Below are 70512 nucleotides of genomic sequence, written 5' to 3'. Positions count from 1 at the left end.
TGGGGGGGTGACGTGTGTGAGTTCCACATCTGGGTTCTTGGTCGTTATCGGCATTTACGTCACTTACGCTGAACAAGCCCTGCTACATCAGTTAAACCTGTCAGTATTTGGTATCGTAGCCTGGCTTTCATCTCTGGCAGCACTTGTAGCCGTGCCTAGTGGTTTTACTTCCTAATTTCTGATGAGGGAAGATTTTTGGAGTGGATGCACCATTTCATTCTCTTTTGATCTGACTAAGATAAAAGGCTGGAAACTGCTCACAATACTTCAATACTTCCCAATCTTTCTCGTTTACCAGAAACTGATGAGAATAAGCGTGTGGGAAAGGGCAGACTGGAGTCCAGGCTTTGGCATGAGGTTATGGTAACGCTGAATGTGCAGAAGGACGGCAGCAGCGCCAGCAGAGCCAGCTTGCTGTAAGCACCTTTGAGTTCAGAACACGCTGCACTGTACCGGTTAAATACGACAATGCATCTATTTAAACATCCATGGAAGCGCTGAAATGCATCCCTCTTCAAATATACGTTTTTGTGTGGCTTATAGCTCTTAGCCCAGCCTCTTCGAACAGAACCTGCTTTACACCCCCCAAAAAAGTACTTACAGAACAAACCGCTTTGCCTGCCAATAAACAGGTCAGAAAGAATGCTTTTCAGCAAGTTCTAAAAAGTCGTTGTTCAAAATACTCCAAAAAGCCTGAAGGAATATGAAGAGTAATCTGAAACTGAAGTTTAAACGAAGAATGTACGCACGGAGCTGAAGCCCGTGACAACCCGCTCGCTAAATGGCAACACCGCATAGAACAACAAGAGCCTTCAACTCTGTTTCTCCCCAGTGCACTCTTTTTCCAGGTACGATTCTGACAACGCTGAAGCCACGTTACATCCTGTCCTTCACACATCTGCTTGGTCAGCTCTGCCAAAACCACCCAAAGGCCTCTAAGCGAGCAGCCTTGTATCTCTGTAGAACCTGCACCCGTGGCACTGCTCCCAGGCAACGACCCCTGAAGAGCAGGATCCCGGCTCCCAGAGAGGTGGGGTGGAAAAACCCAAACCCATGTAACAAAACATGGCAGTTTCAGCATTTCAGGCCAGGCGAGAAGCTGGCTCCAGTCTGAGGACAGAGATCTAAAGTAACAAAGAAACTGTATAAAGAATAGACACAATACCAGAGGGGGGTGGTGGTCGTATTTTTTTTTCTTTGATGGTCTCTGTCTGCCTGTTTTGCTGCGTGGAGCTTCTTCCAGAGCAAGGGAGTGCGAGGGGAAGGAGACGTAACAGAAGGAAAGGAACCGTTGCTACAGGCAACTTCACCCTTACACAATGGTGCAATTTCTGTAGTGATTACAGTACAATGTAAATCTACCTACAGTACACGATTTCAAGGAAAGTTATTCAAAATGTAAGATACCAGACTAGACCAAGACCTCTTTGTATATAAACATCAGAACCGTATGAACATTATTTTCTACACACAGTACCATTATTAGGCAGCCTCTTCCTTGTTGTCCTTTTTCCCACCTCCTTCACTCTCTGCTCTTCTAGCTGCATCTCCTCCTCTTTTACTGCATGCATTCAATATATTTTTTGGAGATGGCAACAGGCCCATTCCAAGTCCCCTGTCGGTTTTTTTTTTCCTGAAAGACAGCATTTTTTAACACACGCCAGAAGAAGCAGGAGATAAAATGGTAACAGCCCGACAGAAACGAAGGCAGCTGTATGAAGGAAACACACAGAGATCTGCAGCTCTTCCCACGCGCTATGGAAGTTGGAATTGCAGGTTGTTTAGCTCATCATCACCACCGCTACACCATACACAGCAATTAAGTTTATACTGCAAACACTCACCTAAAGCTAAAGTAGCTTGAGTCTCCTTCTCTGGAGATATTCCAGCCCCGCCTGGACAAGGTCCTGTGCAGCCTGCTGTAGGTGACCCTGCTTCGGCAGGGGGTTGGGCTGGGTGACCCACAGAGGGCCCTGCCAACCCCTACTATTCTGTGATTCTGTGATTCTCTAGCCAGCTACTCTGAAAATAAGAAATCAGAAATGTGGCATCCAAGCTGATGTCTTCTTAACCAAACATCTGCACTGAGCCACGGAGGTTTCAGGCAAGACTGGCTACGGCAATTTTAATTTAGTCTCATACTTGATTCTCTTTCAGCATTTTTAACACGAGTAACTGTAGGATTTTAAAGTTTGCTTATTTGATATTGGTCAAGACAGTCAATGTTTCCATTGCAAAGAAACAGCATGGTCAGGCAAGTTTTAAGTGTCAATGAAAAAGAAGTAATTGTATGTAAATGACCCCTGCTGCTGCCTACCAAGCTAAGAACGACTCAGCAAACAGAATGGAGGAGGCCTTGAGTTACCCACTGTACAATTTCATGTGCTACAATAAGTTCTATGGTTTTCCACGTGGGCAATAAGAAATGCGACAGACGACTCCACGGCAGATAGAAACAATTAAAACAAGTAGCATTATATTTAAAGACACCGGACTCTCATTTAAAATACTCCCTCACTTTGATGAATCCCTATGTTAACAAGTGAGCAACATCACCACAAGTTTCTAATGACAGAAATACAATAATAAATAAAGTGCAGACCACATGTCTCCGTAGTTTAAAAGCGTTAACTGCAGTGGGGATCTCCAGTACCCCACCGCCAGGAACACCTATCAAAGTGGGCTCCTTAGCCGTTATTCACAGCTCTCCTTTTTTATCTGTGCACTGCTGCGACGTCCTCTCACTCCTGGCAGCTCCCGTCCCCAAAGCATCCGAGTCACCTTTCTAAGAGGCATCTTGCAGCCCAGGTTCATCTGCCAATGCAAGATAGGAGAAAGAAAACACGTCACAGAAATAAACATATTGCAGTCAGGATCTCAACAGCAAAGCTCAGCAGGCAAAGAGTTAAAGTTTTAAAACTGTCCAGAGAGTTCTGGAATCCAGCTTTGCCCCAAGTAAGAAAACGTGACAAACCAGTCAGGCTTTAGATTCTCTGGAACGAGCACACAGTTACAGGATTTGAGACTTCCCTTCGAAGCGCTGCTATAAATAACGACTGCAAGCGTTCAGAAAAGCAACATGAGCTTTGTAAGAACTGAGTGTGCGTGCCTGGGGGCTCGAAATACATCTCTGACAAATCCTTCTGAATCAGAAGGCAGAGAGGTCTCTCCTTCCTGCAGAGAGCGTTGCTATCAATGTTCTTTTACCAGAGCCACTCCGCAGTGCAGAGGAGTCGAAACATGGCCCTTCGCACCCTTCCGTAAGCAGCCACGCGAGGGGAGGCAGAGCCACCTCCGCAGCCCGAGCGACTCTGCCGCAGGCTCCAGCGCCGATGCCCCCCTGCCCACCGACTCCTCACGCCTCACCTCCAACACCGCGCTGCAAGCCGCTGCCAGGACGCACCGGGCTTGACGCCCTGCTTCAGGTCTTTGCTGCTACAAGTCCCGTTGCCTACGGAGGGGATAAAAGCAACATGTTAGAAGCAAAAAGTGAACAAACGTGCTTCCCTCCAACCAAACCTTCCTGCTTCTCGAGACACGTGCCCATCCTTGGGACTCTGCCTTGTTCTTTTCAGCATTTTGAAATTAGTTTCTAGATTGCATTGTCACAGGCCTGAAAAACCACCACGAACGTATCGATTTCTGTGATATCTTTATCATATAAATAGGCAAATAAGAAATTCTCTCTGCTACTTTACCACCAGACGCACATGCCCTCCCCAGACAACCACACACAAAACAACCCCTTGACCTGCACTTGATATACTCAGGGCTTCCTCGGGATGCACGTCGAGGGAATGAAGAGCTCAGCTCAGAGCGTCTTTCTAAAAATGTTGAAGATCCGAGACAACTGAGCGTGTGCAGGATTTTACAGCTGCCTGGTAATCTTCTTAACCACAGTAATTGTACAATAAATTCTCCCTCAAAAGTATACAGAATAGCAGAATATATCACCTCTGTCATTTATACTAAGTCTTTGGGGGTGTCCATGGATATTTCTGTTCGTTACTGGCATTCTTCCATCACTCACTGCAGTTTCATGGGCCTGTGTCAGAGCAGAGCTTCTCTCCCCACCTCCTATCACATTTTTTATTTCGGTGGTAGGATTCTAGCACTACTTTCTGAATACCAAATACAAAACCATCAAAACTGCACTCAGAGCTTGCAATGAAGTCGGATATTTTTTCCTTCATCATTTTCAGTCTGAGACGTAAAAGGTGTTCAGGATAACCCCCCATGACAGTAACAACTGCTTCACATTCAGGAATTTCTCCCCAGGATGTGCTTTCACAAGATGCAGATACTTTTCCTTATTAAAATTTTGCCAACCCATTGGCTAAGATACAACAGCTACTTTAAAAGCTCACAGCAAGATTACGATGCTCTGTAAGAGAGGAAGGAAACCCAGCATCCATTTAAGCTGCAAGGGGCTCTAGCAAGATGCAGCTGGAAACACCACATCGAAATTCAACTGGAGCACGATTCATTCACACGCAGTGACGACACAGTGTTTGTCACCAGAATGGACATAACCTCATTTTAAAGCTCACGAGAAATAGCAATCACCTTCTGGCAAAGAATTTCCTACTGCAGGTTTTCGAGTCCACACTGCACCCAGAGACGCTGCCGTGCAGATCGCTCCCATTTCCCGCAGCACCCACCGGCTCCCGGGTGCCCTGGGGCAGCCAGTCACCTGCCTGTGTCAGCAGGGGCTTCTTCCAGGCATCAATAATTCTTACACTTGCCTTTTTTTTTCCTTTTTGTCTGTTTTTGTTTATAGTGAGAATAGGAAAAACAAAAACTGATCGCACTGGAAATGCTATACCTGAAGATCTAATTTAGATTTCAAATCTTAAGGTACAATTGCGTAACTAAAAGGAAAGTAACATTTTCAGGTATTCATGAAATAATACCAATGGAAACAATGTAAATGTTTCATCACCTGGCACAGCACTGAAAACAGTATTTACCCACACGTAAGCCCATAAATGCATATTTGAAAAATCAAAGTGAGGTAATTACGCACGAAATAAAACAGCATGGAATAAGTTCAACAGCTAGATCAAGTATTGTTGAAAAAAACGTTGCAAATAGGTTAAAAGTCATTATTAGTGTGTCTGAGATCAAAAGCCTCGCAATTCATCTTGTGAGGAAAGACGTTAACCTCTTCTAGATGCTCATGTAAAACCAGTTGCAGGTCCAGCAGCCAGTATATTGCCAGAGATGGCTGTAAGCTCTGCTTCGGGTTTCATCACCTTCTCCTCCACAAGTTTGTTGCTTGCTCCCTGTATTTTTATTAGTCTGTGAATGAAGAAAACTGGATTAGTAGCCCAATTCTTTACTATTTAGGAAGACATCCTTAGTAGCATTTAAGTTAAAAATCCTTCATACTGTTGTCAGTTGTTTGTCACCATGAAATCTTCCCCAATTTGTCCTACTCCTTGTCATCATACCAATCATTGTAGCTGACAGTAGTGGATTAAATTTATTACTGAGCTTTAAACCTCTAATGCAACGCAGCACCAATGCCCGCGCTACCATTTTTGCTCTGCAAAGTAGAAGCTTCTGCTGGCACCTCTGCCTCGCACCCAGGCTGCTGCCGCGTCCCAGGGGAGCACCAGCGAGTGACTCCGCAGAGACAGGGGAGTTCTGCCAACGGTCAGAAGTCTTTCAAAAGAAAAGGCAAGCTGAGCCTCTCCTAGAATCTTTGTGCTCTGCAAACACAAATTTAATTGTAATTACTTCTTGGATGATGGTTATTATATCAACTACACAACTGTAGTTAGGCCTGAGAGATTTTTGGCCTTTTATCCCAAGCTGACCTGAACATCTGTGATGCTACACGGCAGACACCGGTGCCTTCACCAATCCAGAGCAGTTCTGCACAGGTTACAGCTGGCACTGCCTCCTCCTCCTCTTCATCCTCAGCATCCCTCCTCTGAGCAGTTCTCAGAAGTCAGCTCCTTCTAAACTTCCATTCATGCAACAGTTTCTAGGCTCAAACTACAACTACTACAGTAGTACCGACTACTCTACAACTACTACTGCAGCAGTGCAGACCAACGTTGGGTGCACAGCTGACCTCACAGACAAAGCAGACTTGCCCCAGCATCTCTAGGAGTGAGGAGTAAAGACAGGCACCCTGCTGTAAATACTCTGCTATAAATTAGGGAAGACGTCCGGTAAAGACAACTCGGAGTGACCGCACAAGAATCTCTTCGAACCATGCAACCTTCTTCCCAAGCCAAATCAGAAACTTCACAATTCTTGTGCTCAGATATTTTCAAAACCCATAACTTAGACTTAGAGGACTATGTCCAGAGATGACTGAACACTCGGAGCAAAAGGTTTTTAGAGACATTGGCTTGAACAGTCCAAACCAACTTCAGTTGTGGAGTTCTTTTCGGGAATATTTCAAGAAATACACTTGAGAGTTGATTCTGCTTCAGTTGCTGGGGCTTTTTGAAGTGAGAAAGTTATTTCCCTGTTAACGGTAACATCACTTCGACATCAGTCTACAGAACAATGTCACAGAAGACATTTTTTACACAGTCAGGTTTCTCAGCATGGATCACGGCTTCAGGGCAGCGACGTCTGGCAAAGCTGAGCAGCTCGCTGCTGCTCGGCTCAGACCTGCTCGCCCCAAGGCTTGGCTCACTGCGAGCAGATATTTCCATCACAATTTTTCCTTCAGAAATGTTTCTGAAAGCACTTCTACTTGTTGTACACACTTCTAGGACACAGACAAGCGCTGTCATGCCCGTAACAAACCTGTCCCCGCTTCCGCTGGCTCCTGGACGCGTGCCGCACAGGCACCTGCTCCCGCGCGAGAGAGACCGCAGAGCCGGCGTCGCAGCTGCTTTGCGTCTCGCGGGGCTCCCGTTCCCCTGGTTTCCTTCTGCCCCACAACGCCTTTCTTTCTGCACTTTTGCCATTTTCAGCGCTCCCGGTAAGCAGCAGTGACAGGGCAACACATCCATTTCCCTTTCAACGACGGTACTATTTTTCTACCAAAACACTTAAACGTCCGCTGAAAATAAATGGAAAATTTCCTGAAACACTCAGGTGAAAAACAAACAGCTCCCTTTGGAGCTTTGAAACCTGCAGTGTGTAAAAAGCTCGCAAGCGCTGAGGGTTTGCCCGATTTCTCCTTCACGGCCGTGCCCACCGCAGTGCTCGCACACGCTGCTCGCTTGAGGCTGCTCTCACGGACGCCCAGCCTCGGCTGCGTGCGGCCACAGGACTCGCTGCCTGTGGGCTGTACGCCTGCCTGATGTGGCTGCTGCAGGTTCAGGTGACCGTATCGCAGGCATACGGACTCGGTTACGTGCGCGTCACCTCGCAAAACACAAAGAACGCAGGACCCTGTCGCCCAGCCTGCTTGGCACTGCGGCTTTCAGCGAGGCTCTGCCTCAGGGGCGTAGCCAACGCGGACAGCAGCTCAGCGGCCAGGCGGGTCCAGGCGCATCCCCTGCCCGCTGCTGAGAGACCCCGCGGCTGTTTCAGATGTGGTAACTGCTCGGTTGCTCAGTGCATTCCGGTAAGACACGACAGCTCTCCGCAAGCATCGCCTTAGCTAACAGAGCTCTCTCTTCTTCCACCATAAACAGCCAGCTGCCACCCAGGTGGCACGCTGAGAATGTGGCACAGGTAAGGGGGGCAATCCCCCCTCCAGCGGTGTTTCTCCCAGCGGAATGCGCTGTCGGGAGGGCTCCACACACCCCTCCATGCGGGCAGCTGGCCCCAGCTCCAGGCATCGACGGACACACCAATAACCCGTTGCAGGACAGCAGGCATCCCAGAAGATGTATTCCCAAACTTTCATACAAATTAAGCTAGGAAGGAGATGTTTAGCACATCAATAAAAAGTTCCTCTTAAAACAGAAGGAGGTTATCTAACAACAGTCATAGAGTTCAGGTGAGGAAATACAAAGCCATGTAAATAAAAGGTTTGAAACAGCATATATTCATTCCAGTAGGCAGAGAAAGCTGCATTTGTCATCAAAATATTTACATTTTATCTGGAGGAGAAACCTTTTCTCATTACTAAAACAAGTATCAGAAGAAAAAAAAATGGTTAAAAAAATGCGAGACAGTTTGTAGCACTTTTGCTTCCTCAACAAGACAAAGTTATCCAGCAATTTTAGTTACAAATATACTGCTCACTATGCTATGTTTTTCAATACATACACATGTCCAGGAGCTCGAGGAACATATTTTTAGAGTCTCTCAAGTGCTGTACTTATTTAAACCTTCCCCTCCACCCCCCAAAAAAGTCAATGACGGAGTAAGCTCATCTACACCACCCATCATAAAGGGTTTCATTTGAGATTTCTCAAATTCAGTGCTACAGAAATATCACTTTTTCTAGCACAGTTTCAAGGAATTAATGAAGAACATTTATAATCCACAGTTCATATCCTCATGTTCTCTCAACAAATAGATACGGAAAAATATTGCTTCTGTATTCAAGTTGCTTCAAACCCTGTTTGGAGACACGATTATGAAGTTTATTATTACGTTTTCTAGTTACAAAGACACAAAAGTAAGCAGCGAAAATCATTTCCCCCATTTCTTATTTCCACGGATTCAGAACATGCATTAAATAGAACCTATTTATTGGAAATGAATGCCTGACATGAAGCAGGTATTTGAGCAAGGAGGTACAATTCACAGCTGCCATTTCGCACTCAAGACACCATTCTCTTTCTCTAAGTAGAAAGAGATTCTGAGCAGGAAGCTCATCTCCTCCCATGGACACAGGAATTAGTGGCCTTGGGTTTTTATAGAGTCTTATTGGAAAACCAGGCACCTGTACTGCAAGAACTGGAAAACAAAGCACACGCAGAGGCCAGCCACGGCGCCGGGTGCCAGCAGCACCCGCTTGGCGGGCAGTAGGCAACGCCGGCAGCGCGCTGCAGCTGAGCAGGCAGGTGCTGGCTGGAGGCACTGCTTGCTCTCACAGCTGCCTGCAGGTGTTTGCTGCTCCTAACGGCAGTTATCCTGAATACAGAATTCCAACAGAAAACAAAGAAAGATTAATAAGACAGACTGTAGTAAAAATAGTTGGTTTTAATTGATTGATGTGGCAGAGAATTCACAGATTTAATTTCTTGATGTCTGCCTCATAGTGGATAATGAGATTGTTTATAGAAAAAGTGCCTAATGACATTTCCATGGTATTGGCAGGAATGACTTGGGCGCAGGAGCAGGCTAACTGTGCTCACTCTAGGAGAGCTCGGCTGGCGGTGCAGGGGGAACAGCAGGAATCACTGACGATAACTCTGGACATGACGGCAGTTTTATTTCATTCCCATGAAAGGTCTCATTCCAATTCCAAATGGTGCTCAGTTTGAGTCACCCCAAAATTAGGGTATGTTGGAAACTTCTACAGCAAGCTGCAAGGCCTCATTAAAACATACAAACGCCAATGTTCTTGTTAGTTTGACTGATACCGATTCAAAATAGATATTCTTGCAAGGCGGGCAGGGGGGAAGAGTAAAAGCTGTTTATTTTGACTTTAAATACCTAGATCAAGAATACTGTTAACTAAGAAACACATCTTACCATTCAAAAGAAGCAGATAGCATGCTGAAGTCTAGAAGCATTTCTCTGAAAGTCACTCGAAAGTCAAAGCTGATTCATTAACTTCAACACCCAGAGAGACTAATTAAGGACTGAAACACGCTGTCTTAGCAAAAAAAGTCCATCCCTCCAGAAGCGAGGCCCTCGGATCAGTACAACACGCAGCAGCTTCTTCAGTCACCCGGTTACCCCGACAGCTGCCCAGGGGCTGCCCGGTTCCCACCAGTGGCAGGTCAGACCCAACTCCCTGGCACCCCGCGTGGGTGCCACCAGCCCGAGGACACACCAGTCATCGAGAGAATCTGCCTGTTGTCAGAGCACAACGGGCATCCCCAAGGGCAGCCCACAGAGGGAGTCCAGACCAGCTCTCACAGCAGGCAGAGACAACCTCAGCGAAACGCAGCCCGCAGAGAGAAGAAAACCAGGCGACAGTGAAAAAGCAGCTGTGTGAAGTCTATCAGAAAGGTACCATCTGGCAATAAGCACACACAGGTCTACCTGGCGCGGTACCCTGTCCCCAACGGTGCCTACGAGCAAACGCTGAAGCAAGAGGCGGGACTGAACGCTCCCTTGCAATTCTCTCTGCTTCAGTTGCCAGCCAGCCCCAAGAATATCCCAAGCCTGACATGATTCATCCTTTGGAAACTCTCAAAACAGCTCTCAAATACTGGCTCAGCCTCCTTTTTTTCCCCCCTTAGCTTTCTGCAGCCACAGCATCCTCGAGCAAGACTCCCAGCTCTACTGCCTGTTGCAAGAATCAGCACCTCCTTCGGCTTGCTTTGGAGCTGGCTCTGCATCGCTTCATCGCAAACCCGAGCTCGCGTAGCACTGGAAGAGACAGTGAACAGCCAGTTCCCATCCAGCCGCTTCACGCCACTTCAGATTCTGTAAACATCTGGCATCTGCTTTAAATCATCTCTCCCAGGCTGAGGAGTCCCAGCCCATTCCGTCATTCTTGCTGTGGAAGCTATGCTCTGCTTTTGATCATCTCTGTCACCAGCCTCAGGCCCCTTCCAAGTCCTACCACGTCCTCGCCAAGACAAGAGGAACAGAGAACTGCATGCCATCGGCATCCCAAGCACAGGCAAACCACTGCCATTACAAAACCAGCAGCATAATGTTTTATGTCCTCTGTTTTTGTTCTTAATGTCTAAGATTTGATAAGCTACTGCTCAGCACTATCATAAACTCCAAATTTTTGTTCCCAAGTTGCGATAGCCAGCACAGCTCCTTATATTGTGGCAAAGCTTGGACAATTTTCCCCCAAGATTTACTTTTGTACATTAACTATTCAGTCATGCACAAAGTCTTCCTATAAATCCTCATGTTCTGCCCTACATAATATTAGATTACATCACCTCACTGCTCATCTTCTTTTTCAGACAATGAATATACTGACCACATTTCACTCTGCAAAGTTTAAAAACGCACTGCATGAGTCCTGCCACGCAGTACTGCCAGTACAATCTGCTACAATCTGGCAGAAAACATCTCCTCACACAAGAGAGGAATTTCAACATAGAACCAACCAGAAGAACCCCAAACCTCTCCATCTCAAACTGGTTCATTCCAAAGTTCACTGCAGTTCTACCTGGCATTAATGCATACAGCCAACAGTGCACTGGGTCCCAGCACCGCCTACAGCCAGGAAACAAAGATTCAGTTATTATCATACTTAGTACAGACATGCCAGTGATACAGGTATTCTGAGAAAAAAAATACATACAATTCTGTTTTCCTCATGGTCCATGGGAGTTGCACAGCCTTCAGCACCAGGAAAGATTTCTCCCTGTACGAACCATGCAGTTTATTCCATGAGCTAACATGGTGGGCCCCGGAATTCTCACCCTCATCTATAATACAGCAGGCATATCCAGCATTTCAAACAGCTAAAGACTGTAACATTTCTAGCTTAAAAACTTACTGTCACTCTTGGTTTGGAGCAAGAATAAAAACAGGCAGTTATGTTTAGGTCATCAGCTCCACGGACTTGCTCTCACTGGTATTAAACATGGACCAGCAAAAGAGTTGCCAGTGTGGGCAAGGAGGGCTTATAACTGAGAAACGCGGTCATTATGGGAGGTGGAGAACGGTCCTGTTCTCCCTCTGGCCGCTGAAGAATGGCTCAGCACTTCTGTCACCATGGAGCGTCTAGCGGGGATTACCAGTATTTTCTGCTCAAGCACGAGTGTGTCTACATCTGACTCAGGCTCCTCGGTAGCTCGCAGGACTCCTTCCTCCTTCAAACATCCCACCCTGCACCTGGCAGCGGTTTGATACCTGCCCCTACAAACACATCCTCTGAGGCAGGACAAATGCCTAAATTGCATTTTCTTTTTATTTTACTTCTTGTTATAACTCCACCTTCTCATCTTCACGACAAAAGATGAACCTAGGTCATAAAAATGTACATCAAATGCTAATGACGGAATGGGTTGGAGATGTTACTGCACAGTTTGTACTGATGGTCAGTCTAGGAAGTGTTCTACACTCCCAAAGCTTCACAAGGTGACATTTTTTGCCCAAGATGTCAGATTTACTCCTTTATCAGAGCCACCAATCTGCACCCAGTGCAGATAAGCCTCACACTTTCAGTAGCAGAATAAAACACTGACGTATCCATATAGACTAAAAGGTGCTGATGAATCTATTCATCCTTGATGCCAAAGCAGAAGTACACCTATGAAAATAAATAATCAAAAAGCTCCCATGAGCTCCATCGTCTGCTGAAGTGTTCTCAGTACACAGATTAAAAAAACAAATCAAAGCAACTCCCTAGTCAAGCAAACCCCCAACCTGCGTACTAGTTCAAAACCACAAGTCTGAACAAAAGACCTGTTGTTTGGTTCCTCCCTTCGGAAAGCATTAGCGACGTGTGTCTACAATAAATCACATGAGATGTAAAGACAATGACTCACTTCATTATCTTTAAAGCATGAGAACAGAACACTCCACTGAGACAAAAGTCCCCAGGAAACACTGATAGCAGCCGCACTTTGCTCTCTGGTAGCAGTCTCAGCAAGCGAGGAACAACGATTCTGACAAACCACCACCGCAACAGGACCGCAGAGATTACACGATTTGAGTAGGAATTTCTGTGCTATGCATGCTCATTTTACAGTGACCGAAAAGCTCCCTTTCAGGAGCAGGCCTGCAAATCCAACCTCAAGTCTCAGAACTAAATATGGCCCAGAGTCAAGCAACAAACATGCCAGCAAAACAAGTCCTGACGGCCAGAGAACAGTAACCTCGTGGGACGTAGTAATTGCTTCTGTTGACAAATCACAGTGGTTAGTTCAATACGTTCCAAAACTGGCACTTCCACTATGAGTAATAAAAACCTGCAAAATCTTCATAACTTGATATTGTGCCAAAACAGGACATTCCTAATTTCCTTCACCCAGAGCCCTCACTGCCTACAAGCCACATCCCTTCTTCCGTGCTGCAGCCCGAGTCCTTCTGGTGGACAGGTCTGCTTCATCTGCTCCATCAGGCAGACCAACAGCACAGGTGACGGGAACCAATTGCTCCTAAGATGATCAAAAATCCTGACTCTAATCCAGGAAATAAAGGTAGCTGATGAAAGCTCAGAATCATAACCATAATTCCGTATGCACACACGCCACGTAGCCACTGCCTGAGATGCCACGCTGCTGCAAGGCACTCTGCCAGGAGTCCCAGAGAACCACTTGCTGTAGCCCAGACGAACAGCTCAGATTTATTAGTCCTGACACACTTCCTATTACTTCCGGAGTTACTGCAGGAGGATTATTCAGCAGTAAAATTTAAGTTCTGTTAGCTGCTGTGCAGCAGAGGAAGCTCCAGAATTGGGTGTTCTTTTCATTAGGTCATCACCCAAAATCCACATTTGAATGCCTTAATGAACTGTGTAGGCATGAAGAAAACCGAAGGCAGTGACGACTAAGTCTTTTCAGTTAAAGATCAGGCACAGAAATCATACACAACGTTAATCATTACTGTCTAGACTGTGCAATTAGCATAAGCAAATACCATCGATACAGGTTGCCAACTAAAACCTCCCTAGGCATTAATCCATGGCCCCTTCCTGAAGGTCTGGTGTCAGGACAGGCTGCGGAACACGTTCCCGCTGCCGACAGAGCCTGTCCGGCTGTGTACGACACAGTCTGGAGGCGACAGGGCAACTGGAGGTCCCAGCACAGGAGCTCGTTCTGCGGTACAGTTTGCTCCACCGACGCGATATCATTAAACTGCAGATGGCCGAGTGCTTTAAAAAAACCAAAACAAGTAAGGAAAAGTTTTATTTAACAGACCCAGCTTCCATGCATAAGATTTACTGATATCACATTTAGCAGGGCAACAAAGCTGGTGAAGGGTCTGGAGAACCAGTCTGATGGGGAGCGGCTGAGGGAGCTGGGGGGGTTCAGTCTGGAGAAGAGGAGGCTGAGGGGAGACCTTCTCGGTCTCTGCAGCTCCCTTCCAGGAGGGGGGAGTGAGGGGGGGCTGGGCTCTTCTCCCAGGTAACCGGCGACAGGATGAGGGGCAATGGCCTCAAGGTGCATCAGGGGAGGTTCAGATTGGATATCAGGAAAAATTTCTTTCCTGAAAGAGTGGTCAGGCATTGGACCAGGCTGCCAGGGGCAGTGTGAAGTCCCCATCCCTGGAGGGGTTCAAAACCGTGTGGATGTGGTACTTAAAGACATGGTTTAGCAGGCCTGGGGGTGTTGGGGTGACGGCTGGACTCAATGATCTTAGAGGTCTTTTCCAACCTTAATGATTAATATCATCCTACAGGCCAGTCAGCTCATGAAGATTGACCAATGCAGTTCAAGTCCATAATAAAATTCAGGCCATGATGGATTAGATGTGGAACTAAGATAAAGTCACACAAGCAAGCCAGAAAATGGCAATCAATAGACAAATAGCTGTTGATTTCCTAGTAATTAAGGATTAGTGTTAGTTAAAATTGCTAAAGGGCTTCTGCCCTGTGTGACAGGCCCAACACTGTTCTCTGACTTTGTACGCTATAAGTTAACAATTAAATGCTGAATATTTGTATTATTTAAATCACAAAAAAAGTTGCTCTTTCGTCTTTGTGGACAAAACAGCAGCAGCTCAGGCCCCGTGAGTTGCCTCAGCTGATGCTGATGTCTCCTGCAAGAAATAACCCTTCAATTTCTACCTTTCAAGTTATTGCAGACCTGATTTAGAAAGCGAATAAATTATCTTTTCATATGTCCGTAAGCCATTAGCTTACAACCCCATTTCTGTATTTGACATTTTAGTTTGCTGTTAGATTTAAATTAAAGCATGATCCATACAATGCAGATAAGCTAGTTTATTGCGGGGGGGAAGCGTAGGCCATAGAGATCCAAAACTGAAGGGAGAAAAAAATACTAACGTTCATTCGCTGTAACAGGTAACAGAACAAGTTCCCTAAAATTGCACTCTTCCATTGCATAAGGAAAATTGACTCAAGAACTTGCTCCAAAAGCCTTTACCAGATCATACACTTTCTCTCCTTACCGAGGAGGTAGAAAAGTAATAGAGCATTCCTCTTCTTGCTATACCTCCATTGCTTGTGCGTATATTATTCTGAAGCCATGGTTCACCTCCATGTCCAAATAACACAGCTTTTATTTTTAAAAAGTCCACGTCTGTGAAGATTTTTTTAATAGTTTATAATGCCACTTGTTTCCATGCTTAGTTATTTAATGGCATAGGTGAAGTTACAGTAACAAAGTCACATTTCCCATCTTCAGAAACCATTAAAATGGAAAGTCACTGGCAATAGCTTACATTGAAACATTTTAAAATTCAATACTAGTATTACTTTCATAATTACAAGCATCAGGTTCTGTTCAGTGAGAAGAGCCCTGAAGACAGAAACAAGAATCATCATGCCTTGTAAAAAGACTTCAAAAGATACTGAAGAAATCATACACTCAGAAATTCATAAACTCAAAAGCATCATGCTGTAAGTCTTCAAAACCTAACAGCTTCCCATCCTCAGAAGCAGAATTTTGTCATTCAAAAAGAAAGCTTAATCTACAACATGGCCTTGACTTCAGTTTATTATTAGATTTCAAATAAAGCAAAACTTTGATGCGCCGGCATCTTCCAGAGAGCAGGTGAACACTTAAAAAAATAAAGTAATGCACAGGTGAACATCTTGTAACTTCTATCAAAGAACTTATTTAGTCACATCAGCTTTTTTTTATATTTTACACAGTACTGTTCCTAAAAGATGTTTGAGAGTATTATCTCAGAGGTAGTTAACTAGCAACCCACAAAGTAGGAAAAAATATTCTTTATTGCTGTCAGGTAGATCCTAAAGCCTGAAGCATCATGGTTTCACAGGACACGTACCTTCCTCAGAAGCCTACTGCTCACACAGTTCAAACTATACGGAATCTTTTCCCACACCACGTCACGCAGGCAGCAGAACTAACACCTACGTTCACTGCTGAACTTTGACTAAAACGTGAGAGGCCACGTTAGAACGCAGCAGAGCACAGTTACAGGACAGCTGACTACCAAGTCATGAACGACAAACGCACACACACTACAGCAAATTCCACGGGGCTGGGGCAGGGAGGGCAGGAAGAGATCGTTCCTTATCGGTGCTGGGATGTAACAATATCGTCTGAAGGCCACACTTGATACACCTGGGGCCATTGTGAGTTGGTTTTGATCACAGCTGACCGAGTGCTCACGCGTGACCACGATGGCTGATGTGCCTGAGCTTCGGCTGGGTATGAATTTTCCCCAGGCCAGTTCTGACTCCAGTGCTTCTCAGCATCTCTAAGCTGCTCTCGGGAGAGATTTATGAAAGACAGGGCTTGGGTTGTTGTTCCTATGCTGATGACATGTATCTCCTGACAATTGTAATGCTCAAAATACTCAGGACTAAACAACTGGAACTTCTGAAGTTAAACTCTTTAAAAGACACAGATCATGGGGACCTGTGCGAGCAGACATCCTCAGACAGCCCACTTGTTCAGAAAAATGTTCTGCATGTAAACGTATCCAGAGTGTAATGGTGGAACTCCTGGACAGCCACACATCAGCCGGCACTTTGATCAGCAGACGGACAGACAGTCCCCAAAGACAGATCCTGCACTTCATTGTGTCATGTACTTAGCTCAAGGATTCTCTCAAGCACTTACCTTGAAAACGCACAAATCTACACATCTGGGGATAAAACCAGACCGCGAGCACACGTTGCTTCACTACATATCTGCCGCAAATTGGTGTGCTTAGCACTATGAGTACATTACCTTTTTCAGCTAGGATCCTGATCTAATTGGGTGCTCAAGAGTTCTCCAAACTTTGGTGCCCTGTACAGACTCCTGTTACTACAGCAGGGCTTTGATGGTTCAAACTTTCAAACATTTTTAGGTATAGTCACGCCTTCCTCCATAAAGCCCTGGTGTGAGGAATTCTTGTTCATGTAAGCGAAGACTGCGATGAATGGAGATTTTAATGATAATGAGACTTTACAAAGTCTCTTAGAATTTTGAAATTCATCCTTGAAGTATGAAGACACTCAAAGTCTGATAACACAGTAGTTCTGGAGTGCTTTATTGCTGCCATGGTGGTGATAAGAGACACTTAAGGCTTGCCCAAGTGCCATAAATGTTCAAGCCAACTAATTACTTCGTAAAACCTGGGAGATTCCTTAGGCATTATGGTGTTCATATCCCCACATTTTCTGTTTTTAAGACCATCCAGAACACATGCTCTGGAAATCAGAAACCTCTGGCAGTGCAAGCAAACCATTCATGTCAAATGTATTAAAAACACAGAGCACTATGTAATTGTTGTTGGTGCCAGTCCAGACACGCTTAGTGCCAAGTCTGGCAGCAGCCTCAATGGACTTACCACTGCGGGTGCACGCAAACTAAATTCGTGCCCTCAGTAAGGCACTTACAGCACTGTAGGCACCCGAGCCATATAAGAACGGTCAGTAAATCTATTTCCATTTATTTGTTTTTTGTGGCAATAAATACTTATCTCAAGCCCAACAAGCTGTTCTCGATCATTCTTAAAGCACACATCAGGCTCTTCATAACGCCCTACGAATTCATACACGGACACCTCAGTGGTAGGTTTTCCCAAACATTCCGAAATACAGAAAAACCACAGAATCACAGAATCATAGAATGGTACGGGTTGGAAGGGACCTCTGTGGGTCATCTAGCCCAACCCCCTGCCCAAGCAGGGTCACCTACAGTAGGCTGTAGAGGACCTTGTCCAGGCGGGTCTTGAATATCTCCAGAGAAGGAGACTCCACAGCCTCCCTGGGCAGCCTGGGCCAGGGCTCCGTCACCCTCAGAGGGAAGAAGTTCTTCCTCGGGTTCAGCTGGAGCTTCCTCTGCTCCAGTTTGTGCCCGTTGCCCCTTGTCCTGTCACTGGGCACCACTGAACAGAGTCTGGCCCCGTCCTCCTGACCCCCACCCTGCAGATATTTAGAGGCATTTCTAAGGTCCCCTCTCAGCCTCCTGTCCTCCAGGCTGAACAAGCCCAGCTCCCTCAGCCTCTCCTTGTAGGAGAGATGCTCCAGTCCCCTCCTCATCCTCGCAGCCCTCCGCTGGACTCTCTCCAGTAGCTCCTCATCTTTCTTGAACTGGGGAGCCCAGAACTGGACACAGCACTGCAAATGGGGCCTCACTTTCCCTGAGTCTTGGGGAAACAGAAGGGATTCAAACAGTGTGTTTACTACACACTTTAGTATTGCTTAACATCATCCAGAAATTTCAAGGACTGGAAGATGATGAGAAATGTAATGAATATTGTCTTACTGACAGTTGGACAAAGTATTTTTCCCACCAAGCTGTGACTACAAAATGTGGTCAGTCAGTAAGCTCAGTCTCTTTCTAGGCTAAACCAGGTTGCAGCATGCAACGAGGTCTCATGACCAGGCCAGAACTAGTAAGCAATATGCCGCAGTAGCGATTTATGCTACTACAGAAAAACCACGTATCACGTTGCTCCTATACACCAGAGACACGAGCAAACGAAAGCATGCTACCAGCAGTCACCACAAGTTACTATGATGTAAGAAGGGATCCAAAGTGCCAAAACTTAAATGCATAATCAGATTTGCCACAAAATATCCCAAACACTTCCCAGCCATTCACTTCTCTGTTTAGTCTGAGACAAGTAGCAAGATTGAAGATCATAAAAATGGTTATCGAAACTTCTAGATTTTAATTGCAATAAAAAAATAGCAGCTCACCGCACTAATAGAACTATGCTACAAATAACCATTACATCAAGTTAAACAATTTTCATAGACACCATTCACAACTGGTATAAAATCACACACAACCACAAGCCTCATAAATGATGAGCTCGGAATAAAGATGACTACCAGCAACCAGAAAAGCTTCCTTCCATTTTGTTGTTTGCTTGTGGAGGTATTTTACTGACAACTAAACTTTACAAGAGATGATTTCAGAAACTAGGCTAATAGACAGCGCGACTGCTGCACAACAGATATGGGGGGGAGCGCTTACAAAGGCTATTAATACAGACGAGAAAAGCGAAATCAAAGAAAGGGTAAGAGAAATGTCAGCTTCAAAAATGGCTTATAATAACTGCAAATTTAAATTGAATTATAACATCTGTCCACAAATGATTAAGTGTGGCTGGTTTAATCTGCGACGCTTGGTGCAGAGAAACCTGAACCGAGGCGGCTCACTGGCCACCGGGCCCATGGTTGACTGCAGAGGCTCACTCTGCTGCAGTGATTTCCAACTGTTTCCAACGCAGCGACTTCCACTCTTTTCTGCACTGACCTGAGAACGGCCAGAGATGTTCTCCTACGCTTCGCTGAAAATTTGAATGGGGGTGATCTCACTGCAGTGCAAGGAAGAGACAAACATGCCCCATGCGATGCACTTCGCCTCCCGAGTGAAATGACAGCACGGGCAGAGCAAAAGGAGCGGTTACAACTGCCCGCAGGGAAGGTAACTCCCATGCGAGCGAAATGCCAAGTACAGCTCCATCCTTCTGCAAACGGCCGTGGGACGGCGCTTCCAAAGAAGACAAACCACTCCAAACAAGTGGACATTATCAGACCACATCTTGCGGCGGAGGAAAATTACCCTCAAGTACAAAGACAAAAGCACAAAGGACTGAAGTACCAGAAAGAGTGAGCAGAGCCTAAGGAAACTGCACCAGCAAGCATTATTCTGCAGGATGCTGACAGCAGAGCCGTGCAGGAGCCCTCGGGGCTGGCTAACGAGGACACGGTACAGAGCCACAAACCAAAAGCCGAGCAAGGGGTGTGTTCGGTAAGTGAAGTCTCAGAGCAACGCCAGGGCCTTCGCTGAACAAAGCAGGGGAGAGCCAGAAGATAATGGCAGTCAGGGACTGAGACTCTGAGGAGAGAAAGCCACAGGAGAGGGCGAGACACTGGAGACCAGTTTTGCACCAGTGTTCAACACTTCCAATTTTCTGAGTGAAACGGTAAAGGAGAAGAAAATGCAGTTTCAGGCAAACGCCCTACTTCATTCAGGGGCCTTGGGGTTTTTTGTGTGTACTTTTTTGTTTTGTTTTTAACAAACTTGTGTTTAAACTTTCACAAAACACGTGCAGTTCAAGGGCAAAGGCAGTGTAGAAGAAAACTATTCCAAGCGAGCCAGTAGTCTCAGCTCCTGGTTATATTTTTCCATCAACAAACAACTTCCCCAAGCCATTCGAGCTGGTCTGTTGGTGGGATTCTTGGGACGTGTTTCCTCTGGAGCACTCCTTGCATTTCACAGAATCCCAGAATGTTGGGGGTCGGCAGGGCCCTCTGGAGATCCCCCACCCAACCCCCTGCCCAAGCAGGGTCACAGGGGGATCCCCCACCCAACCCCCTGCCCAAGCAGGGTCACAGGGGGATCCCCCAGCCCAACCCCATGCCCAAGCAGGGTCACCCAGAGCAGCTGCACAGCACCGCGGCCAGGCGGGGCTGGAATATCTCCAGAGAAGGAGACTCCACAGCCTCCCTGGGCAGCCTGGGCCAGGGCTCCGTCACCCTCAGAGGGAAGAAGTTCTTCCTCGGGTTCAGCTGGAGCTTCCTCTGCTCCAGTTTGTGCCCGTTGCCCCTTGTCCTGTCGCTGTGCACCACTGAGCAGAGTCTGGCCCCGTCCTCCCCGAGAAGAAGGTGATCTCCTCACGGCAAGGAGGAATCAGAGAGCAGCAGGAGACTCTAAAAAAGGGAAAAAAACACAGACAGTGCAGAGGCCAGGGAGGGAAGGGTGCCCCGGAGCCAGGACAGAGATACCGAACAAGGGCAGAAAATCAGCGCAGCAGGAGCTTCCCGGGACGCTCCAGCACAGCCCCAGCCGAGGGAAGGCAGCCCTGTGCAGGGCAGAGAGGCAGACCCTCAGGAACAGCAAGGCCAAGCTGCCTGCAAACACACAGCCACGGCGGGGAAGCCCCGGCCGCCATTTTGTCCACGCTGAGGGCGGGGGGGGCGTGGGGGGGTGGAGGGAGGCGGGGCGGGGCCGGCGGGGGGCGGGGCCCCGCCCCGCCGCTACCTGCCCGCGGCTCGGGCCGCTCCTGGCCGCCATCTTACGTGAGCCCCAGGCAGGGCGGGGACGCTGGTCCCAGAGACACCCCCCCCCCCCGCAGCCCCGGGAAAGATAAACCAGTGTTGGGAAAGTGGCGGGGTCTGATAACAGCGGAAACGACACAAAAATAGGGAAATGGATACCAGAGCTGCTGTCCGACCCGGAGTTCCTCAGGCCGTCCGGCCGCCTGCGCTGCCTCCTCTCCTTACCCGGCGCTTCCAGCCCGTGTTAATTCGCGGCCGGGCCCTCGTGGAAGCCGCTTCGGTCACTTCACACTGCTCGTCCTCCTGCCTCGTCAGAGCCACGCTGACGAGCGGCTCCCAGGACTTGCAGTGTTTTCCCAGTACGTCCATGCTTCAGCGTATCTCAAGGAACGGCGTGACGGAACGGCGCTGGGGAGGGCCTGGCGTCCTCTGCGGTGCGGCATCGCCGGACGGCCTCACCGGGAGACCTGGCTGCGCGCTTCTAAAGTCCCACTTTGCCATGAAACCTTCAGATGGGTGTGTTTTGCCATTGAACTGAAACACTGCGACGTACAATGAATGTATTTCAGCAGAATGAGGTCATTTGCTTTAAAAACTGATGCACGGTTTAATTGGATAATACCTGCTAATTGCCGTCACGGTTTTAAATAACGTAGCGTTTATGGTGATAAAAGAAATGATGAGACTGCAGACACGCTGTTCCAAGCCCTGCGCAGCGTTGTGTTGCACCCATGGCCCTCATTTCTGGAGATGTGAGACCCATCTTCAGCCCAAGAATGGGATTGCTTAATTAAAACCTGAATGGTACAAGGAAAATAACAACACTCGCAGTAACAGAAAGCTGCCATTGATGTGAATGACAAAATTGTGATATTGTGGCTGGCACACATAGCAGCATGAGCAAATAACAGATGCACAAACATCTTTTATGAGGCCTTGAAGGATATTTCCAGACCTGTCAGGCTTGGAGTTTACATGTGAGGATTCCCCATCTGGCACTGAAAGCTATGATAAAGAAAAACAGAAAAGGGCAATGTTCTCTCTTCATCGTTAACCTCTTTGATGGACTCTTCATTTAACGATGCTGACCATTACATTTTCTTTGATATCGTGCCCTTCGGACTGTGGCAGAAACTGGGCTGTTCCTGCTCATAATGTGGAGAAGATCAGGAGCCCATACATAAGGGCCCCAGGACCACTTGAAGGGGTTTCTGAAAAGGGTTTTGGGGCAGATAAACCAGATACCATCAGTGTAACAATGTTGGGAATTTACTATACAAGGCCTTGCCAGAGGCCACATCAAGATAGGTGAAGGTATTTGTATTTTTGTTGTGTGATTTTCTGTACATTCCAGTGTAATTATTACTAGGTGCAGTATTTCCACACACATGTGCAAGGAAATGGCAAAGAAAGCATACTCCTATATATGGTTTTGCTGATATATTGCAAGTTCCTGTCCTTTGGGTGAGATCTCACTGTTCCAAGTCTAGACAAAGGTGCATTAATTTGATTTTCAGTTATGTTACTCAGCTAAGTAAAACCCAAATTATGAGCTGCCTGTGAATGAAAAATAACATCACCCATTTTAAGGCAGCAATATTCTGAATTTTTGGCTGAAGCCGAGTGCCTTGACAGGTATGCAGGACTGACAAGTCTTGCAAGCTTACGTCAGACACTAAACCTGCTGCTTTGTGCCATGAGCATCCTTGCAGAATACTGTGTTAATGACAAAAAGACACGTTTCCTGCAGAATAGTGCAAGCGTACATTCACAGACTCCTCCCGCGCAGTGGAAATAGGTTCAGAGATAAAGGGATGCCCTTGGCCACCACACAGTTGCTGGCAGTGGGCAGAGGGACAACTCTTGACCAGCAGGTCCTTAAGGTCACTGCAGAAGGACTTCTCTGAGCACAGCGAAGCGCTGACCGCCGCAGCTTCTCCTCAGATCATCACTTGCTTCTCGTTCGCCCAGGAACAATTTAATCTCATCACCGGTCCCAAGCGTTCATTCCTCTGGATTGCTGCTCAGGGAGGCTCCCCCGTTTGCCCGAGCTGCGGCCGGCGCCGGACCCGCCTGGAAGGAGCAGGCTTCAGCTGGCGGGAGGCACCGACCACGTCCCCCCGGGCCCGGGGCTGTCCTGCGACATCTTCCACCGTCTGGAAGGAGCCGTCCTGCTTCTCCTTCGGCCAGCGCCGCAGGGACGGACGGGAGCACCGGGCGCACCGGACCCCAGACCCACGTCCTCCCCCCGGCTCCTTCCCAGGCCTGCAGCAGGCCCCCGCGGAGCAGGCCGCGCCCGGGGGAGCACCGGGGCTCCCAGCCCTCACCCGTCCCGCTGGAGCCGCTCAGGCTCCGCGCCCCCCGCCAGCCGCGTCCCCGGGAGCTCCCCTGGGGCCCGCCGCGGGGAGGGGGGGGGGGGGGGTGCGGGCCCCGCTGCCCCTGGGGCTGCCCCCGGCCCCCCCGCCGCGCGCGCTCGGGCGGAAGCGGCGGGCCTGCGGCCAGCGCGCGCACCCCGGTTCCCGGCGCCAGGCCGCCGGCGCCGCACGCGCAGGGCCCCTCCCGCCGGCGCGCCGCGACAGAGGCCGCCCCCGGCCGGCGCTTGACGGACGGGCCGCCGGGCCAACGGGGCGGGGGACACGTGCGCGCGGCAGCCAACGGGGCTCGGCGGGCGGGGCGGGGGCGTGGCCGGCGGCGCTGCGAGCGGCTTGTTGTGCGCGCTGCGGAGCCGTTAGCCTCCCGCTGCCCAGGCCGTGCCGAGCCGGCGACAGGTGAGGCCGGGCCGCCGCGGGCTGCGGGGCCGCGTCCGCCGAGCCCCTTTCCCCTCCCCCGGCGGCTCCCGCTCGGCCGGAGCGGGGGCGAGGGCCGCGCCAGCGGGGCCGCGGCCTGGGCCCGCTGGGGGGAGCCGGGGCCTGCGGGGGGAGGGGCCGGCCGGCGGAGCAGCGCGGGCCCGGGGCGGCGGGCGGGGGCCGCGGCCTGCGGGCGGTCAGGGCCTGCGTGAGGCCGATGGGGCACGGGCGGCGGCGGAGGGACCCGAGGCCGTGGGTCTCGCTGCCTGGGGCCGGCGCCGGGTGGCAGATGCGCGGCCTTGGGTCCGCGCCGTACCGCGGGGCCTCGCTGCCGCCGCTTGGCGTCGGTGCCTTGCGTGGTTATTTCGCCTGTGCCCCCACGGCCCCGGCGTTTAAATCTCCCACCCCGGGAAGAGTGGCAGCGTCTGAGGGTGGGCTTGCCGGCGCGGGCAATGCACCCCGATAGTGGTGCTGGTTTGGGCCTGCTGGGGACAGGGTGAAGCAGTGCCGTGCCTCGGTGCTTTTGGCCGGAGGAAACCGTAACTGAAGTGGCGGCCCGGTATTGTTAGGACTCGTGGGAGGCTTCTCGAATGGAGCGCTTACCCTTTTTCAGTGATTGGAAGAGGGGCCGGTCGGTGGGAGGCCGTGGGTGAGAGGGACGGCTGCAGGGTGGCCCGGAGAAAGGGGAGTAGTGGTGTGGAGGTGCCGTGTTCTGTGATGCTGGGCGCTGGAGGAGCGTTGTCCGTTGGGCAGAGGCTCGCGCCCGAGACTTGCTGGGAAGGGAAGCGTGTTTTGTTGCGTGAAGGACTTGCGCTGGGAGCCTGTGAACCACTTAATGAGGCATCTGTGGAAAGTAAAGGAGGAAAGAAATGGGAAGAGTAGGGATTTGTTCCCTTCCTTAATGCTGGTGGTTGTCGCTGACGTTTGATCGCTTTTTGCGGTCTCTGTATTTCTGTTTGTTTTTCCTTTTATGCCCTGAATGTGGCTGTTGGCTGCTCGTATAGCTCAGCTCTTAGCTCTTTACAAGCCTGCTGTTCCCCAGTACTCATGTTTTAACCACTTTTCTTTCCAGATCTGTGTGGGCAGAGTTCTCTGACTTGTGTATCTCTCTTTAAAACTGGTGCATAGGTTTCATACGCTTTATCAAGCCCATGTGGTTGATATGATTTCTTAGATTTCTGTTGGCTCTTGGGTTATGTCTGTGTTGTCTGATAGATAATAAAGTCTAGATTCCTGAGCTTGTAAGTCTATGCAGCGTGTTGCCTTACTCTGTGACTGGCCTAGTTTTTGTTCTGAAGCAGTCTAACTGTATTTGTATAATGATGCAAATGAGTTTGTGGTCTCATGATTTAAAGTGTTCAGCAGTCCTGAGCTACAGAACTACAACCTGCACTCGCAGTAGGCTCTTCCCTTGGTTTGAGTATGAACAGGAACATCTGAAGTTTGGCGTTGTTGTTAGATATATTGTATAGTGAGTTTTTAGCCTTAGTTATTTAGCCCTGATGTGGGTGGCTCTGCAGCACCAGATAAATGTCGTTAGAGTCCTTTCCTCTGTGAGTTGTGTTACGCAGTGTCAGGTTTGTGGAAACAGCAGTAGTAGTAAGCACAGTCTAAGTGGAAATATTAATATTGTGTATAGCATTGTTCTTAATCATGTCTGCTGAATGTGGCCACTGCCTGGTGCTGACAGTATCTTACCATGAAATGTGCTCTGTGCTCCGGATTAAAGCACTCTGTTTGCTGTTTGCTGGTTCTTGCATGTTTCCACTTTTTTCTTCTGCAGTAAAACCTTCCTTGTGTTGACCTGTCCGAGGCATGCCATTTTACTTTCAGAATCTATTTATTTAAGCGGTTGTGCCAGCCTGCTTTCTTTCCTGAAGCTTTGGTCTCTGTCTTGTTTCTAGCTTATTTGTTATGAGCCCTCTGTGGACTGGTTACAGTAAAACGTGGTTAGATGTTGCACTGACTGCTTGCCTTGTGGATAAGCTACCTGTGAAGGTGGTAGACTTTCAGTTACAGAAAGCTCAAGTTTGCTATATTTGCAGACTTCAAAAAGATGTTTAGAGAGGCAGTTCTTCTTGCGCTTCCAAGTACTTTAGAAAAAGCACAGGAGGCAGCTGCAGGAGATGCCCACTGCTTTTTAGCATTTAGGAAGAGTGGCATAGTTCAGCAAATGAGATGTTAAATTTTGCCTTCTGTTGGAAATTGGTCAGAGCACTTTTTTGATGCGCAGTTCTGTTCTCTAGGCACCTGCAAGCTTCAGACTGCTGGCCTAAATGATCCATTTGGTTATACAATCTTTTTATATGTAGGTGATATATGCAAAAATAGATTTTAAGCTTCTTTTGTTTTGCCTTTTTTTTGGAGGGGAGTAGTGTGGAAGTAAACCATGCTGAGAAGACAGAGACGTTCTTCACGTGCTTGGTTTTGCTGACTATTTGTTTTTAAATATTAGCAGCAGTTCCATAGTAAGCATGAAGTATAATTTTCCTCTCATCGACTGTTCCCATGGCCTCCTTGTAGGAGTGCAGTAGCAAGCTGTGGTGTCTCATCAAGCCTTCGGAGATGGATTTCCATCTGCTTGTTGTCTGCTGGTGAATGAGTTGAATGCTGTCTCCTTCTCTCGTTACTTCACTTGCCTTCCTGTCCCATCAAAGTGGAAGTACCTGCTGCTAATCCAAGGGTGGATTGGTGTGTGGGGCAGCTGTTGTCAGAATGTGTCTGGAATCCGTAGTTCTTATGTCCACTTCTTCTCACCTACTGCAAGTGTCCTGAGCATAGGGAAGGAGCTGTTCCCTCACAGCACCCTTCTTTTCTCCAGATGTTTTTTGTAGGTGAAAGAATCGCCAGCGGCTATTGCTGGACAGTCTGACACTGTCTAGAACACAGAAGGTAGTAACCTCTTTCTTTTTTTGCATCTGTTTATTATAAACCTGTCCTTTTTAAAGTACCAGTGCAGAAGGTGAGAGGCTCAGCTGCATAAAGTTGTCCAGCTGTCCCTTCTCTGCTGGAGACCTCCCTTGTGTTAACTGTCAGCATTGTTGACCCAGGGACGACACAACTGTGGAAGGTGTTGATGTGAAGCTCTGAGCAGAGCTCTGTAGCCTGCTGTCTCTGCCAAGGCTAACTATTAACCGTGAGAGACAGGGAAGTCTCAGATCTAGCTGCAGATGTTGGTATCTTAGCTGCGTAGTTTCCAGTTGGCCCTTCTTCGTACCTGTCAAGCAGAGATGCTGTCGGGAGGCCCCGATCCTCCCCTTTGTTTTAAAGCAGCAGTGAATGGTAATTGTGGCCAGTCTGCATCTGATTTCTGACAGCATCCTAACTATAATTAATTTTGTTCCCGTGAGTTGAGTATAGTTCATCAGAATGATGGTAAAATGAGGTCATTCCTCCGAAGAATGCAGTTTATTTTTTGGCCTCAAATACTTCTGTCTCTGAACAACAATATAAGCATTAACAAAAACATTTACCCTGTTGATTTTGTTATATGGAGAGGAATAAGAACAACTGAGAGAAGCATTTAAAAGCTATTTAGACAAATCAGATTTGTTAAAGAATATGTAAAACTACTTTGTTAGAATATTAAAATTATGACAGCTGAGATTTGTTGGATTAATAATACCCTTAAAACTAAGTTTATGCCTAATGTTATAAAACAACAACAAAAAAGCCAACCCCTCAGCTTAAAATAAGTTGTACTAGAAATCATTGATTTAGGATGTGGAAATAAAGTTTGTTGAAGTGCAGTAGGAGATTTTAGTAATAGCCACTTCTGGTGCAGAGATCCTTTTATTGTCGGAACTGACAAAAATGTTGGAATCAATTTAAGATTCAGTCAAGCTAAGGAGAAAAAGGGCAGTGCCTTCATTCCGGGTTTGTGAAGCGGGAGAGGAATGAATAAAAATATGAGATCTATAAACTCTGAAAAATCGGAAGGGCGGGCAAGCAGAAAGGATCTATTTGGTTACCAGATTTACAAGCAGAACTTGCACATTAGTGTGGAAGGAACATACATGTACAAGTTAAGCAACTTATGTGGCTTAACACTCGGGTTTCAGTGTAAAAGGATCTTCCTGTATAAAGACAAACTTTTTTTCCAAGTGACCTTCATTAGCATGTTCAGTAGACGGAGTTGGTTTCATTCTTGGTCATGGTGGAGAGGAAAAATGCCAAATGAATAAAACTGAATATTGAATTTAAATTTCTCCTGTTGGCTGATTTAAAATAGTGCGGCTGCAGGGGAGAGGCATTTGGGTGAGGCAGCTACGCAGGAGACAATGCCGCCCTTAGTGATTGCTGTGGGACAGGAACAAGAGAAACAGGGTGACAGTACAGTTTGGGGGAAGGAATCTGTGATGCCTCGCTTTCTGCCGTTAAGTTTTTGTACGTACCCAAGTGCCGTGCTTCAAAGTTCAGTAAGATGGCTGTTCCAGAGGAACCTAAGATTCATGCCCATGAGATACAGCAGCTGCCCATCAGCCTAAGCAAGAAGAGGTGAGATCAAGAGTCTTCCTTTGTGGTCATGGACTTGCTTTTTGGAAACGGCGTCAGGTGTCTCTCGAACACAGGCACACTACTTCGTATCTAAATTATTTTTATCCATAAGGAAAATTTAGGCGTTATCACCTGCCTTTGCAAGTATACATGGATATTTCAGGCTTTCTGTTGAAAGCCTTAAGCATGCAGCTCGAATCTGAGTTGAGGTTTTGAACTGTGTGACCTATACTGTGCGTGTACATGCTAGGATAAACTTTTATGTTAAATGTAATGTTTATTTCCTGTCATATGCTGCATTAATGTTATTCTTGAACTGAAGAGAGAATCTGCATTTTGTAATTTCCCCTTCCCCTCCTCCCTCCAGTTGGCTTTTGGTGTTTGGTCAAGATTAAAATCCTCTGCTATTTGAAGCGATATTGTGTGAATGCAGCATGAGTCAAACAGCGAGGGGTCTCACGCTGTACTGTCATTGACCTGCAGTCTGTGTGGATGTTCAGAGAGGTCTGTGCTTGTGGGAGCAGTGGGGAGAGCTGCTGGGGACATGAAAGGAATTTTCATAAGGAATAAAAGGGGTTTTCTTGGAGATTATGGGGACAGAATCTGTGGCATACGTAAAGTAGAGGGGTCTGGATTAAGAAATAGAGATGTATTCTGGCTGTGGAGTACTGGGAAACTTTTTTCTTTTTTCTGGGAGGCATGTAGGCCTAGTGGAGGTTCTTCTGCTGGTGTGACTTCTAAGGTGAAGCATATTCTGTTCCTTACAGTGATTTCTGAGAAGAAAACTTGTTCCCTCCCCCCTGTCTCTGTCCCTGCTATATCTTGATTAAACTCTAACTTCTCAATCCTGTCTTGATAGCTGGCTGTTTTGTTTTTGCATGGCAATCCTGTGTTGGATCATTCTTGAAAACTGTTTTCCTGAAGCGGTTTAAACTAGTGGAGGCTCTTTGCAGGCCCTTCAGGCCTTTTTGTTGGCGTGTGGCATGGCTTTTGGCATGTGTTCAAACCTGGACATCTCAGCACCTCTGCATCTGCCTTTTGCAGCTGTGTGCATTGGTTTGGCGCTTCCCTTGACGTAGTAGTGTCCTTTTTGTTCTATTTCAGGTGTGATCTCCACGGAAGACTGCTCAGCAGCTTCAAAATGGAATGGTGTCCGAGACAGATAGCCAAATTTGTCGTTTGCCTCTGAGTCAACCATTACATGTGGGGGGGGGGACGGACGATGACATGTCAGCAAATACCATGTGCTGAAGAGGCAGGAGAAGGTTTCTTCTTTGTATAGGCCTGAAGTTTTACCTGAAGGACCCCATCGAGATTCTTGTGGTCAGTGTATTTAGGAATAAACCCTCGAGACTGAAGTCCTAGTTGATCAAGACAGCTCACCAGCAGAACTCTGCTAACGTCACTTGTTCAGTGGAGGATCCCTCTGCTTTCACCAGTATTAACCCTGACAAGGAGACTTCATCAGTTCAGGGTCTCTGTGACACTTGTCTCCTGAAGCGCTTCCTGCATAGTGTGCCCCAGGTGATGCAAACTTGCACTTGCAAAGAAAGGCTGAGGTGTTGGGTCAATAACCTGCCTCAGCAGCCTCGGTTCTGCTGTGCTTTGAGAACCACGCCGTGCTCAGCGTGGCCCATTCCCAGCGTTCCAGTGAAGGTGCCGCAAGCTCTGTGCCCCGGAACTGTCATGCGTTCATCTGGCTCTTTGGCCCAGTGTCAGACACTGGCGTAGTCTGTGTGCTTCTGACAGCGGAGACGAGCAGTGTGGTTGCGGTGGCTCTGACAGCCTTGTGTTGAGCACAGCTGGTGCTGGCGCTCAGCTGCGCGCCCGCAGCGCTGCCCGGCTTTCACTGTCTGGAGAACGGCATTGCGTGAGTGAGACCAGGTCGGTTGCTGGAGTGATGCGAACTGCTGCCTGGATTTTAATGAAGATGCTAATTGCTGACATGAAGGAGCACAGAGCTCATTGCTCCTGGAAGAATCTCCTGGGTTAAGTTCTGCAGTAGCTAAAATGCCCACATCATCATTGGTGTAGGTGTCTGCATTCAAGTTTGTGATCCCAGTAGTGGTCTAGTGCTTTTGCAGACCTGTGAAGAAGGTGAAGGTACACGAAGCCTCTTGCCTGATCTGGAAGACAAACCGTTATCTTTCTTGCCAGCATTCCTGTTTCAGATTATCTTCTCAGATTCGTACAGGTGTTCCTTCTTAGCAAACATCTTGCAATAAAAGACTTAGTAGCGCTGTCTCCTAGGATTCTGGATGGAGATGCTGAGTCTCATCTGGAAAATGCTTTTATTGGTCTGTTGCCAGAACCATTTGTGTCATTTTTCTTTTAAACCTTCTGGGATCTTGTGCACCTTTGAGAAGCTGATTGTCATGGTCAGTGCGACATTTCTGGAAAAAAATACCATGGAGAACTTTTCCATACAGACCTGGCTGTTGGTGAATGAGCAATATTTGAAGGAGTAAAGTGTTGGGCTATGGGAATTTGAGCACCTGCAGAATTAATGGACGATTCGGGCACAGTGCGTGTAGTTCTCATTGGTTGCTCTCTGCATCCTTGGCCTCCAGAGTTTGAGGGCATCTTACGCAAGGAAGGAAAAGAAGGCTGCCTCTTAAGACAAGATGTTGCAGGGTTTGGTTATTTAAAAAAAAATCTGATTTTAGGAACTGCAGTGCACTGGAACTTAGTCTTAAAATTTCCTTTTTTTGGGACATAGAATCGAAGGCCTTTTTTGGAAAGGCTGCAAAGTGCCAAACCAGCCTCGTTACAGGCAGCCTTCCCAAACGGAGCTGTTGGGCCTGCTTTCCATCCTTGAGCTGTCCGCTGAGGATAGAAGTGCGTTCAGACTTCTGATTTATGTCAACATGGATTGACAAACGTCAGTTGATGAAGTTATAGATCCAAGTTAGTTTCTGGGCCTGGTTCTCGTGTCTGGAATATTGACTGATGTCATTTGATTGTTTCCTCTTTGGCAAAGAAAGATCAGGAGATTCCCTCAATGTATTTCAGCAAGAGCAGTATGAAATCCTGCTTTTTTATGTAGCATTTCTCATTTCATCCATATTGACCATTTTATACTGCCTTTTGTTTTGGAATTCTTTTCAACATGCAAAGACTAGCAGTTTGTCAGGGCCTGTTTTATTCTTACCAGCATGAGAACTGTTCCCCACCGGCGGAGGAAGTGGTTTCCCACTAACTTCCAGGACGGCCAGAAAGTGTTAGTCTTGCGTAGATTGTGTAAGTGCTTGGTGAAAGATTAGGAAGAGAGGAGCGTCTTCCTTATGAGCACTCTGCTCCTTTTCCTCTTCTCTGCTGTGCCTTTATTGCTTCTGCATGCTTTGTTCCCGGGCCTTTATGCGAGGGCTTGCTAAATCTATTTATTTTTTCCTCATGTCTGGAGGAAAGCAGATGGAAGACTTCCTTCACGATTCTAATTGCTTCTGAATCAACAATGCCCTAGGCGCTCCTTGTTTAGCATGGGGAGATACAGATGGTGAGGATTGCAGGCAGCGAGATTAGAGGCTGTGGTAAAATGATTTAAGGTTGATAGCCACTTGCCAAACTCCTGTCAATTTTGCCTAGCGCCAGGTATAGACAGGTCTGGTAGCTTGTCATTCTGTGCTGGGGAGTTGGCTGTGCTTAGTATCTAGCGGTGGTGCCTCCTTTTTAGGCAGCAGATACGTACCTTGGAGGATAAGGAAAGCAGATTATTTTTTTTAAGTTTTTGTTTTTGGAAAGCGCTAAAATATATAGCTACTTCTTAAACTTAGCAGGAGGAGAATCATGGCAGCAGGAAGGATTTGTATTGTGTCTGGGGCAAATTTGGTTAAAGTGAAGGAAACTTGAACTTTTGTATAGTTGGAAAAATCTCATTGTTTCTTCTTTCTTACTAAACACTATGATCATACTGTACACCCTCCATACTGCAGCATCTGGGTGTGTTAAGTGTGTAGGGCTGCATTTTGTACAGGACGAAGGCAAGCACAGTTGCCTTCCATTAAAACAATTTTGAAAACAGAAGTCATCTGGTTTTATAGCTCAGATATGTTGGACAAAGAAGCTTCAGCTGCTTGAGTGTCGTTTAGCAGAACAGAAAACTTTTCTGAGGCTGTGCTCGGGCAGCCCTGGCAGAGCTGGGAGGAAACGTGTGTTTAATGACATAATTTCACAGTACAACAGAGGCAGCCTGGCAGATGAAAATTATCCGGTGAGGGGAGTCTCTTCCCCTGCTTCTAGCTTTGCAACTTCTCTTGCTCTGCTATCCTCTGGCATTAGCTCTGGTGCTTATCTTGCCTCAAGGAAAGCAAATTAAAATTGCTGACACAACAAAAAACGCTTCCCTCCTGGTGTAGCTTTCCATTGCATTTATGGTACAAAGGGGTTATCCATCGGGCAGAAGGGTGCTGGGGCTTGCTCGTGTTGACGCTTGAAACACTGAAGTGGGGGTAGGAGGCTAATCAGTGGGTGAGGGGGAGCAAGACCCTCCTTCTATAAGCTGGCAGCTGTTAATTCTGCAACACATATTAAAAAAAAAAGATTCAGTTTATATCTGTACTGTGCTAAATCTCAAATTAACGTAAGTCTAGTCACGGTTCATTCTAAAATGGTGTGCTCTGTTAGTGCCATTTAAAAAGATCTGACCTTCTCAAGAAGGGGTGAAATCAATGCCAAACCTGACTTAACGATAGCTGCTGGTGAAGGGACTGAAAGCCTCTACCTGCAGGCAACGTTCCCTTTCCAGACTCAGGATTTCTAGTTGCTGTTCCTGACTTCTTCCATTATTCAACTTCAGTTGTCAGTAGTGGTGCAGTCCTCGGAGAGGCTCATCCGTTAGCACATCCTGGTCCGTACAATGAAGCCAGGTACCATTGCTGCTCAGGCCCTTAGCGTGGAGGGCAGCAGGGTCTGTAGCTTCACAAAAACCTGTTACTTGATGCTACGTAGTTGTCTTGTGGTAGTAATGGTTGTAACTCAAAATCACCTTATTTGGGAAGCAGGACCTGGACAGGCTGCAGAGGTGGGCCTGTGTGAACCGCATGAAGTTCAACAAGGCCAAGTGCAGGGTCCTGCATGTGTACAGCCTGGGTGGAGAGTGGCTCGAGAGCAGCCCTGAGGAGAAGGACTTGGGGGTACTGGTGGATGAGAAGCTCAACACGACCCGGCAATGTGCGCTGGCAGCCCAGAAAGCCGAGCGTCCCCTGGGCTGCATCCCCAGCAGCGTGGGCAGCGGGCGAGGGAGGGGATTCTGCCCCTTTACCCTGCTCTCATGAGACCCCACCTGGAGTCCTGCGTCCAGCTCTGGAGCCCTCAACACAAGAAGGACATGGAGGTGTTGGAGCAGGTCCAGAGGAGGCCACGCAGATGATCCGAGGGCTGGAGCACCTCTCCTACAAGGACAGGCTGAGGGAGCTGGGGCTGCTCAGCCTGGAGAAGAGAAGGCTCCGGGGTGACCTCAGAGCAGCTGCCAGTGCCTGGAGGGGCCGACAGGAAGGATGGAGAGGGGCTTTTCACAGGGGTGTGTAGTGACAGGACGAGGGGGAACGGCTCTAAACTAAAAGAGGGCAGATTGAGATGAGATATTAGGAAGAAATTCTTCCCCATGAGGGTGGTGAGGCCCTGGCCCAGGCTGCCCAGAGGAGCTGTGGCTGCCCCCTCCCTGGCAGTGCTCAAGGCCAGGTTGGACGGGGCTGGGAGCACCCTGGGCTGGTGGAAGGAGTCCCTGCTGATGGCAGGGGGGTTGGAACTGGATGATCTTTAAGGTCCCTTCCAACCCAAACCATTCTATGATTCGGTGATCTTAATGCAAAAATAAATTGGCAGGCGTCACCAGTGTTAACTCCACGGTACTGTAAGGCTTGCTGGCTCACTCAGGACTGAGATGACGTAGAAGCTTTTGCATCCTCTGAGCACCTGACCTGGTGTTTTACTGGGCACTGAGAAGCAATAACATCTACAACTGCTCTAATTCTGCTCGGATTGGTTATCCCCTCAGGCAAGACTAGCGCTGTGCTAGCGATACCCAGAAGATACGCTTAGTTCTCAAGCAAACTGCAGCTAGAGGAGTTTTTTAATAGTAGTTGCTGATGTCCAGCATCTTGTGTTATTCTTTTGGCCAAATGAGTGTATTGACCAAATGTTCTATTAAAGTAAACACAAAGTTCATCTTTGACCCTGTGGTAATTAATTCTTCTGTGGTGGCACTGAGGGATTCAGCGAGAAGCAGATTTCATGTTGAACTTGGAAGGTTTACACTAAGCTTTCAGGAGGGAGTTAGAGTTGCAAGTCTGCCTGAATTTCATCCAAAAATAAGTGTTTGTTCTAATGCTCCTTACTGGTGGAGTCTGAACTGGAAACACATTCATACTTAAACTTCCTTGCAACTTTACGGTGTAAGTTGACACGTCTGGATGCTGCTAACAGGCTGGAGTGTTGGGTTCTGTGGGAAAATGCACAAATGGTGGCAAGAGGAGGAGTGCTGAACCGAGCATCAGGAGGCCACGAATTAACTTCAGGGTTTTAGCAGCTTTTCTGTTAATTCTTTGTGCTTCACAGCTGGTTTAAAGAGCTGGTAAACAAAACTGTGTTGTTTTGGAGCTAGAGATGTTGAGCGCTCTCGGGCTGAGAGGCTGAACAAATCTGCAGTGGCAAACTTGAGAACCAGAGCCTGGAACTGAACAAGAAATTAGGTTGCTGGTGGGGGTGTTTTCCAGAAGGAACATGCCAGTCTGGGCTGCTGGAGTCTACTAGACCTCCTTCTTCTGTCGCTGACATAGGGTTTAGGTATCCTAAATCGATTGATTGATTTTGACAATTTCAAAGTTGTAAAAGCTCTTTAAAACCTACTGTTCTGGCAGGCCATGAGGGAAGAGCGGCTTGGGTCTGGTGTGTGAGGTGTGGATGTCCTCGGGAGCTGAAACGGCAGGGTTCAGTTGCTGCTGATGGCTGTCGAAAGCAGAGAGTGTCTGCATGGGGTGGAATTTCTGGATGTTTTCCTCAAGACTTTCTTTAAAAAAGTGCAAAAATAGAAACTCAACGAGTACTCAATATGCAGCAAAGTTAGTGCTGCGGTACAGGTTAATCTGTTGCGTTTATGCAGTTAAGCAGTCACCAGAGGCAACCACTGAACACTAACAGGGCCTGCAGATGCAGGATGAGTGACGTGTAAAGGAGAGAACATTTAGAGGATGAATAGTCCCCAGGTGGAACAGTGAACTGGGTCTGGCAGGTCTGGCTCCTCTTTCTGTCTTCAGGAGTTCTGGGCATAAGCTTGGAGTGGCCGTTTTGATTGGGGTTAATGCAGTGCTTGGACGTGGGGAACCTGCTGCTTCTCTGGTGCTGGGAATGGGTTGGTGCTTACAGGAATGTGTACGGAATCTGTCTTGATGCTTTTTGTTAACGTAAAAAAAAAAAAACACCTAACCCCTTAAGAGCTCTTTAATGGTACATAGTTTTGTGAAATGCCATGCCTGTTAGTTTGAAAGAGTGAATTGTTCTGGAATTTTCAACAAATAATGTTTTGCTTTGTGAGTGGAAAAAATGCATAGCTGAAACACTTGTTCTCAGTTTTTGAAAATGAGCATTCAAACTTATTTCAAGTGCAGGAAGTTTGGCTTATTGAAATGCAAATATCTAAAACTTATTTGGGATTTTTTTTTTTTTTCAGATATATTATAAAATGTCTAATGGTTATGAAGATCACATGGCTGAAGATTGCAGGGATGATATTGGTAGAACAAATTTAATTGTGAACTACCTCCCTCAGAACATGACGCAAGATGAGTTACGGAGTCTATTTAGCAGTATTGGCGAAGTTGAATCTGCAAAACTTATTCGGGACAAAGTTGCAGGTATAATCTAGTATATAAGAAATTTTTACTTTGTGGTAGACTGCTCAAGCAAATACTTAATAGAATGCAATTTAATGTAGAAATATTGAGTATTTGTGTGTGTGTAATCAAACTATTGAATAATATGCATATAACTGCAGTAATACTAAGACTAAATATTGACTATTAGGAAGATAGAATGCCTAAGGCTCAATTAATGGCTATTTTATATATGGTTAAGAATTCCAAGAAGTACAGTTCCTACATTTGAACATCAGTAGAAATGTCTAAAACAAGTTTGACTTCGATCACCAGCTTATTTGTTCTTCCTACAGTCTGAGCGTTTTTGATTCTACCAGAGTTCTGAATATGCAAACAAACCTCTTGATGTGATTTTGATCAGTAAAATAAAGGTATGACATGCGTCTAAATGGTTGTAGGCCTTACCACTCTTCAGGAACTTAACTTGTAAGTTCTTTGAATAGCATTGTTAGTAGTGGCTGTAAGAAAATGAGAGGAGTTAATTGTTCAGATTTGTGAAACTTAATGTTTCCTTGAAAACAAACAAATCCTGGTAGGGCAACTGGTTCCATAAGCCATATCTGTTTAGTTGTAGGAGCTTTTTATCTGCTCTGTGAAGATGTTTTAATTCTTGCATAGTTAAATATCTTCATTTACAAATTCTGGTTATTCTTGTTCAGAATTCATGGAAGCTTGGATTTAGTGGTAGAACATGGTTGTTGCTGTAAATAAAAGTAATTGTGCTGTTCAGTAGCTATGCATGCTTGTTTGTTCTCAGCTTGCAGACAATTGCCTTGTGGAATTTTTGCTGCGCACACTCAATCTTGTATTTCGGAATCTAGCAGTACTGACTTAGATCGTTATCTAATCCATAACGAAGCAGATCTGAAACTACTTCACTGTCTGTAAAAACTGCACGAAAGCTGATGGAACACATGAGAATTCTTTGGATGTTATCTTCGCGGACTTCAGTACTTTATCATATATGCTTGAGAATAGACAAGAGAACTGAGTAATTAAATACTTTGGAATTTACTTTCAGAATGGCTTCTCTGATTTCCATGTCTTTCGTTTTCCTGATTTCTTTCAGATGAAGTTTCACGTGATAGCTGTCTATCTAAATCTGTACTTACAGAATGTATATGAAAAATCGTCATGAAATAGTTACATAAAGTACTGATTTCTTTGCATATTTTGGTAGCTGATTATTCAGCTTGGGTGTTGTCATACGGCTTGAGATGCTTAGGAGTAGAGGGTTGCGCTTGCGTTGGAGGCTGCTTTTGCAGTTGTTTGACGGTAGCAAGCCATTCGTCAAATGTCACGGCTGAGCCATGCCTTGTAACGAGCACCACATCATCTGTGCGGGGGGTAAGGATATTTTAAATGAGAAGCAAGGCACGTCATTACCTGAAGTCTGAGAGTCTGCTTCACACTGTTCCCTGTAGCATTGAATACTCTGATAAAGTCTGGTTAACTTTAACTTGGAACTTGACAGTGCTGGGTAGTTTAAAGTGCAAAACATACGCTTGTGTGGTTCAGGTTTTTCTGAATCACCCTCTGAAGAATCAAAAGTAAAATTCCTGTTAGTGTAGCATAGAGTCCTTGAGTGCCTGTGGACAAAATGCTCACTTCACTTTAAAGTAATCGCAGGTGTTTAGTTCTGCATGGCTATATTGGTGTCAAACTGCTTAATTTTGCTACTGAATTTTTCAGTCACTTGCAACACCATTAGGAGCAATTCCCGGTTTTCTCCGTGCTCACTGATAGTTATGGAATATCAGTGACTAAGAACTGGCTTCTTCTGGAACCTTCTAAAAAGTCCCACTTTTCCTCCCTTTTGCTTTTCTTTCTGCCCCTTCACATTTGCATTAAGATTTCTGTGTTGTAAAGCGCTGCTCCGAGCAGATCTGGTGTTTGGCTGCCCCAAGAAGAGTCTTGTGGCAGAGTTGGGCTTGCGTTTTTCTGCCCCCGCGGCAGAGTAGCAGGAAACTAGAGCTGCAGAAGAACCTGCTTAGCACCCTGACCTTGGGTTCTGCGAGGTCAGAGAAGTCCTAGTAGTGGTATGTAAGATACAGTGGCCTGGACAGGGGGGAGGTAACCTCTTTTTTTTGTTGGAATTAGACATTTTGGATCAGTCTAGTTCTCTTCAATGAAATCACAGCTTTGGTGCCCCTGTGACATTCTGTTAAATCAAAGCATTTTGTCTTTATTGACTGTGTTTGCAGGGTTAGAAACAATGTTTGATAATGCTTATTTTTCATAAAACAGTGACTGTGTATTTTTGTCTCCATTAATTCTCTGTTAATGAAGCATGTAGGGCAGAAAATGTCTTCTGCCTGGAATGAAGTTTTTAATGACTTATTGAACTAGCCTTAGCTTTCTGGAGACCGATTACTTTGATTCAAGAATCGATTTGAAAGCCGAAGTTTTGTTTTGTTTGGAATAAAGTATTTCATTATGATCAAAGCCTGTATGTTGTTGTGTTTTGTTTCAAATACAGCATGGTACTGAACAGTCTTATGTTCCATGTTTTAGATGGTGTTTATCAAATTTACAGAAACTCTTTGAAGCCACGAGGCTACTTATCCTTTAGTTTGTTACTGATGAATGCTATAGGAAGCTGACTGTAGCAGCAAACTATAGTGTCAGTTTATAGATAGTGTGTATGTTTAAACATAGTGCCAGTTTATATTCGTTACTATGAATGTGTACACGGGGATTCTAGCAGTTGGTAAAAGTGTGACTATGCATTTGTTTTGTAGTTTGAGATGTGATAACTTCTTTTTGTTTTTTTGCAGTAACTGTAATGAGAAGCTTGTGCATAGTAGGTGAATATTAGACAGGGTGCAGTGCTCCTTCAGCTCTTCCTGATCATACTGGAAAGATAGGGTGCTGGTCTCTTCATTCTCCAATTTGCCTATTGCATCCCTAAGCAAAGCTATGTCTGGAAGTACTTAACTTGTGATGAGTGAATCGGTACTTGGGGTCGGTGGGCAAATACTGGATTGTTGCTCTGTTGTTAGCTGTACTTGTATTTATGGCGAGCATGTCTTGTACCTCCAGGATTTTCAGAAGAGAACTATAGCACTCGTATTGGGTATTGTTCTTTCTGTCAGATCTGAAGACTGGCACTAGCCCTACCTCGGGGCTTTGAGCCCTGGGGAAACATTAGAAGGTCACGTCCCAAGATAGGATGGCACTGTGTCAAGTCCAAGATGTAACTTTTCACTGTTGCATCTTCTGGCCTTTTGTGGTAATTGCTGAGGCTTGTGAGTAGCTGTTGACCCACCTCAGTTGATGAAATCCTCTCTTCTTGGGGCTCTGGCTCATGAGGCTGAGAGCAAGAAAATGTCCTGAGGTTTGTCGGAGCTGTCTGCACTGATTAGAGTGTAGCCCTCTAGCACTGGACTCGGATGCAGTGGTGCCAGCTTGTGCTCTGTACTGATTTCCTACCCAGCAATGTGTGTAGTGTTGAATGTCCTCTCTTCTTGGAGCCACTGCTTCCCACCATAGATGATTCAAGGGAAGAAACAAGTCTTGTACCATCTTTTCTGTTGGGGGTGCCTGACTTTGCTAGGACATGCAGATTCTGGGGTCCGGGTTTCCAGCCAGTCTGCTCTGTTGGACTCCTCTTACAGGGGAACGTTTTTACAGCATTTTTCCTCCTTCAGTATCTGTTGATGCAGGAATCCAGGCTTTTGTGCCACTCAGGTCTTGCTGAATTTCGTGCAGCACAGATGCAGAGGACTCGTTATGGCAGGGTGTCTGCACACAATGCGGATGCTTCTAATCAATAGCTGTAAATTTTTGGAGAGAAACTGGTTGTCTTGAGTCTGCTGTTCATGCGGGTGTGCGCAGACTGTTAGTCCATCTGGACCAAACGCTAAAGCTGCGAGTTAGTCTGCCATGTGCGTAAGTTGGATTTAGTTTCTGTGTCTTCCCTTTTTCCTGCTGAAGTGTTGGTGCTTTCGAACCTGACTGTCTTAAAGCTCCGAAAAGGTTGGGTTAAACTTATCCCGTGTGGTTACGATCTCGGATAGCTGTGGGATCTGTTCGTTGCTCCTGACACCTGTAGCCCTGCTCTGAGTACCTGGTGACAGGTTTGCTGTGTGCACCTCTCTGTGAAAATGTTCTGTCTGATGGCAGTTGATTGGGGTAGGGAGGCATCCAGCTTCTTGAGGGTTCTTGGTCCCTCCCTCGCACCTTCTGTACTGCTTGAGCAGGGAATAAGGTATCCCTGTGATGCTCATGACTTTCCACTCTAGGAAATCTAGGATATGATCCTTCGGACTGCACCGAAGTCGACTACCAAAATACAGGGATCTCTGTGCAGACACTGAAAGGAGACAGTGGGCTTCCTCTCGACTGCCGGCATTGACTCATGTCGGTTTGAGCTGTGGTGGAGCTTGCTAACGTTGAACTCCTTGATCAGCAGCTGTCAGGGACAGTGGTACCACTCCACTGTTGCTGAAAAATGTGGAGCAGAATGAACATTTTGGGGTGACTTGCTAAGGTTGTGTGCAAAAATCTGGGGTCTTTGTTGAAAAACCCTGTCGTTACGGCTCACTTGCACTGCAGGTGTGCACGTGGCACGTTGCTTACAGGACCGGAAAGAAATCACTTCTAGATGGTTGGAATTCCTCGGGAATCAATATGCATCGGCAGCTTTTCCCTGTCTTTTCATGATATCTTCTCTAAAAGGCTTTCACAGAAATTATGCAGCTGAAAAAGAAATGAATGGCTGTGCCCTTGTAAGCTTTTAAAGCAAAAAGAGAAGGAGGATTTTATTGCACCACTCTGGGAGGCTGAAAGGCGGTAAGCAGCTCTCTAGCTCTCATGGCCGGGCAGCGCTCCACTCATTTCACTAGTGCAGGGCACTCCAGTCTAGAATTCTTAAGTGTTCTTGTTCTGTGGAAAGTATTTAAGTTTTCTCTTTGGCTGAAATTGTTTCCTTTTGCGTGGAAAACAACCACAAAATTGCTTATGCAGTTTTGCTGTGAGCTATGTGATAGGAACAGATCATTTACCCCTGGATTTTTTTTCTAGCTTTTTAATCACATTTGGTCGTGTGCAGTTTCTTTAAACGTTCATTCAAGAATGCCTAGCAACAATGGTTAACTTCATGCAAAGTGCAAATGGTTTGCAGACACATGGGCCAAATCCTGAAAATGTTTACACCCTGCTAGCTTTGCCAGCTTCACTTAATTTCCCTTCGCATAAGGTTGGCCGCAGAAGCTACCTCAGATGTAATAACTGAGTTTGGCCAAGGGTGTGGGAACACACTTAAGGTTGCTTGGGTTCTTGAAGTGGGTACAGAGCACAGCTGGCAGAAGCAGCAGCTGGTGCAGCAGTTCCTGGGCCCCGCGTCTAAAGGTTGTGGGAACTTCTGGGATTGTTGATGGACTTCCAAGAACCCTGTGAGGAACTGGAGTGCGTGGTGCTGCCAGGAAGGGATAGCTGCAGGACTAGCAAGGAGCTCGGAGCAGTGTCAGGTGTACCGGGTCAAAGGGGGGTTGGAGGTTTTATTCCAGCTGACCCCTGGTTAGGGAGGGTCAAGCATCTTTTTAGCTATTGTTTAGGACAGGGCTATAGAACAGTCTAGCCTAGAGCATAGCTCCCAGGGCACTGCAAGCAGACATAGCAGTGCAGAGGGGGACCATGGGCTATGTTGCGTCCAGCCTGTACGCACTTGGGAATGGTGGTGACATGCTGCATGGACTCCAGCAGTGGTTGCAGCAGCCAGCCCTGTAACATCACAGGCCTTGACCGAAGAAGAGAGTGCAGCGCTGCAGGGAGTGCCTGGGCTCTCGCACTCAGGCTGGATAGAGACGTGTGCTTATCGCTGCAGGAGGCGAGTGCTACTGGAGGACCTGTGTCACCGAGTGAAAGACCCACGGCTGGGTTGAAAACTAAGCTCAGAGGTTGGTGACCAGCAGCACAAAGTCCAGGTGAAGGCCAGTCACTAGTGAAGTACCCAAAGGTTCAATATCAGGGCCATTTCTGTTTAAAATTTGCGTTGATGACGTGGATGATGGGGCAGGTTGCACCCTCAGCGTGTTGGCAGCTGATAGCGGGCTGGGAGGAGCGGCTGGTACAGCAGGTGGGTGTGCTGCCCATCGGAGGGACCTCGGCAGTGTCCTCTGGAAGCTTCAGGGCAGGGCTGGCACAGCGGAGGATGACTTCCTGCTGTTCCGGGGTTGTGGGGATCCTTCCGCTCGATCTGGAGGCATTAAGAGGGTTAAATGTGTTCACGCCTCGTGTCCCTCCTCATGATACATAGGCACATAAAGTCGAAAAGGCCAGCACAGTTGTACTAGCCGTTGCATGAAGTACTCTGCTTTACAAAAGCTGACATCTTCGCTTTATCTGACTGCTTTTTCCCCCCTCAAGCCCTAAAAATGAGCCATGTAGCAAAATCCTCAGCTGTACTCTAATTGAATTTCTCAGCATGTTTGTGGTGGGAGTTATTGTTCCCCGTGTTGTTAGAATACTTTCATTCTCTTCCGAGGGAGAAGCGGGATGTTTCTGCAGAATAATGATGCAGTTCAGCTGAACCTATGATTGTGTTGCCTCGGAACACTTGCTGAGGTTTTGCATTGTAATGTTTGCAGCCAAAAAAGTGTTGTTATTTGAAAGCTTGAAGTGTCTTCCTGAGGGGGTGGGGGGAGTGGATTTTTCAGCCCTCAGCATCTTGAGTAGTCAGATTTCTGTTTCAACCACAGATTAACAAAATCTGTCCGAAAGTTTAAAGAAATGAGGTCTTACAGCAAGTGGGCAAGGCATTTTCCTCCCAAAGCCTTCCTCAAGAAATCAGCCTGTGGTATTCATGGGCAATTTTGGGCCTGGTGTTTTCTGTGTGCACTTCACAAATCCTTTTCGCTTCACAGCATCTAGGATGCTGGTAGTTCGTCTGGAAAAAGAGCCCTGGAGCAACTTAAATGAAATCTCAGTAGAAAAATGTTCTGGAAATGAGAGAAAGGAAAAAATATAAAGAAAACATGTAGAAATTAGAAGTGTGCGAAAGGGCTTCATTAAATGAAATGAATTACTAAAAATAGTAAACCTTTTGTTTTCAGGATTTAAAGCTGTCACTCTAAAAAAATCTACCATACACAGTAAAAGTATTGTGGAGATAGTGAGATCCTTGGAAGCTGTCTCTGAGCCAGGGTAAAGAACATGCTTATACCAGGTTAGCTTTGTCCCTTTTGACATTTTTTCTGAAGTACTCTGTTTGAATTGCTTGTAGTCGTCTTCGTCTCAAGGCAAATGCTGTTTATTTTGTGAATGGAGGAGAGGCCGCTTTATTTGTGATTCGTAGTGTTTTCCTGAGTTGTTTTACAGTCAGGCTTTTCAAACCTGTTAAATGTGATTATGCCCTTAAAACTTCAGTAAAGGAGAGTCTTCATCCTTTGGCCATGGAACAGAGTGGCTTGTGTCCTGCTTTATAAAGCCAAATGGAGGAGTGGGGACACATTCTGCATTTGGAAATCATCATCGGTAAAACTAGATATTATTTTCTTTGTTTCCTTTCTAGTTCCTTTCTGTTGCCATCAAAAGTCTTCTCAGTAAGACATGCTGGTTTGAAGTCTTAAGCAGAAGCAGGAATTAGCTCAGATAGCAATCTGTGTCTTGGTCACAGAAACTGTAATAAAGCTGAATTCAGTGACTGTGGATGTTGGACAGACACTGACCATAGACGCAGTTAAAGGACAAATATCATGGAAATGCTTAAATAGAAACCTGAACTTTTCGGTTTATACTCTGGAGGGTATGGTTAAAGTGTAAGTGGAGCATGGTGCAGTGATTCTTGGTGTAGTGTCGTACAGCAGAACTGTAAAAAAATGATTTGGAATGAATAATTACAGCTTCAAGAAGTTATTCAGACAAAAAAAAAGAAAAATCTTGCTTCTGTTTTCTAAAATCTGTATAAAATACTGTAGCATTTGAGGGAGACAAAGTGAAAGTGATTTTTAGGATTCGGGCCCTGTACTAGGCCTACCTGGTTCTGTGCCAAGCAGCACGTTTTCTAGTTTACTGGGGCTTGCTGTGGTCACCATGGTGTAAGGGGGAAGGAACGGGTGTGTTTCAGAGCAGCAAAGCAGCTTCTCGGCGTCACTGGCAAAGCCCGCGGCGAGGATGATGCTGAGGAAGGGCGACTGGTGGCTTGGGTCAGGAGAAGAGCTTTGGTTTGTGCTATGGCTTTCGGCTTCAGATCCCTGTGTTTTCAGAGGGGCTGAGATGCCTCATCTTTGTTTAGCGAAGGAAGGAGTGTAGAGGGTGTTCCCTGTATTTTCAAAAATATTCTGTGAGCTGTGTGTTAGACTAGTAATAAATAGAATCACTTCTGTGTTGTGATGGTAGGGTTTGATCAGCATAAACTTGAAATGGAAAATCATGCCTTTCTACGGTTAGTTTTGAAGATCGGTGGTTAAATACTTGGGATGTTTGTTCACATCCAAAAATATATTTTGACAAAAGTCCTTGAAGAAGCTGCTTTCTTTTCCGTTTTTGTAAGGAGACTTTGTGGTATGCAAACAGAAACTGCAAAGAGGGTAACAAAAAGCAACTGCTTGTCTCCAAACAGACTGGATCGATGGGCCGAGGCCAGCTGTGTGAGGTTCAACAAGGCCGAGTGCTGGGTCCTGCACCTGGGTCACCACAACCCCACGCAACGCTCCAGCCTTGGGGCAGAGAGGCCGGAGAGCTGCCCGGCAGAAAAGGCCCTGGGGGTGCTGGTGGAGAGCCGGCTGCCCATGAGCCAGCAGTGTGTCCGGGTGGCCAAGAACCAGTGACAGGACGAGAGGCAATGGCTTCAAGTTGCATCAGGGGAGGTTTAGATTGGATATTAGGAAAAATTTCTTCACTGAAATAGTGGTCAGGCATTGGACCAGGCTGTCCAGGGCAGTGGGGGAGTCCCCATCCCTGGAGGTGTTCAAAAAATGTGTAGATACTGCACTTCAGGACATGGTTTAGCAGGCATGGGGGTGTTGGGGTGAGGGCTGGACTTGATGATCTTGGAGGTCTTTTCCGACCTATGATTCTGTGATTCAAAGTCGAGCCAAGCAGTGCATGTAGAACACGTCAGGTTCTGAAGTTGTCATTTACAATATTAAAGTGAAAAAGTGGTTAACAGTTACGATGTGGAGCAGATCTAACATTAGGCTGAAGGATGTAAGGAGGAGCTAGAAACCAGCACTATCTCCTGAGACCAGTGGACAAAAAATGACAGAAGAAAACTAGTGGAAACCTACAGAAACGAGTTAACACTCAATTAAAAATAGACTGCGAGAGTGAGTGCTTCCAAAAACGTGTGACAGAATAACGAGGCCACTGAAAACTGGCAGTCTGTATTGCTAGCCATGTAGCAGTTTTGGTAATTCCAGACTTCGGAACTTGTCCTGGTTTCGGCTGGGACAGAGTTAATTTTCTTCCCGGTAACTGCTGTGCTTGGGATGGTAGGAGGGTACAGGTTTAAGGGCACTGGTCTGGCCTCCCGCTCAGAGCAGCATCGGCTCTGAGGGCAGGCCAGGTTACTCGGGACTTTATCCCATCTGGTCTTGTAAACCTCCACGCTCTCCAGTCCCCTGAGCATCCTGGTGGCCCTTCGCTGAGCTCACTCCAGTTTAGCAACGTCTTTCCCGTTTTGGGGGACATTCAAAATCGGATGCGGTGTTCTGTGTGTTGTCTGGCGAGGGCTTAGTAAAGGGGGATGATCTGTTCCTTCTGTCTCCTGGATGTACTTCTGTCAGCACGGTGCGGGATGCTGTTAACCTGCTCTGTCGTCCTGCTCACGCTCGCCTTGCTCCATCCGCTGACTGCCAGCTCCTTTTCCCCAGAGCTGCTCTCCAGCCCAGCCTGTGGTGTTGCTGGGGTTTCTTCCCTCCCACTATCAGGACTTTGTTCGTAGGGTGCCTGTAGGGCCATTCCTCCAGCGTGTTTGGGTCCCTCTGGGTGGCAGTCCTGCCCTCCAGTGTGTTGACAGGTTCCTCCCAGCCTGGTGTCATCCCCAGTCTTGGTGAGATCGCACTTCCATCACCTCCTCCAGATCATGGGTAGAAAGTTAGACAGCAGGTCCCAGGATAGTTCCCTGCAAAGCTCTGCTTGTTGCAGGCGTACACGCGGAGTGTGTGTGGGTTTGGGGGGTTTTTCTTGGTCTCTTTTTGAAGACAGATGTGGCATTTGCCTTTCTGCAGTTGTTGGGGACCACTTCCAATTTTCACAACAATTCGAAGATGACAGCAGTTTTGCCCAGGACATGAGCCTGGTGTCTCAGCACCTTAGAAAGAGAGTGTCTCGTCCCACGGACTTCACAGAATCCCAGCATGGCAGGGGCTGGCAGGGCCCTCTGGGGATCCCCCAGCCCAACCCCCTGCCCAAGCAGGGTCACCCAGAGCAGCTGCACAGCACCGTGTCCAGGCGGGGCTGGAATATCTCCAGAGAAGGAGACTCCACAGCCTCCCTGGGCAGCCTGGGCCAGGGCTCCGTCACCCTCAGAGGGAAGAAGTTCTTCCTCGGGTTCAGCTGGAGCTTCCTCTGCTTCAGTTGGTGCCCGTTGGCCCTTGTCCTGTCGCTGGGCACCACTGAACAGAGTCTGGCCCCGTCCTCCTGACACCCACCCTTGAGATATTGAAGTTCTCGTGACTGGTCAGTCCCTGACTTGATCTCCATCCGCTGGTCCTTCTCCCTGAACCCTTTTGTGAAGTTCAGAGGCCTGTTAGACTTTGTCATGAAGAGTGAGGCAAGATGGCGGCGTGTACCGCACTCTCCAAACCACGCACCCTACTGAGCCGCTGGCCCACGTTGTCCTTTTCCAGCCCTGTACTGCTGAGACAGCAGCAGGAGCTTTTCTTGTTGCCCTTGATGTTATTTTGTTTGTTTGCATTCCTGTCAAGCTCTGGCTTTCCTGAGGCTGAGTGGACAGTGTTTCCGAGTTCTTCCTTTTGTCGGCTGTGGCTTCTTCCATCTCCCGCACGCTGCCTGCGGCGCTGGACCTCTGCCATGGGTGCCCTCCTTCGCCGGGCTGCTCTGCTGACACATCTGCTTGTTTTCCTGCCTGTGAGGGTGCTGGGAAGCAACAGATGCTGTGTGCATGGCGTTGACTCGTCTCGGGGGTTAGAATATGGCCTCCGGATCGCTCGCGCTGCCAGTCCTACCTTGCCGCACGTCTGCATTGGCACAGCCCTTTCTTGGGAGGTTTGATGCGAGGGTGCCTGCGTTTTTCTCAGGGTTGGGGTGGTGAAGTATCCCCAGCTACGCGGTGGTGTAACTGTACGGAAGAAAGCCCACACAAGGCAGATCTGAGCACTTGTAATCTGTTCTCATCCTCTGAAACTACGGAGTCACCGCTTTGCGTTCTGCTTTTTCAGCAGGTTTGTGTCTGGTGGTTGGACGTGGTGGTTCTTGATACATTCGTACGTGTTGAAGCTGCCCGGTTCTCACTCACCGTGAGCTTTGTGAAGCCAAGCACACAAAAAAAACCAAACACAACTCTCTTTCCAAGATGCCGCATCCTCCCCTGAGTGATGTTCGGGGAGATCTGTTCCATCCTTCTGTGTTATTTACTTTGGCTTTTAAAATGTAATCTTAAAACACTGTTTCTCAGTTCAGAAAACAAATTCTAATCTAAAATGCCCTCATACGAACATGCTCTGACATAACCTAAATTTAAACCCGTCTCCTGGTTTCTCGAGAAGGATAGGATGGGGAGAATCTGTGCTAGCTGCATGCAGGGAGGCCAGCTAGTCTGCAGTGAAGTGGAGAACAGGGACTAGCTCTGGTCTCGTGCTGGGCTCCCCAGGGAACCCCGGGTCATCCGTGAGCAGCGGGAGGGGAGTGAGAAACGAGCTGGTAGCTGAAGCGATGCGTCTCGGGGAGCTGGAAGCAGGGACACGGACAGAAAACCAAGTGATGCACAGGAAGAGAATGAGTGCCCGCTTTCATGAAAGGGCTTTTGAGCTTGGGAACAGAATGAGATTCTTTCTGCTGAAGGAGTGTCGTGGTTTGCTTAAAGCTAGGTTTGATGGTCACACTGTTAGCTGTTCAGCCAGATAAGGACCTCCTTGTTTCTTTTTTTTAGTCTTTGTCTCAAGTAGATTTGCATTTATGGATATCCAAACTTTTTAAAGTGTTTTAAAGGTTTTTAAATTATTACCCACTAAAATAGTTTGAAAACTGTCACAGTGCTGCCTTCTTTTGCACGATAGATTTCTAGCAGGCTCTTAACATCATGGTAAAGCAGATAACTTGTTTCCTTGCTTGGGATAAACACCTGACAGAAATCATAATGCTGTGTAAATGCCGATTCCGTACGTGTTTTCTGGTATGCCCTAAAAGGTAGTTTGTGCTGTTTAGGAGGAGGGAATACAGAGTAAAATTGTGAAGCAGAGAGCGTTCCTGAGAGCGATCTGTCAGGGGAGCGGTGCAATATGCCTCTTGCAGTGAGGGGCTGTCGTGTGTTAGGTATCGTAGCTTGTTCAGAGACGCAGACTCATAACTGAACAGCAGGAGATGCCTGAGGCTGATGGCTTGAAGTAGTTAGAGCAAGATAAGTTACTGTAGGTTGTCAATTTTGTGTGGGTTGGCTTTTTTTAGCACTTAAGGACTGTAATGATGTAATTTAAAGGTGGTAAGTATAGTCGAAGAGGGAAGATCTGTATTCTACATTTTTTTGTAGAGGAGAGGTAATTGCTATTTTCTTACCTAGTGGCAGGTAAAAGTTAACAGGACTATAATTTCTGGGTTTTAGTATGAATTTATTGTGAAATGCCTGCAGCGAATATGAGAAAATCTGGTAACTGTTGGAATCCTGCCACTTTTCAGACCCTGCTTTTTTTGATCTGTGTTTGTTTCTGTCAATCCCATTTTGTCCCTGTCCTCTTTTCCCGCGGCTTTCAAACTCCTTGGTAAGGAACAGTCCCTGAGCCACCTGTATGAAGTGAGAAGTGGAGAAGGTGCGGAATTTTGCTCAGATGAGAACGATAAAGAAGGCCAAGGGGGTATGGTCACTGCTTGCGTGTGCTGTGGGGAGCAGGCACCCAGGGGCTGCGTGTGTCAGCTCGAGGACAGTGATTGCTTTAGAACAAGTGGATACGGAGTATGAAGACCTGCATTCAGAGAAGGAGAGCACTGGAGAGGGTTTGGAGAACGTGCTTTGGATCAGAGTGCCTGAGACACAGATCTGGCTGCTTTTAATGTGGAGCTGGCTTACGTTTTAGGGAAAGGGAGTATGTACAGTTTGGGATTTCAGGGACTGGACCCGGATCATGTGTCTCTTTTGGTCGTCTGTGGCCAGGAGTGCTGTTACTTACATACAGGATAAAACTTAATCTTCCTTGTCACTGATCTCAAACAGTTCAGAAAAATACAACCTGCTGCTTCGTAAGAAGGCTGCTGGGTGCCTGCCTGCTGCATTCTCTGGGAACGTGTTGCAAGAAAATAGGGAAGGATACTCACTTGCGCTGGTCGTAGGCTGAGCCCCTGGTCTCCATGACTTAGAGTACTAAAGATAGCTTAATAAATTTATACGGTGTGGAATCCTGGTCTTCTTCCCTTGCCGGAAGAGTATGGTCACCCCCTCCCCAGCGCAGCGTCCACCGGGAGAGTGGCAGCCCTGGCTGCCAGGGCTCAGTGGCTCGGACTCGAAGGGGTTAGTCTGGTTGAAGTCTGTTTCCCTGGTCTTTGAGGGCCTATTTCCATCAGTTTTAGTAGGACCTGGTTCTGTTCAGTAGTTTGCTGGAATATTCATGTTTATGTGGCTTTTGGGACAGACTGAAAGTACCTATAAAGCAGCTGGTGCTCTGAGCCTTCAGAGCAGGCCTGGCCTGCTGTACCTGGGAGGGGTGCCGGACCCTTCCCACCTGCCTAGGAAGGAAAAAGCCATTGCCTACTGTCTGCGTGATATTTGTTCCCTCTTAAGCTTGTCTTTGGTTTCTTGGTCAGACTCTGGAGAAATAAGCCAGGGTCCAGGTGCTAAACATCTTCCTAATTGTTAAATTATTTGTTTTCTTAATCAGGGGCGAAGACTCTCAGTAGGTAAGTGATTGTGGACTAACCAGATTTGATCTAAACGATTGACCATCTCTGACTAATAAAACAAAATGAATGTTACAAAGAAATCAACAAAAACCGTGCTGCAGGTACATGTAAGATATGTCTGCAAAATCCTGATGAAAGTTACCTGTAGATCTTTAAAGGATAAAGGTGCAGAAGTTGGTGTCTAAGATCTTGCTTTTACTGCATTTATTTGTTTCCTAAGCAGAGTTAAATCCTACTTGGCTATCAAAGAGTGATTTGCCATTCTAGTTGTGCAGAAGTGCCTGGCATCGTTTGGTCTGTGCTAGCGGAGATCTTTGAACACTAGGTCTGGAAGAGAGCAGAATATTGTCCCTATGCAAGGGTTGAACACGAAGGGGATCTGGCTTCTGTAAGAGCTTTAGCAGACACAGAAAGTTAACTGGGACTGTTTATACAAGGAGCGCATTAGGAAACGGGCAGTGGCGTGGCTGGGGTTGTGATGAGTTACCGGGCTGTTAGCATCCGCAGCAGCGCAAGGCGAGCGCGGGGGCACGCCGGCAGTCGTGCTGTGCAGTGGTCCTGCAGTCCGTCTGCCGTGGGTGCGAACGCGGAGGCTTACCCAGGGCTGCCCTCCGCCCCGGGGGGCTCTGGGCTGCTGGGTCCCCATTCCTGCAGTAGGCTGGTGGTGCCGTTTGCAGTAGACGGAGTTAATCTGCGGTTGCTGTTATGGCCCTTTTCTTCAGTTTCTCTGACATTTTGTGCTGGCATAGTCACCATTAGCCTTTTTTTTTTTTTTTGAGGGGGAGTGGTGGTGGTGTGTGTATATCTGGTGTTCTGACATGTCTGGAAAGTGTAAGAAAACTTCCTTGCCAGCTAAAACTATTGCGGAGCCACGCTGTGTGATTCAGAAAGGGCTGTATTTCAGGAGAGAATCCTCCACTGTGACGATTAGCTGTGTCTTCTAACGTTCTCAAGCTGAACAACAGAGCTTAATAATAACTTCAGTATGTATACTGTTCAAGTAAAATAGCACATTCTCCTGCGCATGCTTACAGTTTTCTTTAGAAAGTCCCATAGATCTGTCTGAGACGAGGAGAAGTTGTCTGAAACAGGTTTATCTTTTACTGAAGGAGAATTGCTTTATTGCACTGAGACAGTCTTAAAAGTATTTTAGTTAATTTTAGTGAGAAGTGACAAGAGCCTCTCATTGTTTGAAGTTGCAACCCAAAATGATCTTAGTATGTAGTGTTAGAATTGATAGTAGCGTTTGTGGAGGGTGGAGACAGAAGCAGAACAAATAAATACCCAGATAAATGTAGTTTGCCTTAAATGTTTCAAAGATTTGTGTTGTTATTCTCAAATTCGTTTTGTAAGCGTTAGAAGTAAACTTATATGAAGTAATAGTGCAGGAATTGTCTGCATTAAAGAGAATTTTTCACTCTTCAGTTTCACTTAGTTACACGAATATATGAAGGATTGAAAACTTTTTTCCCTCTTGTCTCCAGGAGTGCAGGTTGGAATAGCTGCACAGAAAGGAGTAGCCTGGTGATTTCTTACCCAGCAGTTCATCCGCTGACATTTTCTCAACTTCTGCTCTTTATCTACAGGAGTTTGTACTTACGAACCTTGTTAAATTCTTGCCTTTGTTCCACATCCACTAAGTTTACAAGACTGTTCAGAGTCGGTACTTTAGTCTTAAATTTCCTCCTGTTGGTGGATGATCTGCGGCTGTCTGATACACAGTGTCCCTGAAGACAGAGGGGTGGCCAAAGGGTGAATGGAAGGCTTGGACTTACTTCAGATGGTGTGTGCCAGCCTTGAGAGACTTCTTCAGCTTATTTAAATATTTGCTGTGTGGATTAAATTTATGTTGAGTTCACTTTTTCTCGTTTGCATTTCCTTTAATTTTGATGGTGATAACTTTCTTTTGTTAGGATTAATTTTAAAAATGCTTTTCCATGTAGGACACAGCTTAGGCTATGGCTTTGTGAACTACGTTACTGCAAAAGATGCTGAAAGAGCAATAAACACACTGAATGGCCTCAGACTTCAGTCAAAAACTATCAAGGTAGGATGTCTAGATTTTTTTCTGTCTTCTCTGAAAATGTCATTCTAATAAACTTCATGATGGTGATAGGGCTTGCGTGCTCTCCAACTGCAAGAAAGGTAGAATGTGGGAGAAGAGTGGTGCAGTGAGCTGTGAAGGCTCCCGGCTTGTGTAACAGCTTTGTATTCAAAGATTCCCTTTCTTCATTCCCACCAATTTACAGCAATAGGTGGGATCGTTCCAAATTGTTGCCAGGCTTTTGAACTCACATCTCAGGTACTTGATGATCTCTGTTTGAAATGGTGTTAATACACATGCACTCCTCTTCCAAAATAACAGCAGGTACTCTGTGGAATAGGACATCACACCTGCTTAGGTGACACTTGTCACTTCCTCTAGTAGCAGAAATTGAGATGGAAAACTGCACTCCAGCTGGTGAAATCGTTTTATGAGGCTTTAAAAAATATCCTGACAGCACAAGTTCTTGGTGTGATCCGTGGTTACTGACAGGTCCAGTATCCGAGTCAGAGCTTCAGACAGGAATGCTTCAACCTCGCCAGTAGGTTTGTTGGGAGCATTGGGATTGCTCTGCTGCTGCCTCTGTATGGCAGTGCCGCTGCATTCTTTATCTGGAGGGTAAACCCAGCGTGAATGGAGTTCTATGGGGACACGACTTTTCTGGTTTTGTTCTGGCAGTTTTCCCCTACCTTCTCCCTGTTCTGCTTTTTTGAACCCCAATAAAGAAATGCCTGCGTTATTTAGTGGGGAATAAACAAAGGTGACTCATGACAAAATAAACTTTTCTTGCCTATTTACAACCTGAACGTGCCTCCTTTTTTTTTTGTTTCTTTTCCTTTTTAAAGGTTTCCTATGCTCGTCCAAGTTCTGAAGTTATCAAGGATGCTAATTTATATATTAGTGGACTACCAAGGTCAATGACACAAAAAGATGTAGAAGATATGTTTTCACGTTTTGGACGCATCATCAACTCACGTGTGCTTGTGGATCAAACTACAGGTGTGTTCTGCTGCGCTAGCGTCGTAGATCTGTAGTGTATAGCGTGTTTGACATTTGTCGGAGACTGGTAGTTCCTCAACTAAATTAGACTTTCACAAACCATCCATGACATCTGGTGTCTACTGCTGGAGGAGCTGTAACAGGATGTCCTCTTCTGGTCAGCTTTAGCAGGCTGAGCTGCTGATTTGCCAGACCTGCTCTTTGCTCTGACGCTGGGCGTTGCTGTAGTGCGGTGTGCTTCTGGGCAGTGTTGTGGTCTGGAGTGCTAACCTGACCTTTACAGAAATGCAGCTATTATCCACAAGTAAATTCCAGGCCATATTTGTATATTAAAAAGCAAAACAATAATGCGTTTTGTCTTTTACACCAACTTGGAACACAGTTTCCTTGTATTTTAAAAGATTTGAGGTGTTTTACAGTCCTCTGTGGTTGCTGCTAACCAAGACAATGAACTTAATGTGTTCAGCACTACCCTCTTGAATTTTCTGAATGTGTTTTTTAATTTTAAAAACACAAGTGAGAAGTTGCTTAGTTAAGCACTTAGCTCAGGAGAGACCAAAGTTAAAGGTTTCCTTTATTAATGTTAATTCTGACACAGTGTTACAATGTGTTTCAGAGTTCTAATTTCTTGCCTAATTATTTCAGACTGTATAACTAGAGAGTATGTGTTACCCTGTAACCGCTGTAGGCCATCAGCAGCTTTTGGTGGGGTTAATCTGACTAAATGCTAAAGTCTGCAGTGTTGAGGATCTCCATCAGAGGTAGCTCCTTGTGCAGGCGTCTGCTTTGAAGTGTATCGATTTCATCAGACTGCACTGCAAATATGGCTGTGTAAAAGCAAGCTGAGGTGCCTGGATGAGGTCTGGATGCTGACATTGTACGCATGCCAGTGTGGAGCGAGGAAAATCCTGTCCTTCCTTTCCTAGAGAGAAGGATTCATCTTGTCCAAGTTTGAGATCTGCACGGTTCTGTCTCTAGAGCTAGTTATCTAGGTGACAATAGGTAGAAGCAAGAAAAGACTTCTGGAGTACAGATTAAAACAGATGACTGAAATAGCCATCCTGCTCTGGCTGCCAGTGGAGTCTGGATAGCTGGCATCTGTCTGGCAGAGCTGTACAATGAGGTGACAGGAGGCATACAATTACAATTTCTCCAGGAATAATACAGTTTTCACTGAGTGTGCTGAGGCATGATGTTGTCTAATTCAATGTCAGCACAGAATATACTGCTTGCTTTCCAGTAACCTTAATAATCTATCCTTTGAGGAACTATTCTGTTTACATTGTGAAGCTGAATGCATGCATAGCCTCAGCTTCTTTTCACTTCAGGAATGGAGCCACACCTTGGCTTTAAAGCCTGCCTTTCTTTTCTTCATCTAGCCCCAGTTAGGACAAATATTAATCTCTGCTTTTTTGTGCCTTCTCAGCAGAGGTTGTTCTCTAGTTTTTGAGAATTAATCTGCTTAAAAATATGCTTTCTGCAATATTTATTTTTGAATGAACGCTGTGATAGATCGAATGAGAAGCGCTGAGATGAGCAGCATGGAAGTGGAGAAGCAGTAGCAGCGTCTTGGGCTCCTCTGGGATAGTCCTTGCTGGCTGCGGGACGATGCTGCTGCTCTGTGCCTCCCCAGGCCGGGGCGCGTGCCTGCTCCCGGCAGAAGGGCTCAGCTCAGTGGTACCGGAGCATACAGCGCTGTCGGCTCCGCTTTGACGAGCTGATCTGGTCCAGCCTCCTGTTTTGGAAGTAACCAGCAAGAAGTCAAAAAAAATGGAGTAGCTTCTTTGCAGACTGACTCCTTTCCAGAGCCCTCTGGAAACCCAGCTGCACGGGTGGTGCCAACCATCTCCTGCCGCTGGCCTGCAGCTCTTTTTGAAGAAAGGTGCAGTGACGGAGGACGTAGGCTTTCTCTGGGTGACTTTGCATGCTTAACAACCTGCAGTAAACAAGAGGAGTTGTTGTTTATGGGAGTTCTTCCAGAGCCCCAGATGAAAATACGCCTTTCCCAGAGACCATTCCGGGGTAGTTGCAGGGGTTGGATTCCCTTTTGCTTGCTTGTAGGGTTTTGTCATGCGGCATTTCCTTCTGTGAAATACAGGAAATAATGTTCAATTGTTGTAAAGAATTTTCTGATTTATGATAATCTTAATTTCTGAAGATTGCCCTATGTAGATGTAGAGTAGAGACAGCAGGAAAGTATTTGGTGTGTCCCTTTCTGAACCGGAGTTGGTAAGTCTTAGGATTAGTCTGGCCGTAGTATTTGCTTTGGAATGGCATTTAAACTAGATGAACCCTTTTAGCTTTGCTGTGATAAACAATATTTCCAGACTGTGGTCAAGTCACAGGTGAGAAGCGGGGAGGAGGGAGGAGAGGTCTCAAGGCATAGCTGTCACCTCAGTCGGGAGGAGAACGGTATCCAGTCCCTGGGCCCTGGACCTACAAAAAAAATGCAAATGTTTAACAGCAGTGTCCTTGTTTAAGTACAGTTACCAAGAAGTAATTCTTCATCAATTTTTAATGAATTAAAAATAAGGTATATGACAGCTAGAAATAATGGGCGTGAGGTAGAAGAAATTCTGATCCCCCAGCTACAGAAGGCAAAGCTGCTGTGTTGCAGTTGGACCTTCACGTCCCCATCTGTGAACCAGAGGGTGTTTGCAGCGTGGAAGACTGAAAACTTTTGGAAAAACCAGTATCAATGCTGTGTTTGCAGATGCTTTTTAGTGATGAAGCTATTGAAGCGAAGAGGGTTTGGTTTTGACCGACTGAAATTAATTACCGTTTTTTTTGTGTGTGTGTGGAATTCATTTAAAATGTTTGGACATTTTTTTAATGGAAACGTGAGTTGGTGATGGATTTCATGGAATTCTACCACATTGGAATTTTTTTATGAAGTGTTTTAGTCACTTAATATTGTTGTTATAGCTGAAATGAATGTGTTAATTTGTCTTTAGTTTCTCATTTTTGTACTTTATCCTCTAGCTGCTGAATAAATGTTAGTAGATGTAGAGAACTTGAAAGGTGTGACCGTAGAAATGTTTAACTTTTTCATTCTTTGCTTTCAAAGTTATTTTGAGTTTCTCCTGAACTTAGAATTTTTTTTTCTTTTTCTTTTTCTTTTTCTTTTTTTTTTTTGTTGCTTTGGTCAAAAGGTTTGTCCAGAGGGGTCGCATTTATCCGGTTTGACAAAAGGTCAGAAGCAGAAGAGGCAATTACAAATTTCAATGGTCACAAACCCCCAGGTTCCTCCGAACCCATTACAGTGAAGTTTGCAGCCAATCCGAACCAGAACAAAAACGTGGCACTGTTGTCGCAGCTGTGTCACTCGCCAGCGAGACGGTTTGGAGGGCCGGTGCATCACCAGGCGCAGAGATTCAGGTAGGTTAGGAAGGATAATGCCTTTAAGGCTGTGCTGCTGTTCCCGCGTCCGCTGGGGAACCGTACCCTTGCAGTGTGCAGTAATATCTTCATTGCAGCATGTGTAAATGAGTACATAGTGCACTATATGTCCTGCAGTGTTCTGTAAATAAATTGTTGAATTAAAATATGATTAAAGTAAAATCTTACTTGTAAAATTTATATTGAAGTTAATTATGTAAAGGTGCATACACTACGGTGTCTATTTCCACAAACGAGTGTGAGGTGATAGAAAGTAGCGGACTCCAGATGGGTGCTGGTAGATGCCTGTCTCAACAGATCCCCATTCTCCGCTCCGTATATCCAAATGCAGATATAATTTGGCAACTAAATTAAAGCTCTGAGCCATTGGTTCCAGCAGGGAGGTGTCATAGTAAAATAGGAAAAACTTCTTTCTGATTAAAAGATCCTGTGGGATTTCTGTCTACATCTTGAGCTGTGCAGTGTTCTGTCTTTCCTTGAGTCCTCCGAAGTGCAGTAAGATTATTGAGCAATGGCAACATACTGTCTGCTTCCAGAGCTGTAGAAGGTAGCGTGTATTTTGCCTTTGAGAATCGCCTTAGTTGCTTTCAATATGCATTGCTTGAATATGAATTGCCTGAATTCCTTAAAGGAGGATGTCGATAGTTGGGCTGTGCTCTGGAAAATGCATTCTGTTTACTGTCTTGCAGAGAATTGGCTTTGTTATGAGGTGGGTTCATAAGAGGTTCTGAGACTAGTGTTTCCCTGCTGAGAATTTACTTTTTTTTTTTTTTCCTTTTTTCCTCTGAGATATCAAATTAGCTTAGCAAAATTAGACTAAAAACTGAAATAGCTTTTCGCAGTAGTGCTATTCCAGCATTGCTGTGACCTCTCCATAATGCTTTAGCATTTTAAGAACAGCCAGGTGTAACGTGTCACCAGTGAGAATTAGTACTTTATAGTCATCTGCCGTTTTACCCTAACGGGGATTGAACAGGCTGCCCACAGAGACTGGAGTGTTCATCCTTGGAGATGCTCAGAAGCTGGCTGGAAGGGGCCTGGGCAGCCTGCTCGAGGTGCCTCTGCTTCGAGCAGGGGGGTTTACGAGAGGGCTTCCAGAGGTGCCTGCCAACCTCAGTTGCTCTCCCGTCCTCTTCAGCTGTAGCCCAGGCAAGTTTAATGCTGGCAGCTCCTCAAACAAGATTTCATTTCCCTGAAGTGCTCATCCAGCTCTCCTCACCCAGACCTTCTAAGCCACACCAAGGAATGAAATTCTGAGTTGTTGGCAGTTAGGTGGACTGTTAGAAAAACTGACACATCTGTCTGGTGTCAGCCAGGGCTTCTGTGTGTCCTGGTCCTAGTAAAATCTTGAGGCTTATGTCTCATGTTTTCATTCTTAATGTAATTGGACATTTCTGCCATCATTCTTCCCCTTGAAATTTGTAGCAGAATTAAGATGCATCAGAATAAGCAGTACAAATAATGTTCATACCCATAATTAAGATACCAAATAACTTTAATTCTGTCCTGTAATGATCACTTAGTAATAGTAAAAAGAATTAATGTATTTATGGTAATAGTTGCAGATGAAACTAGATTTAAATGACCCATTAAAATCATATTCATAGAATCATTTGGGTTGGAAAAGAGCTTCAAGATCGTCAAGTCCAGCTGTTAACCTAACCCTGCCAAGTCCAGCACTAAACCATGCCCCTAAGTGCCAGGTCTACATGACTTTTAAATACCTCCAGGGATGGTGACTCCACCAGTGCCCTGGGCAGCCTGTTCCAATGCTTGGCAACCCTTGATGTGAAGAAATTTTTCGTAATATCCAGTCTAAACCTCCCTTGGCGTAACTTGAGGGTGTTTCCTCTTGTCGTGTCACTTTTTGATTGGGACAAGAGGCTGGCCCCCACCTCACTACAGCCTCCTTGCAGGTCTCCCCTCAGGCTCCTCTTCTCCAGACTAAACCACCCCAGTTCCTCAGCCGCTCCTCTAACCCCTTCACCAGCCTCGCTGCCTTTCTCTGGACACGCTCCAGCCCCTCCATGTCCTGCTTGTGGTGAGGGGCCCAAAGCTGAGCACAGCACTCGAGGTGCAGCCTCACCAGTGCCCAGCACAGGGGCAGGATCCCTGCCCTGGTCCTGCTGGCCACACCATCCCTGATCCAAGCCAGGATGCCATTGGCCTTCTTGGCCACCCGGGCACACTGCTGGCTCATGGGCAGCCGGCTCTCAACCAGCACCCCCAGGACCTTTTCCACCAGGCAGCTTTCCAGCCTCTCTGCCCTAAGCCTGTAGGGTTGCATGGGGTTGTTGTCACCCAAGGGCAGGACCCAGCACTCGGCCTTGTTGAACCTCACACAGTTGGCCTCGGCCCATTGATCCAGCCTGTCCAGATCCCTCTGCAGAGCCTTCCTCCCTCGAGCAGGTCAATACTCCTACCCAACTTAGTGTCATCTGTGGACTGACTGAGGGAGTGCTTGATCCCCTTGTCCAGATCGTTGATAAAGGCATTAAACAGACCTGACCCCAGTACTGTGCCCTGGGGAACACCACTTGTGACTGACCGCCGACTGCAGTTAACTCCATTCACCCCAACTCTTTGGGCCTGGTCATCCAGCCAGCTTTTTACCCAGCAAAGAGCACACCGGTCCCAAGCCATGAGCAGCCAGTTTCTCCAGGACAGTGGGAGATGGTGCCAAAGGCTTTACTAAAGTCCAGGTAGATAACATCCACTGTCTTCCCCTCATCCACTAAGCGGGTCACGTTGTCATCAAAGGAGATCGGTTTAGTCAAGCAGGACCTGGTTGTCCTGTACATGCCATGTGGTGGCACTCAAGATGATCTGCTCCATAACCTTCCCTGGCACCAAGGTCAGACTGACAGGCCTGTAGTTCCCTGCATCTTCCTTCCAGCCCTTCATGTAGATGGGCATCACACTGGCAAGCCTTCGGTTGTCTGGGACCTCCTCTGTTAACTAGAACTGATGATAAATGATGGAGAGTGGCTTGGCCAGCTCCTCCACCAGCTGCCTTGGTACTGGTGGGTGGATCCCATCCAACCCTGTAGACTTGTGTGTGTCTAAGTGGTGGAGCAGGTTGCTAACCATTTCCTCTTGGACTATGGGGGCTTCATTCTGTCCCCTGTCTCCCAGCTCAGGGGGCTGGGTAGTCCGAGAACGACTGATCTTACTATTAGAGACTGAGGCAAGGAAAACATTAAGTACCTCAGCCTTGGTCCCCCGTATCCAGCAAAGGATGGAGATTCTTCTTAGCCCTCCTTTTGTTGCCGGTGTATTTACAGAAACACTTTTTACAGCAGTAGCCAGATTAAGTTCTAGTTGGGCTTTTGCCCTTCTAATTTTCACCCTGCACAACCTCATGATATCCTTGTAATCCTCCTGAGCTGCCTGCGCTTCTTCCAAAGGTCATAAATGCGCTCTCTCTTTTTTCTTTTCCGCTGAGTTCCAACCAAAGCTCTCTGTTCAGCCAGGCTGGGCGTCTTCCCTGCCAACTTCAGTTTCAGCACATAGGAGTGGCCTGTTCCTGTGCCTTTTAAGATTTCCTTCTTGACGAATGTCCAGCCTTCCTGGGCTCTTTTGCCCTTCAGGACTGCCTCCCAAGGGACTCTGCCAAGCAGTCTTCTAAACAGGCCAAAGTCTGTCCCCTGGAAGTCCAAGGTGGCAGTTCTGCTATCTGCCCTGCTTACTTTTCCAACAATTGAAAACAATTTTGTGATTGCTGTGCCCAAGATGGCCTACAGCCATCACATCACCCACCAGTCCTTCTCTGTTCACGAACAGCTGGTCCAGAGGGTGCCTTTGCTCGCTGGCTCCCTCACCAGCTGTGTCAGGAAGGTCTCTTCCACACACACCAGGAACCTCCGAGACTGTTTCCTCTCTGCTGTATTGCTTTTCCAGCAGACAGCTGGTAAGCTGAAGTCCCCCATGAGAGCAAGGGCCAGCAATCGTGAGATTTCTCCCAGCTGCTTATAGAATATTTCATCCATCTCTTCATCCTGGTTGGGTGGTCTGTAACAGGCTCCCACCATGGTATCTGCCTTGCTGGCCTTCCCCTGATTCTTGCCCTTAAACCCCATTGTCACCATCATCAAGTTCTGTATGGTCAAAACACTCGCTGACATACAGGGCTACCTCCCCGCTTCTCCTTCCTTGCCAATCCCTTCTGAAGAGTTTAAAGCCATCCATCGCAGCACTCCAGTTGCGTGAGTCATCCCACCATCTTTCTGTGATGCAGCTGTATCATCGTTCTCCCGCTGCACAGTGGTTTCCAGCTCCTCCTGACTGGGGCCCATACTGTGTGCGTTGGCGTAGATGCAGTTCAGTTGGGCTGGTGATTCCACAGCCTTTCTGGGGGGAGAAGCCCTGATTTGTGCATGACCATTCTCAGGCTTTATGTGGTTCCTAACACATTAATAACCCTTCCATCTGTGCTGTTGCATGGCTCTCCATCCCCTGCTGCCACTGAAATGACAGACAGCCAGCCAGAAGGACACTGTCCCTCAGACATTGGCGTGCTGCACACAGGCTTATCTCTAGCAAGCCTGGTTTTATCCCTTTCCCCCTTCAAATCTAGCGTAAAGCTCTTTCAGTGAGCCCTGCTAACTCCTGTGCAAAGATGCTTTTCCCCCTGTGAGACAGGTGTACCCCACATGTTGCCAGCAGGCCTGGTGTCGCGTAGACCGACCATGATCAAAACCCTCAAAATTCTGCCAGTGACACCAGACTGGGAGCCAGGTATTGATCTGCTGGGTCTGCCTGTTTCTTCCCTTGTCACTCCCTGCAGCTGGAAAGATAGAGCAGAACACTGCCTGTGCTCCTGATCCCCTGACCAGTTGTCCTCAGGCCCTGAAGTCTCTCTTGATTGCCCTTGGACTTCTTGTAGCAACTTCCTCGCTGCCTACCTGAAAAATCAATAATGGATAATAATCTGAGGGCTGTACCAGGGTAGGAAGTTTTCTTTTCCTGTCTTTAGCCTGGGCCCCAGGGAGGCCGCAGGCGTCCCTAAGAAGTGCGGCCAGTCTGCATAACGGGCCTGCTGTTCCCTTCAGGAGCCTCCTGTGGTGATGATCTGTCTCTCTCTCTTTATGGAACCAACTTTGACACAAGGCATAGGCCGACTTAACCTCGGCAACACCTCCAAACTGGATGAACCATCGTCCTCGTTATTATTCGGTTCCACCTTGGTTTGTGCATTGTTCTTTCACTGTACCATGAACGTTATTGGTGTGCCTGTCCCAAGCATGAGTTGTCACGGGTGGGGATAAGATAAAAGATGATGTTCCGTCTCTTTCTGTTCCATTCCTGCTTCTGTGGTAACCATGTCCACTCAGATTGTCTGTGCCCAGTGCTCATTTGTCAACACACGTTGGGCAACTTCTGTGCCTAGTTGCAGGCTTGCTGATGGAGAAAGAGCTGAAGATTTTTAGGTGCTACAGGTTGGCAGAGTAGTAATAGAGCAATTCTGGGTTAAGCCATGCTGTTAGGAATATGCTGTGGCGACAAGACTCACCAGATGAGTTGAAGACAAGAACTGTCCATCTCTCTTCATGTCTTGTCACAGACTTGCAATAACCTTAACATTTATTGTAAAACTTCCCCCAGTCACACATGCATGCATGTACGTATGTACACGTATGCACAACACATGCACCATCCCTCAGTCCTGCTGATATTTCTTCCCACCTTTGGTGTTAACTGGAAGTTTTTCTGGTGAGTCTTCCTTAAAGGGTGCTGAACTTAAGGAGTTACGATTCTTCATGCTGTAGTAAAGCGTAGGAACCCTAGCTTGGACTGAGTCGTCTTTGTTTTGTGTAGTGAACAAAACATGATGACAGGATAAGCTGCTTCCAGAGAGCTCACAGTCTGTATAAATGACAGTTGTGGTCTCTGCTGTGTGGAGGTTGGATACTTAAACTGACATTTTGATTACATTTTGTCTCATTCCAGCCGATCCCTGTAAATCCAGGATTAAGCCTTTAGTATCTCTAATTTGTAATTATTAATTTCATACAGATATTGCTCAGACCCTTGGTTTAATGTTCTGTTAATCCTTTGTAGTTCCTGTGGTGTTGGTGGCTCACATCAGGAACTGGTCTAATGCCTTGTCCCGCCGGAGTGCTGGGTTGGCCTGCTAACTCTGAGACGCGGCCCGGAGCGCGCGCTGTTTCCATCCAGAAGGAATGACGCTGCAGCGTGGGATTGTGTTTGGAGGATAGACAAAACATCTGGGGCAAGGGTTTCTGTTGGGTATAGGAATTGTTTGCTTAAACAGAATAGCAGATTTTGAGGTGTTGAACTCTGGCGAAATTAAGGAGTTCAGCTCCTAAAGTGTAGAAGGTTGGCCAAAGTCCCTAGAATTCTTGCGCTTTCACAGTTCACCAGAGCTTTATGCTAGAATGCTTTTTCAAATGTGGAAAATATTCCCAGTTCAGCTGGTTTTGCTTTCAGACTTGTTCAGGGTTGGAGCCAGTTCCCGCTTATTTTAATGGACATACTTCTGTTGATAGCAGAGTCGGTGAGTTGGGTCCAAAAGGCCTGAAGGAGAATTGTTACTTCTTGGTAATTCTTTGATTGAGGGGACATGTGAGAAGACACTAGAGTGTTTAACCCTGTCACTGACATCATTATTCAGACAGGTCCCACACATCTGTTTTGTTTCACTCCAGTGAAATTGTTTAGATTTTCAGCTTTTAAGCCCATTTGTTATTTGGATGAGAGTTGTCTGTGTTCAGAATGCCACAGAAGAAAACATTTCATGTAGAGTAGTATTTCATCACAGTTCTGGAAGAATGAGGTACTGAAGCCCCTTACTTCGATTGCTGCTGCCCTCTGATATGTGGCTGTTTGATTTAATACCCTGTTATTTCAGGATTAGAGCTTGCATCGCTGAATACTCAGCAAGACTTGCTTTGGACACAGTGGATCGTGCCTATCAGCTCAGAATCATAGACTGGTAAGGGTTGGAAGGGACCTTAAGGATCATCCGGTCCCAAGCCCCCTGCCATGGGCAGGGCCCCCTTCCACCAGCCCAGGGTTCTCCCAGCCCCGTCCAACCTGGCCTTGAGCACTGCCAGGGAGGGGGCAGCCACAGCTCCTCTGGGCAGCCTGGGCCAGGGCCTCACCCCCCTCATGGGGAAGAATTTCTTCCTAATATCTCATCTCAATCTGCCCTCTTTTAGTTTAGAGCCGTTCCCCCTCGTCCTGTCACTACACACCCCTGTGAAAAGCCCCTCTCCATCCTTCCTGTCGGCCCCTCCAGGCACTGGCAGCTGCTCTAAGGTCACCCCGGAGCCTTCTCTTCTCCAGGCTGAGCAGCCCCAGCTCCCTCGGCCTGTCCTTGTAGGAGAGGTGCTCCAGCCCTCTGGTCATCTGCGTGGCCTCCTCTGGACCTGCACCGGCCCCAGTACCGACCCCTGAGGCACACCACTCGTCACTGGTCTCCACCTGGACATCGAGCCATTGACTGCAACTCTTTGAGTTTGTCCATCCAGCCAGTTCCTTATCCAGCGAGTGGTCCGTCTGTCAAATCCACGTCCTTCCGATTCAGAGACAGGGACACCATGCGGGACAGTGTCGAATGCCTTGCACGAGTCCAGGTAGACGACGTCAGTTGCCCGCCCGTTGTCCACCAGTGCTGTAACCCTGTCATAGAAGGCTGCCAGGTTGGTCAGGCACGATTTGCCCTTGCTGAAGCCATGCTGGCTGTCCCCAGTCACCTCCTTGTTGTGCACGTGCCTTAGCGTGGTTTCAAGGAGAATCTGCTCCCCGGTGCTGCCAGGCACTGGGTGGGACTGGCTGGCCTGTGCTTCCCCGGGAAGCTGCTTGTGGGCAAAACAGTGGATGTGACCAGTACTGGTGCAGTAGAACTCCTGCTCTTTGTGGAACTAAAAATATAAACAAAAATACAAAGATGCCAAGCTCATGTGCGAAGGCAACATGCACTAATATTAAAAATCATATTACTGCTTGTTAGCAGTACGTAAGCTGTGGGGTTGCTCCCACCTGCGATGCTGTGTGTAGCAGTGCTTGGATTGCAGGGAAGAATTCAGCAAAAAGAGTTTATAGGGCTTTCATAGAACGAAAATTGTTCTTGTTTAGGAGTGTCACTTCTCAGATTATGTCCTCTAGTGTGTTACAATAATCCCAGAATCTGTTAAATGAAACTGTCTCATAACAGTGCAGCAAAAGGTCATTCATATGAATGAGAAGCTTATAAAGTGAAAAAAGTTTACAATTTAAAAAATACTTAGTTGATAGCTAGTGTCACAAGATACTGGAGGTTTGAGGTTAGCATGACTTACAAGAACCATCCATAGATAACATCATCTACAGATGCTTAGGGAGGATGGAAAAAGCAGTGTGGAAGAGACAGCATGAAAATAAATGCAGCAAGAATGAACACACCAGCAGGAAGTGTAGTAAGGCTGAGATTGTTCAAATTACAGTATTAATGGAATTAAAAAATTTTCTCTGAAACATCTTGGGTCTCTGTGGGCTTTAGTGTTGTCCCAATCAGACAGCTGAATCCTTGCAAAGTATAACTTCCAAAGGGTCAGCTGAAGTTTGTGTGGTCAGAAATATCTTTTGCTGTGGGAGAAAGAGGTGTTCTGTGTGAGCTGCTCCGTGCCTGGCTGGGTGCAGGCTGTTGCCCCGAGCTAACCGAGACCTCTGGTGTCCCTGTTGTGCCGGCCTTCGTGCAGGGCGAGCCTGGGGACTGGCCAGCGCAGCGGAACGGCCGCAGGAGCCCGCTCGGCGCTCGTGCCAGGTATCCCGTGGGATGCTTCCAGGTGGATGCGAGTCTGAATGTCACTGCAGCCTTCCACACAGGTCTAATCCTAGGCTACAGTTACTGTCACTTTTGGAAAGTTCTTGTTTGATGGCTGCTTTTTGACCAGCCAGAAGCTTTTGTGAAAGGTTTCTTTTTCGTGTGAACTCGCAAAGCGTAGTTTCACTTCAGTCATGTTAGGTCTGGGTAAGGGGGATGTTGTGTGCGAGGTGGTATTACTTAGTGTTTTTTTAAAAACAACTTTTCAAGCCTTTTAGGGGTATTTTTACCCTGGTTTTGGTTGTTTTTTATAAGCCTGTTACACTTTTGTGAGTCAAAGCAGGAAGAGAGGAGAATCTGTGTATCCAGAGAACAGAGGTACTTGCTATTTTGAAGTGTTTTGCCTGTAATATGCATTTAGATCTGTTGTCTTCCTGCATTCAGCTGCTCTGCTACAGGTGTTTCCAGTCCTCGATGTACTGTTGGACTGGGCTTGTGGGCAGAGCCTGAGGCTTTAGAGCAGGCAGGTTCAGAGGTACACTGACTGTTGGAACCAACATCACGCAGTTCGGAGCTCACATTTATCTGAGCAGGAACCCAAGACTGGTGATCTGTTGAGATGAAAAGTTTCCAGGTATTAAGATAAATACATCCTACCAGATCATTACTCAAATGGAAAGAAGCTGCAGAGCTGAAGGTGTCTGTCAGAAAAAGTAAGTGTATAAAGCATGCAAACAAAGGAGCATTTTTATATAAAAGCAGAAAAAAGTAGATCTGTCACAATCATCAGATCACACGGATTAGTGCGTCTCATTCACATTCTGATACTCTTAACTGCTTTTTCAGTTTTACTGTAGTACAAGGATTGCCAAGCTTGGAGTTGCTTGGGGCTGGCCAGGCGTGGCAGCGGCAGTGAGTATGTGCAGCGTGAGCTCAGGGGTGTCCGCACTGCGCTCCGGAAGCTCCTGCGCCCGGCAGCCGGCTCGGCTCCGCTGCCTCCGGGCAGGCAGCAGCAGCTAGGGTGATGGAGGGGAAGGGGTCTGGACCACCACGACTCCCCTCGCTCGGGGTGCAGGAGGGTCTGATAGCTCCAGTGTCCAAGGAGACGAGCTCTGAGAACGGGAGAGCTTGGGGAGGGGAGGGAGGGGAGATGGTGACTGAGTGGTTCCCTGGTGTGAGTGCATCAGTCGAGTGCCACGCTGAACGTGAGCTGGCTTCCCCGCGACCGCGTGCGCTGCTGCGGCTCTGCTCCCGCCTGCTGCCACACGGTGCCCCGAGCCTCCCCTTCGGCAGAAAGGCAGCAGCAGCTGCCGTCTTTATGCAGGGCAAGAAGAAGTCAGTGGGGAAGTGTTTGGCACTTCGTGCAGCGTTCACTGCCCAGACACGCGTTCCCTGTTTCCTCCAGGTCAGCAGAGAATCAGGAACTGCCACCGCCATGTTCTTGGCAGAGAGCAGCACGTGTACCACACTTAGGTGGTTTGCATATCACCAGTGGTACACCACAGTTTGGGAACCCCTGGTATAGTATAATTATATTTCTACAATCACCTGACCTCACATTTTTAAATAATACATAAGCACAAGGGATCAAATTCAGTTTTTTACCTTAACTTTCACATTTGAGTGCTTAGCTGTGCAACTGTAACATTGCATTAAAATATTCTGAAGCTTTGAATTTTGAGGATGGAGACCAGAAATAGGGTAAAGAAGAATTAGAAATGTGGGTTATAGGAGAAAAGAAAATAATACAAAGCAAAACATAAAAAAGGAGAGGGTTTTTTTGCTTTTTGTTGTGCATAAATGCTGCTGGGGTGCTATGCAGGAGGCGGGGTTTAGGAAGAGTGGATAGGTGACTTAAAGTCAGATAAGTTTTTTCTTTGAGTATAAAGCTGGTGTAAAATGAATAAGAAGAAAACCGTACATGCATACTGAAATTGTAAAACTGTCTGCTTCAATGTGGTTTGCTGTTGTGATGTTTGGAAGCTACTGCAGTTAGAATATCTGCATAACCGGTATTAAGGAATAAAAACCTGAGATTTAAATTCTGCAGCTAGAAACATGGGGCATCCCAGCTACTGAGAATTGGCTGAGGAAGTGCTAATATTTCCTTAGCTGCCTAAGAGCTATGAGTATGCGTGCCTGTGGCTTATTTAGTAGCCTGGGGGTATTGGGAGTGCTTGCCTACACCTGCTGCCATGTGGTGGAAAAGGGGGTAGGTTTTGTTCTGTTCCACAAAAAGGGAAATTTAAATTAACACACACAATCTCTGCTCCTAAAAACAAAACACCCCCTCTCCTCACTCTCTCCTCCCCATCCCCCAGCAAAACCCAAAGAAACCCTTTGACTTAAGAGTTCCCGATGCGCTGCTTTAGCGGCAAGAAAAGTAGAATGTGGGATGCAAGCTGGCTTGAAGCAAGCTGTGGCCTCTGGGGAGACGCTGACTGTTCCCTGTGCTCGAGCGGTTCTGCGCTGATGCCACGGAGCACTCGTAGCAGCCTGGCTGAGTTTGAGATCGAGCCAGGTCCCCTGTGAAGGTGATCACATAATCTTGCCTTGCAACTGTGCTGTTGCCCGCCTCTTTCTAAGGATAGTTCCCTATCGGTAAAGTAGTTGGAATACTTAACTTTTTTTTTTCCTGGCAGCTGTCAATTTGATTGTCAATTTGAATGGGGAAACATTTCTTTCTGGCAGTTTTGATGTCCATGTAGAAAATACTCATTCTCAGTTGCTTCCCATTCAAGTTAATTTGCTGAATTGAATTGAACTTTTACATGAAATGTTGTGCTTTTTATTTGCTAGGTTCTCTCCTATGGGTGTAGATCACATGAGTGGGCTTTCTGGTGTAAATGTTCCAGGAAACGCATCTTCTGGCTGGTGTATCTTCATCTACAACCTTGGTCAAGATGCTGATGAGGGAATCCTCTGGCAGATGTTTGGCCCCTTTGGTGCGGTTACCAATGTGAAAGTTATTCGAGATTTCAACACCAACAAGTGCAAAGGTTTTGGTTTTGTGACCATGACAAACTATGAAGAAGCTGCAATGGCCATAGCAAGTCTTAATGGCTACCGCCTGGGGGACAAAATCTTACAGGTTTCCTTCAAAACCAACAAGTCCCACAAATAACTTGCTCGTGCTTTTTGTATGGAATAGATAATTGAGTGACAGAAGTTGAAACATTTTTGTTAGTGTAAAACTCATTTTGCGCCAATTTTCACAAGTGTTTGTCTTAGTCTAAATGAGAAGTGAAAAAGGTTTTATATTCTGGGATGCAACTGACATGTTCAAATGTTTGAAATCCCACAATGTTAGACCAATTTTAAGTTCCTTTAAGTTATTTCATTTAAAACATGTTTAAAATCCCCTGAAATCTGAAGTAGATTGCATTAACGAGACCCTCTGGATGGTGGTAAAATTGAAGCATGCTTTCACTTATGAGACTAACATTTGTTCCATTGAATGTTGTCTGCAAAAACTGGAATTTTCTGAAAAATGTCAGGCTGAATTCATTAATTTTCTTGTTTTTTTATGTTGTTGTTTTTTCTACCCATTCCCCTGACCTTCTCTACCCCAGACTTGGTAGTATGGAAGAAAAGTTGAGAAATACTAATGTTTTAGTTGACAGTAAATTGTTTGATCAGTTAATATTCATGACTACGTATATAGTTGAGGATTAGGCTTTTTAAAGTTAAGGTCTTGTAAGTAGTAGCATGCCAGCATAACTTTTAACACCATTGATGAGGTAAGTTGCACACTGAGCAGTGGCCAAGCTGTCGAATTCAAAGGTTTTAGAAACGTTACTTTTAAAGCCCACTTTGGAATAGGAATGGACCAAAGAGTTTCGAAGAAACTCCAGGAAGATTTCAGAGTCAAAATGAAACTCCAAAAAGAGAGTGTGAATACATGTTGCTCCTTTATCAAACTGAATCTCTTCTGTCCAAATATTTAATGCATGGTGCACTACTTACTGGTACATTGTAATGCAGCAAGATACTTACTCATTTTCAAAGATCATTCTAGTTTGAATTCCTTTGGTAGTTCTACTTTGTAAAGAAAAAACAGTTATAAACATTTGAGCATTGTATTTCTCGCATCCCTTCTAATGAGTGCTAGATTTTTCTATTTTAATAGGATTTTGTTTTGACAACTAGCTTTACTTATTGAACACTCAGCAGAAAAGTACTTATACTTGCAAGTTAGATATTAACAAGAAAACCCCTTTGATTTGTAGATTTGAAGGTTAATCCCCAAAGTTTTCTGCAGACTGCCTTGAAACTGAGTTGTTCTGTTTCTGTTAATTTTCTTTTGCTTTTTTGTGTTTTTTGTTTGTTTTTACTTTTGCATTTAAGAACATTAAATTTGATTTTGTTTTGCTCAAATTTTGTTTTGTTTTTTATTTTCTGTTGTTTTTTTGCTAAGTATTGCACAAAGTGTCCAGCTTTCAAAGAGTGTTGTTTTAAAGAACCGTAGTTCCTCTTGAAGAGTTTTAAGTGACTCCTTTGACAGATGAGTGGAAGAAAAAGGGTTGTGAAGCAAGTGCACGACAATAAATCTGTCGTACAGAAACTGTGTGCCGCAGACTGATATCAGTCACCCTGCAGGTGTTCTTTGGTAGGAAACCTGAAAAGGATTGCTGGAACATCACCTAAAGGCTGTGTGAGGGTGCTGTGCAAGAGACCTGGCCTGGGCAGCTTCCAGGTCTGGTGTTCGTGCTCAGTTGCCAGAAGGTAGAGAAAACGGGGAGAGTGGCAGTTTTATCGCAGTGTCTCCTTTTTCTGTGTGAATCTCTACCAGTCCCGAAGTTGATTTTTCAAATTCCAGAGGCCGTTCCATGCCACCTGCTCGGATCACTCCACCCCCAGCTGACCTTGCCTTCTGCTCACAATCGTTTTTCCTCTTCCTGCAATGGGATCTGCAGTCTTGCACAGCCCAAAGTCTGCGTCAGCGTCTCTGCGTGCTGCTGCTGAAGAGCAGCTGACCCGGCTGCCCGTGCCCATTAATTACCTCCAGCAACAGCATTTCC

At 46.6% G+C, this 70512-nt stretch overlaps 1 protein-coding gene and 1 long non-coding RNA gene across 5 annotated transcripts; one reads left to right on the top strand and one right to left on the bottom strand.

Moving 5' to 3' along the window:
- Positions 1-1201: 1201 nt before the first annotated feature.
- On the bottom strand, positions 1202-3846 carry LOC142364563 (uncharacterized). Its single transcript, XR_012766290.1, has 3 exons — positions 3752-3846; positions 3367-3451; positions 1202-2814 (listed from the first exon to the last, which is right to left on the bottom strand). It is a non-coding gene; the product is annotated as an uncharacterized LOC142364563 (long non-coding RNA).
- A 19943-nt stretch (positions 3847-23789) lies between these two features.
- On the top strand, positions 23790-69868 carry ELAVL1 (ELAV like RNA binding protein 1). 4 transcript variants are annotated; one of them, XM_075444288.1, is made up of 7 exons: positions 23790-23883; positions 36065-36248; positions 52226-52329; positions 53172-53325; positions 56478-56703; positions 66897-67010; positions 68291-69868. In XM_075444288.1, exons 2-7 carry the CDS (start codon positions 36077-36079, stop codon positions 68613-68615), a joined length of 1095 nt encoding a protein of 364 aa, XP_075300403.1. In that variant the 5' UTR covers positions 23790-23883; positions 36065-36076; the 3' UTR covers positions 68616-69868. The 4 variants fall into 4 exon arrangements, with proteins under 4 accessions (XP_075300403.1, XP_075300406.1, XP_075300405.1 ...); XM_075444290.1 differs by lacking the exon at positions 23790-23883 and adding an exon at positions 29526-29922; XM_075444289.1 differs by lacking the exon at positions 23790-23883 and adding an exon at positions 29991-30282.
- Positions 69869-70512: the final 644 nt, after the last annotated feature.

This window comes from Opisthocomus hoazin, chromosome 27 (assembly GCF_030867145.1).
Source record: "Opisthocomus hoazin isolate bOpiHoa1 chromosome 27, bOpiHoa1.hap1, whole genome shotgun sequence".
Classification (NCBI taxonomy): domain Eukaryota; kingdom Metazoa; phylum Chordata; class Aves; order Opisthocomiformes; family Opisthocomidae; genus Opisthocomus; species Opisthocomus hoazin.
This window is presented reverse-complemented; position numbering and strand designations above follow the sequence as displayed.

What these genes read in the sequence shown, in the direction of transcription:
- ELAVL1 (XM_075444288.1), top strand. Translation starts at nt 36,077, where the DNA reads ATGTCTAATGGTTATGAAGATCACATGGCTGAAGATTGCAGGGATGAT. An exon ending in TATTCGGGACAAAGTTGCAG is followed by an intron (nt 36,249 to 52,225) that starts GTATAATCTAGT and finishes TTTTCCATGTAG; the next exon opens with GACACAGCTTAGGCTATGGC. An exon ending in CACCAGGCGCAGAGATTCAG is followed by an intron (nt 56,704 to 66,896) that starts GTAGGTTAGGAA and finishes TGTTTCCTCCAG; the next exon opens with GTCAGCAGAGAATCAGGAAC.